General features: G+C 47.3%; 5 protein-coding genes across 12 annotated transcripts; 3 read left to right on the top strand and 2 right to left on the bottom strand.

Moving 5' to 3' along the window:
- The first annotated feature begins 519 nt into the window (after positions 1-519).
- Positions 520-10,739, top strand: VPS11 (VPS11 core subunit of CORVET and HOPS complexes). Of its 2 annotated transcripts, XM_063178313.1 has the most exons (16): positions 520-694; positions 1,036-1,180; positions 1,372-1,507; positions 2,555-2,718; positions 2,819-3,066; positions 3,467-3,668; positions 3,943-4,094; positions 5,047-5,233; positions 5,634-5,777; positions 6,258-6,446; positions 7,360-7,521; positions 7,995-8,134; positions 8,445-8,647; positions 9,240-9,411; positions 9,526-9,748; positions 10,463-10,739. In XM_063178313.1, exons 1-16 carry the CDS (start codon positions 537-539, stop codon positions 10,625-10,627), a joined length of 2,790 nt encoding a protein of 929 aa, XP_063034383.1. In that variant the 5' UTR covers positions 520-536; the 3' UTR covers positions 10,628-10,739. The 2 variants fall into 2 exon arrangements, with proteins under 2 accessions (XP_063034383.1, XP_063034384.1); XM_063178314.1 differs by lacking the exon at positions 520-694 and having other exon boundaries at positions 1,032-1,151.
- Positions 10,740-10,942: 203 nt separating this feature from the next.
- Positions 10,943-20,662, top strand: HMBS (hydroxymethylbilane synthase). Its single transcript, XM_063178564.1, has 13 exons — positions 10,943-11,067; positions 12,629-12,701; positions 13,364-13,413; positions 13,507-13,562; positions 14,679-14,756; positions 15,061-15,138; positions 16,602-16,677; positions 17,366-17,479; positions 18,006-18,044; positions 18,913-19,032; positions 19,262-19,315; positions 19,906-19,992; positions 20,205-20,662. The coding sequence occupies exons 2-13, from the start codon at positions 12,662-12,664 to the stop codon at positions 20,376-20,378; spliced, it is 966 nt and encodes a 321-aa protein (XP_063034634.1). The 5' UTR covers positions 10,943-11,067; positions 12,629-12,661; the 3' UTR covers positions 20,379-20,662.
- Positions 20,663-20,731: 69 nt separating this feature from the next.
- LOC134430704 (histone H2A) lies at positions 20,732-21,883 on the bottom strand. Its single transcript, XM_063178565.1, has one exon. The coding sequence runs from the start codon at positions 21,872-21,874 to the stop codon at positions 21,473-21,475; it is 402 nt and encodes a 133-aa protein (XP_063034635.1). The 5' UTR covers positions 21,875-21,883; the 3' UTR covers positions 20,732-21,472.
- Positions 21,884-23,863: 1,980 nt separating this feature from the next.
- On the bottom strand, positions 23,864-29,004 carry DPAGT1 (dolichyl-phosphate N-acetylglucosaminephosphotransferase 1). The gene is made up of 9 exons (XM_063178563.1): positions 28,813-29,004; positions 28,615-28,735; positions 28,316-28,529; positions 27,655-27,801; positions 27,438-27,522; positions 26,799-26,987; positions 26,101-26,188; positions 25,609-25,764; positions 23,864-24,428 (listed from the first exon to the last, which is right to left on the bottom strand). The coding sequence occupies exons 1-9, from the start codon at positions 28,965-28,967 to the stop codon at positions 24,363-24,365; spliced, it is 1,221 nt and encodes a 406-aa protein (XP_063034633.1). The 5' UTR covers positions 28,968-29,004; the 3' UTR covers positions 23,864-24,362.
- On the top strand, positions 25,693-48,642 carry C2CD2L (C2CD2 like). Of its 7 annotated transcripts, none has more exons than XM_063178562.1 (14): positions 25,693-25,798; positions 32,149-32,244; positions 32,618-32,737; positions 34,662-34,772; positions 35,619-35,735; positions 36,364-36,481; positions 36,645-36,768; positions 37,273-37,337; positions 37,926-38,053; positions 38,358-38,529; positions 39,878-39,976; positions 40,623-40,756; positions 41,279-41,561; positions 42,986-48,642. In XM_063178562.1, the coding sequence occupies exons 1-14, from the start codon at positions 25,784-25,786 to the stop codon at positions 43,204-43,206; spliced, it is 1,803 nt and encodes a 600-aa protein (XP_063034632.1). In that variant the 5' UTR covers positions 25,693-25,783; the 3' UTR covers positions 43,207-48,642. The 7 variants fall into 7 exon arrangements, with proteins under 7 accessions (XP_063034632.1, XP_063034629.1, XP_063034631.1 ...); XM_063178559.1 differs by lacking the exon at positions 25,693-25,798 and adding an exon at positions 29,435-29,497; XM_063178561.1 differs by lacking the exon at positions 25,693-25,798 and adding an exon at positions 29,492-29,603.
- The last annotated feature ends 12,306 nt before the right edge of the window (positions 48,643-60,948 follow it).

The raw sequence follows: 60,948 nt of genomic DNA, 5'->3' as shown, positions 1-60,948 counted from the left end.
AAATGCCGAATGTGTTCTGATTTGCTGGGATTACATTACACATGTATTCAACTAACTTACACATGTATTCAAAGGTATAGCTTTATTTTTAATATATTTACTGTATTGCTTTTGTTAAGCCAAGAAGTTTAATCTGTGATAACACAGATAATTAATCATATTGCTGAGCTCACAGCAAATATCCAGATTTCATTAGTTTTTGTCCACATTTAAAGGTCAAGCCTTTTTGTATATACTATTAATTGTATAAACAGTTATTTTGTATATACTATTATTTATTTCCCGTTGGAGAGAGGCAAATTGTAAAGATTATATATTCTATACTGTAATGCAAAAATATTACTGTAAAATTACTCATTTAAGGTTTCTGACACCGTTCTGACTTTTAAATTCCTCTGGGATTTTTTTCCAGTATGTATGTCCAAAATTCAGTCTTTAAATGTCTTGGCACGGCAGCTGCCCCGCCCGCGCGTGCGCCACCCGAGGGGCGGAGACTCAGGTCACGTGAGGGGCGGGCGCGCGGGGCCGGCCCCAACATGGCTGCCTACCTGCAGTGGCGCCGGTTCGTCTTTTTCGACAGAGAGACGGTGAGGGAGCCCTCGGGGCCGGATGGAGCCGGTGCGAAGCCTTTTGCGCTGCCCCCGGGCATCGCGGTCTGCGACTCGGGCCGGGGAAGCCTCGTGTTCGGAGATATCCTTTGCGGGGCCGGGGCTGTGGCCTGCGCGGCGCTCGGTCTAGCCGAGGCTGCGTGGCAGGCGAGTCCTGGGCGCTGTCTACCGCGGGCCGGAGGGTGCTCCGGCCTTGGGAATGCGGCAGCTTTCCGCTGTCGGCTGTGCTTTGTTTAAACAAAAACCCCAAAGCGCCGCTGGATGTGTTGGTGCTCCGGGGTTGCTCTGCAGAAGTATTTGCTGTAACTCTACCAGGAGTCCGCAAAAGGCATGCAGATTCTTGTACGATTGGAGGTGTGGGGCTTTCTTTTTTTTTTTTTTTTTTTTTTTTTTGTCCCCTTATATGCCTTAACTGTGATCTAAATATGGAAGGTCAGATTTGGTTTTTGCCTCGCTCCCTTCAACTCAGCAGTTTCCAAGCTTACAAGCTAAGGGTGACACATCTGTACCAGCTGAAGCAGCACAGTATCCTGGTTTCTATTGGTGAGGATGAGGAGGGTATAAATCCTTTGGTAAGTTAAATGACGAAGAGAGGAAATCACATTTGTAATACGGTTCTTTCTTAAAGACTATTGTGATCATCTCAGTAGCCCTTTCTCACCCTGAGTAGCTTCTTCATTCTGGGTCCTATAACGTTTTGATGCCAGGTCATGGCCTACTAATACCCCATGTTTTGCTTATGCCAGATCATCGTTGTTTGTAGGTGAAAGTCTGGAACCTGGAGAAACGAGATGGTGGTAACCCTCTTTGCACACGAATTTTTCCAGCAATACCAGGTAACAAGCCCACGGTTGTATCCTGTCTAACTGTCCACGAGAATCTTAATTTCATGGCTATCGGTAAGTAAAGCTGAACTATAATAGCTTAGGGAAAATATTACAGTCCTTACTGAGAGGTAGTGAGCATGAATAGAAAATACAAAAACCACCATAGAAGATCCTGATGATCTTTTTTCTCACTCCATTGTTACATTATCCTCACAGAGATACTGTGTATCTTGTGCTACCGTAGAGCTCAAGAGCTAAATGCGTAAATTTAGCCTAAGTGTATATTTTAAACTAATAACTTTGATACTTAGAAGCATGTGTTTTTAGTTGATGTCCTCTTTTCCCTGCCAGTTGGTAAGGCTACGTATTTATTGAACTTAGTACTAAATTTAGCTTCTGTTGGTACAGGAAAAAATGCAAGTCTTGTGATACCTAATGTTACAGAGATACTTTTTCAAGCTTGTTATACAAACCTTTTTTCAAAGAAAAAAAGCAAATTTCCCATTTTGGATTTGACTGTTCCTTGCTAAGGTTTCTTGCTTAACTCTTCTGACAGAATAACAGCGGTAATGTTGTGAGATTACAAGTGCTCTCAGCTGACTTGGTCCCTACAGTGAAATCAAAAAAGCTTTCCCTGTGTGTACGGTGGCTTTCAAGCCTGGAAAAACTTACAAGACTGGGGCTGTTGGCAAGCGATGAAAACTGTGTGTTTTACTCTAGAAAAATCTCCCTCTGGTCCTTTTTACAGTGTGTAGGATATTTTGAATAAGCAAGGAACTTGAAATTATAGTTGTAGTTGCAGTATGGGAAGGCCATTTGTAAAACAAAATACAGACAAACAAAATTAATCTGCATGTGAAGTTTATGTGTGGAAAGCAAGTTAACCCTTGCTGATCAGTGCTATCCTATGTGCAGTTGTGTGGCAGCTCTGAACTGTAACTGGAGCAGTGGGAAGTGATTTGGCAAAGACTGACTTGACATGAGAACCTGTGGCAATTCCATTGCTTTATACCATGATAGTGAGCATGGTTTGTTGCTGACTGAAGCTTCCCTAACTTATGCTGGATAAAATTTCAGGTGTGTTGTATAAGTAATAGTTTAGTCTGTCTGCTTCACCAGGTTTTGCAGATGGGAGTGTTGTACTTACTAAAGGAGACATCACTCGAGATCGTCATAGTAAGACCCAGATCCTACATGAAGGCAGTTACCCCGTTACCGGCCTCGCTTTTCGACAGTCTGGCAAAACAACACATCTGTTTGTGGTGACCACAGAGAATATCCAGGTGAGAAGCTAGTTGAAAAAATGTTATTCTGACTGGCAAATTCTCTTGGTTTCAGAGTCTAGTTCAGAGTGATCTCCAAACCCTCGAGTTTCCTCTGTAGTCTTATATGCTTTCAGTGAAAGACTATCCTCACCTGGAGCTGGACACTCATGGTTGTGGATTGCGCTGTTCATCTCTCAGTGACCCCTCCCAGGATCTCCAGTTCATTGTGGCAGGAAATGAATGTGTGTACCTTTACCAACCAGACGAACGTGGCCCCTGCTTTGCCTTCGAGGGACAAAAGCTGATTGTTCACTGGTATCGGGGGTACCTCATCATTGTCTCCAAGGACCGAAAGACTTCCCCAAAGTAGGGCTCCTTGAAACAGATAAGTTCTTTTTGCTCATGCAGCTTCATGCTTTTTCTCCTTCTCCTTCTTCCCTGTGAAACTGTGCTCTTGGGGGCAGATTGCCACTCTGTTGGATGTTGAGGTTCATCCTGACCCATATATTGATTAATTTCCATTATGAGAGTAGCACAGTTAAATGTGCTGAATGAGGGGAATTTTTTCCAGTCCTATGAATTTCTCAGTGTAACAGGATGATGGAATTTGTGTATAAATACATGGTGGTTTCCCTCAGGATCCACTTAGTTTAATTGCTCTAATGAACTCTGTTTGTCTTGCTTTCTATACATCCCTAGTTTGAAAAGGTATCAAGATTTCAGGTTATGTTCTTCTTTTTTTCTAAAAGTTTATTCCGCTCTCCAGGTCAGAATTTGCTGGGAATGAGGCACAGAATTCAGACAAACAAGTCCTGAATATCTATGACTTGTGCAACAAATTCATTGCATACAGCTCAATCTTTGATGACATAGTGGATGTCTTGGCAGAGTGGGGATCTCTCTATGTACTGACCAGAGATGGGAAGATCCATGTACTTCAGGAGAAGGATACACAAACCAAACTCGAGGCATGTAAATTTGTTTTCTTGTTAGTCTCTGCCTTATGTCTGTAAGATTGTACTGGCTCTGTAGACTGAAAAATTGAACCATTCAGGTAAGTGAATTACATAACAAGTGACCGAATAGCTTTTCAGTATAGCCAGTGTTATAAGACAATTGGTATGTAAAGGCCCAAGCGCACGTATGCACTAAGATGAAGAAACAACTTGTTTTCCACGTGTGTTTGAACTTGTTTGATGGGGTGGTATTTCTCTTGTACTGCTCTTACCATGTATTTAACAGATGCTGTTCAGAAAGAACTTATTTGAAATGGCCATTAACCTGGCCAAGAGCCACCACTTGGACAGCGATGGTTTGTCAGAGATTTTCCGTCAGTATGGTGATCATCTCTATAACAAGGGAAACCATGATGGAGCCATTCAGCAGTATATTCGGTAGGTGGGGATCCTATGGAGCTGTGATGTTGTAGTACAGGTAGCAGCATCATAGGCCTTGATTTCTGTTTCAGCACAGGAATTAAAACAGTCCAAAACAAAAAAAAGTATGACTTGAGGAGAAAATTCTACCCATACAGAGAAAGATGTCAGTGAGACTAAAAGTCTTTGAACAAGTTGCTTGAAAATCTCTTTGTACAACTTAGGATAAAGTTCTTCCCTTTGATCATATTTTAACATGAATAATGTAGGCCTACTGGGATGGAGTGGGGCCTAGTGGGGCCTATCATTATAAAGAAGGGATCACTGTGCAAGATAGATGATGGAATTTGACCATTTTTGGCAGTCTTCTTGGAAAGTACTCAAATAGTTTAATGTCAGTTTTAAAACATCTTGAGTTTTTTAAAACTAGAACTCAGAGCAGCCTTGTTTTGGGGCTTACTGAAAACTTAATGTTCAGTTTTTAAAATGCCACAAAGTGGTAAATTATTGTAGAGCTGATGCTCCGGGGTCCCTGACATTCAGTGAGAGTCAGCACATCTTTTTACCTTGACTTGCTTTAACTGTCACAGTAACTGTGACTAAACTGCTCTATGTTTAGAGCATGAGCATTTAAAGCTGACTTTGAGTTATGTGACTGAAATGAAGGAAAATGTAGCTTTTGTTCCAGTTTGCTGTGCTCAGAGCCTAATCTGTCTTCTCACTGCCACCTTTAAGGGAAGATTAACTCCTTGTATGCTGTCATGGTTGTCCCGATCAAGGCCTTTGTATCAGTGTGTGTGCAGTTGGGTGGTCTTACACCATAACTAGTTGTTGCTTCTGATGCATAGCTGAGTAGTCCCAAGAGGGTTAGTACCTGCTGAAGTTAAGGTTTCTCTGTGTTCTGTTGTTAATTTCTCCATTTATTTTGATTTCATGAGTATACAATATCTTGTAACTCTTCCCCTCACAGAACTATAGGGAAGCTAGAACCATCTTATGTTATTCGGAAATTCCTGGATGCTCAGCGTATCCACAACCTTACTGCTTATCTACAGATGCTCCATCTGCAGTCCCTGGCCAATGCAGACCACACTACACTTCTGCTGAATTGCTATACCAAACTCAAAGACAGCTCCAAACTGGAAGAGTTCATTAAGGTATTGGGTAGACATGGAATCATGCTACATTTTTATGTCATCATAATAAGTAAAAAGGAGTTGTGGTGAAATTGTAAATTTCCTCCTCTGTGACTGTCAAGAGAGAGAATAATGAATTTACCACTCAGTACCCTGGTCTTTGCTCCTTTATTTCCAAGCTCTTGCTTACTTTCTCAGTTTGGTTGGTTTGCCATCTGCCTTCTGTCAGTGCAACTGGCAAGCAAATGAGAAGTGGTTAGACTCCTTCCTTTCTGCATGGGGGATTTTTCTCTTGCATGAGAGGTACAATCTCTTGCATGATTGTCCCTGCTCATGTTTTCCTCCTCTGACATAAATGATTACTGCTTCTGGACTGTTAGAATTTTTCTGAGGGACCATCTCTTTGCTTTTGTTCTTGGAGACGAGTGAGAGTGAGGTCCACTTTGATGTGGAAACGGCTATCAAGGTACTTCGCCAAGCTGGCTACTACTCCCATGCTGTGTACCTGGCAGAGAAGCATGAGCATCATGAATGGTACCTCAAAATCCAGTTAGAGGACATCAAGGTGAGGAGACATAACTGCGCATGTGTTCTTACTGGGGAGAATACCAATTCCCTAGCCTCCTCTTTAGTGAGAATATAATTTCACTGACCTCTTTGCTGAGGATAGCACACTGATGAGAACAGCAGCAACAATACTTGTTGCTGTTGGTGTGTTGCCTTTCTGCTTTTGCTTGTGTGTTAGACTAGATGGGGAAATCAGAAGACCTTGTTTTCTTTCTGATGTGGCTTTTTACAGTGCCCTTTAAGAAGAGAACTGTAAGAAGAGTACTTAGTTGGGGATTCATCTAAATGTTTCCCCCAGGCTGTATCCAGTCTTTCTCCCTGAGGAGGAAAATGAGCAGGAATGGTGAACTAGGTGATAATTCAGAGCAAATGGGATTTGTGGCATACTCACAGCATGTCTTCAATGCTTTCTGTCCTAAGATCAAAGTAGAGAGCAGAGGCCAGTGTCCTGTGATTGTTTTGTTGTCTGTCTTCACAGAACTACCAAGAGGCTTTGCACTACATTGGAAAACTGCCCTTTGAACAGGCAGAGAGTAACATGAAGCGATATGGTAAAATCCTGATGCACCATGTTCCTAAGAAGACCACTGAATTGCTGAAGATCCTTTGCACTGATTACCGTCCCTCAGGAGGTAATGAAGGCCCTGGGATGCTAGAAGGAAAAAAGGTAGGGTTTGTGTTGACTGAGAGTTGTTGCTCTCCAGTAGTAACTTTGCAGTGAGTGCTTCTGCATACCTTGTGTTGCCATCCTGATGTTTTAAGTATAATTATACTTAATAAACTCTGAAGAATTATAACTTAATAATAACTTAATAAACTCTGAGAATTATAACTTAATAAACTCTGCTCAGATGAGACCCCACCCGGAATATTGTGTCTAGCTCTGGAACCCTTAGCACAGAAGAGACATGGACCTTTTGGAGTGGGTCCAGAGGAGGGCTATAAAAATGGTCAGAGGGATGGAACACACCTGCTCTGAAGAAAGGCTGAGTGAGCTGGGGTTGCCCAGTCTGGATAAGGGAAGGCTTCAGGGAGACCTCATTGCAGCCTTTCAGTACTTAATTTATAGGAAAGATGAGGACAAACTTTTTTACAGGGCCTGTTCTAATGCTACAAGAGGTAATAATTTTAAAGTAAAAGAGAGCAGATTTAGACTAGATAGTAGGAAGGAATTTTTTATAAAGAGGTTGGTGAAACAGGTTGCCCAGAGAACTGGTAGATGGCCCCATCCCTGGAAACACTCAGATCAGGTTGGATGTGGACCTGAGCAACTTGGTGAAATGGAAGATGTCTCAGCTCTTTGCAGGGGTATTGGACTAGATGACCTTTAAAGTTCCCTTCACACTGAAACTATTCAATGATTCCATGAGAAGCCCCATTCTGATGTACTGGTAGTCCTAGAGGCAGAGGACCTCTTAAAGTTATTGCTCAGGATTGATCCTTGGTGTTGTCAGCATCCTGTATTGTGCTGTATCTGTCCTGTCTGAGACTCTGGAAACAAACATTTCTCATGGAAGGAAGGAAGCACCAGTGTGGCTTAGACTGATGTGGGTGCTTGTCTTTTTCTGACTGTTTTACAGGCTAATTCAGAGGAGTTCATCCCAGTCTTTGCAAACAATTCCCGAGAACTGAAAGCTTTTCTGGAGCACATGACTGAGGTGCAGGCTGACTCTCCACAGGGTGTCTATGACACTTTACTGGAACTTCGACTGCAGAACTGGGCACATGAGCAAGATGAGCAGGTTTGAGCTCCCTCCAGCATTGTGTTTTGAGGGGAAAGATTTGGTGTCTGTGAGTCATATTTGCATTCCTGCAATGCCCTTTCCAGCTGGGCATTGACAACATGAGGCAATACATATGCTGTGCTGGACAAATAGCACAGAAATGGGAAAGCAGCCTTTTATCTGGGAGACTATTCCCTTCAGGACGGCTGAACTTGTTTTGTTTGTATGTCATTTAAGGACAGATTCCAGACAATACAGCCTCTAAGCAGCTGGCTTGCCCACAAAAGTATCTTTACTTGCTTGCCTGGATCTGTGAGGATGTTGGCTGTTTGGGCAAAGAAAATCATGTCCTGCTTGCTTAAAAGGTTTAAAGAGCAAGTGCCAAAACTGACCTGCATGAAAGAGCTCCAAATTGTCAGGTCATAGTGCAAAATAGTGTGTATGTGGGTGTGCCTGGGTTCCTCTTCTTGACCTCTCCCCCTTCTTTGTAGATCAAGGAGAAGTTGCACAATGAAGCCCTCACCCTCCTGAAGAGCGGAAGGTTCAAAACAGTCTTTGATAAGGCCTTGGTCTTATGTCAGATGCACAATTTCAAGGATGGTGTTCTCTACCTCTATGAGCAAGGCAAACTGTGAGTGTTACTCTTGTCTTTAGAGTCTCGTCCTTCCCCTCTTGCCCCCACTGCAGCGATTTCTGAACCATAAATGTCTGTACCATTAATGGTAGTGACCTCTTTAGCATCTCAAGATGGGCATGGTAGATGATTACTCTGCAGAAATACCTCACTGTTGAAGCAAGGCAGTTACATAGAGTGAAAAAAAGACTTGTCTTTGGCTTCTGTGTGAGTCTGGGGATTGCGTGGCTGGATGAAAAGCTGAGGTCCCTGTAAAACCTCAAAGGGCAAGATGGATTGTTGCAGCTGATGAGTCTTTCTCCCATAGTTTCCAACAGATCATGCACTACCACATGCAGAATGAGCAGTACAAGAAGGTGATTGAGGTGTGCGAGTTGTATGGCGACCAAGAGGCTTGTCTCTGGGAACAGGCTCTTAGCTACTTTGCACGGAAGGAGGAGAACTGCAAAGAGTATATTGCTGCAGTGCTGAAACACATAGAGAACAAGAATCTTATGCCTCCGCTGCTTGGTAATGACATATGACATTCAACCCTCAGCCTCCTCTGCCATATAACCCCAACCCAAGCAAAAACCAGAAAAACAAACCACGAAAGACTCCAAACCACACTTGTTTGTAGTGCTTTCTGTAGCTCAGACATTAGAAGAATCAATTAAATTGGAGCCTACCATTTGAAGTAATAAGCTCCATAGGGAAAAACAATGTCAGTCACAGCTCCTTAGTTAGGGAGAAAGATCTACAGTGTCAGTGAGATGTCTCATACATGATTTCTGTCTGTCAGTGTGGGGCAGTGCAGGGTGTGCACCTGTTGAGTGCAGGGTGTGCTCCTGTTGAGCCTTGGTGGAGAACTAAAATCCAATCCACTACTATATCCTTCCTTTGTCCCTTTTGGTCTGAGTTATCCCGACATGCTCCCAGTCACCCATTTCTGGAAGAGATCAAATTGAAAGAGAATCTTTAAGTGAGCTCTTCCAATTCCATGAGAATGCCAGCTGTCTTTGCCTGTAAGTGGCCTGTCCCAGGAAAGCAGTCTGCCCTGGCAGTACAAGCATAGCTGCAGTTTTTGTGCTTGTGTTTAAACTAACATCTCAGTTGCTCTCAGTTGTGCAGACGCTGGCTCATAACTCCACAGCCACCCTGTCTGTGATTAAGGATTATCTTGTCAACAAGCTGCAGAAGCAAAGCCGCCAGATAGAGCAGGATGAGCAGAGAATTCAGAAATACCGAGAAGAAACTATGAGGATCCGTCTGGAAATTGAAGAGCTAAAAGCAAGGTGCAGGAATGTGTGCTGTCTTGTCTAGTCCTATTCAAGGACAGAACTGCTGTTTTCTTTTAGTAAGGTGAAGTGTAGTTTGTCTTTCTCACACTTCTCCATCTTGTCACTCAGTCCCAAGATTTTTCAGAAGACCAAGTGTAGCATTTGCACCAGTGCATTGGAGCTCCCTTCAGTCCACTTCCTGTGCGGTCATTCTTTTCACCAGCACTGCTTTGAAAGCTACTCTGAGAGTGATTCAGAATGTCCTACTTGCATGCCAGAAAATCGCAAAGTGATGGACATGATCCGAGCCCAGGAGCAGAAGAGAGATCTGCATGACCAGTTTCAGCATCAGGTAGGCTAACTTATATTGTCTATCTTACCAAGTTGAAATAAATAGAGTTTAGATTCATTTATAGACATGTAAATGGAGGCTGGTAGAGACAGGTAAGGCTTGAGAGTATTTTTTAAACAAGGTTATGTTAACTGGATAATGAGGCATTAGACCCTAGGGTGACTGCATTGTGTAAAGGGCACAAAGAGTCATTGTTGGCTCTGTGAAGGTGAAAGAGAGAATCTGTCCTCACCTGACCCTCGAGACCTATTGGTCAGTGTGACAGCTGGTCAACAAGTTGTATAGAACTAATTAGGGAGAAAGAAAGAAGAACAGTGTGAATTGGAATGGGGACAGCACCAAACTGTGGCATCTACCTTGTATTCCCCAAGGATTAATTAAGTGTTGAGTGTAAGAATGGGACATTAGCTGGAAAATGTTAACACACGTGGGAGCTAGAGCAGTTGAGGCACTCACCTTCCTGCTTAATTCAGTTGCTCATTACCTCGGTGCATGGCTCAGAAGTGGCACTGAAACAGGAGCTGGAATGGCCAGCATCAGAAAATCTAGCAGGTTCTTGTGCTACACCCAGCCCTTGCATGGACTGAGCAAAGAGCTGCCCTGTCCAACAGTCCACTAAACCAGAGGCTTCTAAATGCAGAGGGAGAAAGGAAGGAGGCTAGAAGCAAGATGCTCTGAAGGCTTTTGCTGATGCTGCTGCTTTCTGTCTGGCAGCTCAAGTGTTCAAATGATGGCTTCTCGGTCGTTGCTGACTACTTTGGTCGCGGCGTCTTCAATAAGCTCACCCTGATCACGGACTTGCCCTCGGGAAAGACTGCTACAACGATCGAGGCTGGCCTGCAGCGGGAGCTGCTTATCCACACCAAGCGCAGTACCTGACTCCAGGCCCTGTCCGCACGCCCTCTCGTGTTGTACGGGGTCCCCCCTGTGTCCTCGGGCCCCTGTATTTGGCTTCCCGCCTTGGCTCCCAATAAAGCAGCGTGGCCGGACAGTGCCGCAGCGCGGCCCTCAGTGACCGGCCCGGCCGGGCGGCGCTCCGGGCGCGCGGGGAGAGGGGCGGGGCCTCTGGGCGGGCAGGGGCGGGGCTGTTCACGTGGTAGGGCTGCGGGGGCGAGGCCACCGGTCACGTGGGGGGAGGGGGCGGGGCTGCGCGGCGCCGAGGGCCGGAGGTCATGGCGGAGCCAGGGGCGGCCGCCTTGGGCCTGGGGCGAGCGGAGTCTGGCGGGGGGGCCGACGGAGCGGGCGCCGGCGCGTTGCTGCCGCGGGAAGAGAACGGCGTGGATGGTAGAGCGATCCGCGTGGGCACCCGCCGGAGCCAGGTAGGCAGCGGCAGGATTGCGGTGCGGGGAGTGCCCGCCGCCGGGGCACCCTGCGGGCGTCGCGGGGTCTGCGTGCTTCTCGGGGCTGAGGAGCAGCCTCAGCTTCCTGAGTTCGCGTGTTTCCACTCCTGCTGTGGAATTCCGGGAAGAAGTTTGGAAAGCCCTTCCTTCGGAACCTAGAGACGATCAGCTCTGTTAGCACTGTCGTGGTGCACGGGCCGGGGGCGACGGCGCGGGTCTCTCCCGGATCTGGCTGGGACCAACTTGCAAAGTCTGTGCAGCTCTTGTAGGGAAAACACCCCAATAACTGATGCTTGCAGCCCGCTCAAAGGCCAGGGAAGGGACGTGTCCAGAGATAGAGAAGGTATCTGTTGCCAGCGGGCTACAGTAGGGAGGAGCAGCCTCGCAAAGAGATAAGCGACCCTCAGGCCTTTGCACTGAGATAATCTCGTTCCTTTTGGTAGCACGTTCTAGGAAGAATTCCGTGCTGTCACAAAGGCATTTTACGTAGACATCAGGACAAGAGAGATAGCCGTGTATATATACTATCTCGTGTAATAACCTGAGGCTTTTGGGGCACTTTACAAAGGGAAGCAGCTACACACATTCATTGCACTTGTAGGGAACTGCAGTCCTGAGAAGGACGTTAATGACCACAGGGTCTTGAGCCCTTCGGTGGGAGAAAAGCTGAAACTCATCTGTAGTTGATTGAGTCAGCTGCCGCTTGCATGTGCAGAAACATGATACACTAATGATTGTATTTTACTTGCTCCTGGTTTTCTTGTGCAATGGAATGTTCTTCATGCAGTTTACTGCTTTGAGATTTGTTTCTTGCTGTACATGATGATGTAAGCTGTTAATTTTGTGTGTGTGTGTGTGTTTGTAGAAACTCTAACTAGGTCTTTGTTCTTATAGAGGATAAGTAACTTATATTTGACACTAACTGTGGATTTTTCCGCCAGCTCAGTGAAATCCTACTGGCTTCTCCCAAAGCTTGCAGTATTGGTAAAATTCATACTCTTAGAGAAAGCGGGAGGCTTTAACCCTAACCTCAACCACAGTCCAGTGTGCAATATGACTTGTTCTCTCATTGCGGAGCAACAGAATAATGGTTTTATATACATTTTCTGCCCACCTGTTGATGAGCGGTCATCATTTAGCAGTTGTGTTCCACACAGGTGAAACCAAGAAGTGAAAGCATGAGAATTGTGATCTGTAAGTTTCTGTTGTAATCACTCTCACTAACTCGATACATTTATTGCAGTGTTTCATCAGTGGTTGCACCACAGTAATGCTGGAGATGGGGAGATGTTGTTGTGGCACTGTAGTCAATAAAATAAGTTCTTCAGTGAAGTGTTCTGGTAATGATAGGAGTTCACACAGTTCAAGGAGTTTGTACCTATGAGCGATTTAACTTGAGGCAACCTATTTCTAATGCTTTTGATTTAGAGAGAATGCACTGGTCATGCATGCTTGGCTGTGGGAGAGTGGCAAAACCTCCTTAGCTACTGTATGGACAATGTGCTCTTTCTTTAGGACTTTGTTTTCTGCTTCCTTGTAGCTGGCCCGGATTCAGACAGATAGTGTAGTTACGATGCTCCGTGAGCTATACCCTGACCTCCACTTTGAGATTGGTAAGTTTTTTTTGGATGTTGCCCTGTGGTAGATGGCAAGGAGCAGGAGCCAGCGGGTTATCTTTGTGTGCAAGAGTCAGGAGGAGGAGGTCTGTCTAAATTTATCTGAGAGTGCCATCTGAATTCAGTTCAGTTGTGTGGCTGGGCAACTGCTGCTGCTTGTTTCTTCTAGGGGAGATAGCTGGATTTCATAAGTCCTTGATGATTTAAGTGCTGAGTATGCGATGGATATGGTGTTGTGTTGCTACATTTGCAAACTTTGTATTGTTTTGGCTGCGCCCTCCTGAGCATTAGGGGCGTTTTCTGGTCTGGGGTTCAAGGCTTTCAGCAGTAATAACAGGAGCTCAGCCATGCACTGAAGGGAGCTGCATTACATGTGTTCACTTGCACTCCAGAGACAGACCATGGCAGTTTCCACTGGGTCAGCTCTTCCCCAAACCTGCCCTCTTTCACCTTGCTTCTGTTTTTGAGAGCAGTGAAAGTCTCAATTTCACTTGTCTTAAGTGCAATATACTTCTAGAAGTGAGCTGCTCTTGTATTGAGCTTGAGTCAGTGTTCACACTGTAGTGTGTGACTGCCCGTGGCATTCTGCATAGATATTTTCAGCCTAAGCCCAGTGCTTTTATCAAGCCTCACATTTTACCTGTACTGTCTCTGAGCAGTGGCCATGTCAACAACTGGGGACAAGATCTTGGATACAGCACTTTCCAAGGTAAAGGATTTTCCTTTATTCAAGAACTAATTGTATTTATGTTATATTGGCTGTTGCTTCTTTTGTGATTTATGTTTTCCCATTTATGTGTAGATTGGAGAGAAGAGCCTCTTCACCAAGGAGTTGGAAAATGCACTTGAAAGAAATGAGTAAGGACTTACTGTTTTGTCTTTCTCCTTAGCATTTGGTGCTCTTTGGAAATATTTGGCTTGCTGCATAGGTGATCTACTTTCCTTCAGTCCTGGTACCTCTCAGGCTGAAAAAAGTAATTCTTTGATAAGTCAAAAGGATTTTTCCCTGCCTCTTTTTCTCTCTACGCTGGGCTCAGGCCATGTATTTTGAAGTGGAGCTATTGTGTCACTTGGTCTGCCCCAGTTAGGTTTTCTTCTGTTATTTGTGTATTACATGCTGTAATACACAGGGAGGATGTGATCTCATATGATTAATACTTATGAATATATTTTTTAAAAAATACTTTTCTTACTGGTGATAATGTATTGCAAAACAGATTTATTGTCATCCTATAAATGTTAAAATTTATTAACTTATGCAAGCTAAATGGGCAGGAGAATTTGACATGGGCAAATTGTGCTGTGTTCTGTGCACCTTGTCTCTACAAAAAACCTTGCTTCTGATGCCTGAGCAAAGAGAGACTAGTGCTGGTTTCATGAGTTTGAAGTGTTGGGGGAGTTTTGTTGTTATTTAATCTCTCTTTCTTTTCAATATTCTGAGGAGGGTTTCAGTGGTGCCTTAGTTAAAGCATGTTTAAAAACAAAGGTATTCTTCTGCATCTCTGCCACATAGTTACATCATACTGCATTTTCAGTGAAGTTGGTGAAAAGCTATTGGAGACTCAAGTGTTTACAATTGTGCTCGGTTCCTGTGTGACAAAACAGGTTGCCTGTAGTTTGGCTTGTTGTTACTTAAAGTTTGACACATGATGCCAAGCCACATACTGATGCATTTTGGTACAGTGTCTCTGTGTAAACATCTCCAGGGTCTTCCCCTCATTCAATTGGATTGTTTAGGTGTCTTTTGTCACTGGCTAAGGGGAAAAGAGAGACAGAGAAAGGTGAAGTAGCCTTTTAGGAGTAACACAAAAACTGTATAGTAATCCTGGCTATGGAATCCTGAAATTCTTTTCCCTTCTCCAAATTAATTCCCAGAGTAGGTTCAAACTTTTCTGTAGGTGACCTGAAGGCCACTGGTAGATCCCCACATGAGCTCCACCATCTGTTCTCTGATTACTGTCATCTGATTTTTAGGGTTGACCTTGTGGTTCACTCCCTGAAGGACCTGCCAACTTCTCTTCCTCCTGGCTTTACGATCGGTGCTGTCTGCAAGTAAGTGTGGACATGAGACTTCATTCTCTTGAGAGTCTTGCATTTTATAGTGTTGGTAAAGGAGAGCAAAGGCAGTGTAGGTCCTGTGGTTGGTCTCCAAACCGGTGGAAGCTCTAGTGGAACTCTAGGGCTGCCCTAGTGTTCCTTAGCTGGCAGGTGTGCTGAAAATTCTTGCTTGTACAGTGATGATGAAGTATTTTGGAGCCAGAGGTAGTTCTTCCAGGAAATGATAGCAGAACGGTTGACCTTACCAGCCTTCCCTTAAATGATGTGTCAGGCATTCTGCACTTGCATTATTTTGCAGAAGGGAAAATCCACTTGACGCTGTTGTCTTTCATCCCAAAAACTGCGGAAAAACACTGAGTCTCCTTCCTGAAAAGAGGTGAGTGGGAGAAGAAGGGGAACACAGGTGTAAAAATAGAAGGGGTCAGTTGGTTGATATTTTCCATTGGCAAGTCAGTCAGCTCATTGCTTTATCCTGTAGTGGTTTTTACACTGCCTTTTGTGAGCATTCCACAGACATTAACTTGGACCCACTTACTAGAAAAAGTAACACTGTCTCACAGGAGTGAGGTTCATCTCTCAAGCCACCCTTTAGTGGCAATGCTTTCTCAAATTAGCACCTTTCTTGCCATGATCTCTCGAGTGAATTCCCGCTCCTTGGTGTTCCGCTTACTGCTAGGGAATGCATACAAGGCAGACAGGCTGTCTGGTGCAGAATTTTGGCTTTCATGGACCTGAACTGTGCTTCAGTTCTCACTCAGCCTCTTCTGATTTCTTCGTTGTTTTTGGCATCACTTTCTTGTGGTTTCTCCATTTTTAATGACCTGTCTTTCAGTAGAGATTATTGGAATCCTTTGTCTGAGACAGATAAGTGAAATTACTCAGATTAAGGTATCTATTGGAAAGATACTTTTTTATATATGAAAGTGAAAGAAATAAACTAGCCATGACACAAAGACTTGTGTTTCTGTGCATTTGGATAGCAGGAAAATCACATCTGGCTTAGGTTTCAGGTTTCCAGAAGGAAGAAGCAGAAGGGCACATACTGATTTCTTCAGTCTCATGACCAGAGACAGGACTCAAAGAAACCGCATGAAGCTGAATCAGGGGAGGTTTAGGTTGAATATTGAGAAAAGGTTCATCACCCAGAGAATGGTTCAACACTGGGACAGGTTCCTCAGGGAAGTGGTCACAGCGCCAAGCCTGACAGAGGTCACAGAGTATTTGGACAACTCTCTTGGGCACATGGTGGGATTCTTGGGGTGTGCTGCACAGGGCTAGGAGTGGGAACTCAGTGATCCTGATGGATTCCTTCCAAATCAGCATATAATATGATTCTATGAAAAGAAGTGAACAGCATATATCTCGAGAAAGGAAATGCCCACACTTGCAGTTTTCTGTGGTTTCCAGTTATATACTCAAAGGTCCTCTGCTTAATGCATTTCTCTCTTTGATGAAGTTCCTCTATTTTAGTCACTTCGTCACTTAGTTGTCTGGCTTTGTCTGGTTCATTTTGGAGCAGTGGAGTCTTTTTTCTGTGAAAAATATTGTCTTTTAATGATGTTTCATCAGTCCTTGACAGTGGCTAGGGACTGCTCATCAGAAGCATATCATGTAAATTGCCTCCTTGGGAGTTGCTTCAGACGTGCTTTGTGCTAAACTTCACAGAGTGGTTTTCTTTCTTCTAAGGAGATACAAATCATTGACTGTTTTTTTGATCTTCATTTCAACTACAAAAAAAAAAAGGTTACCATTTGTTTCCTTGAATCTTCTGTCATATATGTGGCTGGAGGTAACTGTTAGGAGTGTTCTGGATTTCAATGAGTATATTTTTCCCTGCAGTGTGATTGGAACCAGTTCACTTCGGAGAGCAGCTCAGCTCAAGAAGAAGTTCCCTCATTTAGAATTCAGGGATATTGTATCCTTTTCTGGAAAGCCGCGGGAGCTGGGTAAAGCTGCAAACAGGAAAGTACAACTTTGTGTAAAATCCAGATTCGAGGCTGATTTGTGCGACTTGACTTCGAAGAACAAACTCCTTCTTCAAAGGCTGTTCTCCACTACCCTGTTCTGAGGGGGATGTAGCTCTGTAGCCATTCTGTCCTCTGCTTCTCATGAGGCTGTGAAGAAGCAGCCAGCCTTGATCTAGCTGAGGGTTCAGCATAGAGATGAATTGTATGTTTTGCAGTGTTTGAAAAACTGCATGATGGTGCCTTCCATGTGTTTGTCACAGGCACGTGACCAAATGTTGCTGGGTTTCCAGTAACCCTGGATGCTGTTTGGACTACTCATTCTGTTAAGGGTGGCTGACCTGCTAAGAAAAGGCATTGTTACTTCAGTCCTAGGAGCAGAGTTCTTTGCAGTGCAGAAGGAGTTGGGTGCTAATAGTGTACTTCAATGGTGTACGTATCTTTGTAGAATCAGCGCTTGAATTAATATTCCATAATACTTGGCAGAATTCTATTTTAAGAAACAATTGTGCATATTTAACACTTTCAGGATGTACTGACATTCTCATTTGGAGACTGTTGGATTCTGTACAGTCTGTAAAGACTCGGTTGTAGGACTGTTTTCTGGCTGTTTCTATGCTTGCTTAATCACTTCTACAGAGAGGAAACTTAAATACCCGTTTAAAGAAGCTAGATGAGAAGGAAGACTTCAGTGCCATCATCCTGGCTGCTGCTGGGCTGAAGAGAATGGGCTGGGAAAATCGCATTGGCCAGGTGAGGTGCAGCAAAGCAGAAAATACCATTCTCTGATGAAATACCAACTGTTTGCCTTTCAGACCTTGTGATTGTCCTATCCAAGATAGGCATGCAATCTCCTGACTCCGTTGCCATGTTAGCTTTGATTTGAGGCACTTTTGGAAGGAGTGGTTGGGTTTTTTGGTTGGTTGCTTTTTTTTTCATGCGGAAATTTTTCATGTTCAACTTTGCACGGTTTGGTAACAGTTTGTAATCTAGTTGTCTCATAGCACTTCACAGCACTTGTGTCTAGCAATGCAGCAGTGTGCAGGGTTGAGATTTTAGTGATTAGCTAATTCACAAAGTGTTCTACTTCAGTTGATGGAAAGTGCGTTATCTCACTTTTGTGGTGGAAACACTGAGGCATGGGAAGGGAGAGGTGATATTTCTTTGGTCTGACATGAAATCAGTTCATATTAGAGACAGGAATCTGGCTATCTGGCTCTTGTTTTCTATATTGTGAATAGTGCAACTTGAATTAACTCTTGATTTTACTTTCTTCCAGCTCCTAGGCCCTGAAGATTGTCTGTATGCTGTTGGACAGGTACTTTACAACTTTTGTTTCTTGAAGGGCACTGAAAGCCAGCAGCAATATGATATGAGTAGTTAACTGTGATGAAGACTTCTCGTGTCTTGGTTGTCAGAAAAGTACTTTGATCTCTTTTCTTGGCTGTTAAACTGTTTGAGGCACAACTTGATAGGAGACTGGAAGTCTGCTCTTCTACCCAGTGTGTTAGGGGCTGGTTCCTATCAGTAATAGAAAAAACAGTAAATGGGAAAGGTAAATCCATGCGGGATTTGCACATTACTACAGCGGGGCACCACGGCAGATATGGGGCAGGTTCTGGCAGGGTCAGTATGACGCTCCATCAGGATAACTGTGCAAAGCCACTGCAGTGTCTTTGGTCTGTGATGCTCCCTCCTTTGTGCATGATGTCCTGACTCCTGCAGGGTGGAGCTGAAACACCTGTCTTGGAGCACATTCTTAGTGCTCCTGTTTTTGGGTGGGCGGACTGTTCTAGTGCATGCTGGCTGCATGGCTGAGGTTATGCAGCTAGTATCAAACTTGCTAAACTGCAGCTGGTGATCTGTTAGTGATTGTAAGTGACAAATCTGCACATTCAGTCTGAAAAAGTGATTTTGATCATGCATTTGTCAAGTACCTGCAGAGTTCTAGAATGGTTTGAGGTGGCAGCATGGTCTTTTAACACTTGCCTGAATAAGTCCTGATCCTCTGTTTATAGCAGCTACTGTAGGATGACCCTGCACCCAGCGGAGTGTATCATAATTCATTTCTGTGAACATTGTTTTTCCCTTAGTGAAAAGGGTCTGAGCCTCTGAGTTCTGTTTCATGATCAATGCTGATGTATGTAGTTGAAGAATTATATTTTGTTGTGTGTTTCTTCTTCTAGGGTGCCTTAGCAGTGGAAGTTCGTGCCAAAGACCAAGAGATACTGAATATGGTATCTGCCCTACATGATGCAGACACTCTGTTGTGCTGCATTGCGGAGAGAGCCTTTATGAAGCATTTGGTAGGTCTGGCACCATTCCTCTGCCTGCAGCAGTAAATACTGATCTGCTAGTTGACTTGATGCCATAATATGGGAAATCTGTTACACTTCTCTAAAACTGCAGAGTACTTCTGAATCGAAAAGGGCCAGAAGAGTGATGGGCAGGGTTGTGTGCAGCCTAAACTTTTCAGAGGCCTCTGCTTTGAATGTGTTGGGTAGGAGCCTCAGTGTCAGCTGCTTTGTGTTTTAGGAGGGTGGATGTAGCGTCCCTGTTGCTGTCAACACCCTGCTGAAGGATGGCCAGGTGAGGAGTACATTGTATTTTTCATTGATTATTTCTGAAAAGCGCCAAGTGTGTGCATGTTTCTGTATCTTTTCCTGAAGCTAATTTCAGCAGGTAGATACCTTTTATACTATATATACTGGTATACTGTATAGCCAGTTTGGGCAGACAGTCTCCTGTTTTTGTGTCCAAAGCAGGAGTACAACCATGGGTCTGGCTACTGAAGCTGTCTTTCAGAAAATTCCCTTATAATATATACCAGATTCCCCCCTCCACCCCTCTGCTTATTTCCTACTGTCCTGAGGTCTGAAAGTATTGCTTTTGACCCTACCAAACCTATTTTTATACAGTGGAATGTGATTAAGGAGGTGGGAAACTAGAAAAACACTTCAGCCTTTTCCTTGAGAAGTCACATTTTCCCTAACAGGGATTACTTTTCTTTATATTTGTATTGTACTGCTATTCATGCTGATCCCACTGCATGACAAAAGCCCTTCCCAATGATGACGGACTTAGCTTTGTATATTGGGTGGGTTTTTTTAAAGAGGGGGTAGTTGGCTGCCTGTTTGTTTGTTAATGTGGTAATAATCCATTCTGTATATTTTTCCAAGTTGTATTTGACAGGAGCAGTCTACAGCTTGGACGGATCTGATAGCCTGAAGGAGACCATGCAGACTGGTGTTAGTTATCCCCATCAGGTACATGAATCATGTGGCTTCAAAATTCAAACCTGAAGCTAAATGACAAAAACTGGGCCTTTAGAAATAGATTATATTTGGTCTGGTTTCTTGTAACCTGTAACAGGACACTGTTACTGACTCTTCAAACAGTTTTACCCTGTTTCATGGGTGTCTTAATTCCTTGCCCACTGTTCTCCTGCTGCCTTACTTTGAGGCGTTTATATTTGCAGAATGAAGACGGACCGAATGACGACGTGCAGCATGTTGGCATCACAGCCAAGAACGTTCCTGGTCGGGCCCAGGAAGCTGCAGAGAACCTGGGTGTTGAACTAGCTAGTTTACTTCTGAGCAAGGGAGCAAAGCATATCCTTAGCGTGGCAAGGCAGCTCAATGATGCCCGCTGAACCTGCGGTGTTGCCAACAGGAGTGCTACAACTCTGCAGCTACATCGTGATCCTCTGGAGGGATTTATTTCAACATTCACACCAGTCTTACCTGATGTTTGGGTGCAAAAAACCTGAAATATGAAGTTAACTTGAGTAGTTTCTGCTCTTCAGAGTTTTCACCCCTCTCCACATTTCTCTAAATTGTTAAGCATCTCCATGAAGTATTGTCAACAACTTTTGTAGCTAGAGAGCCGAAAGAAAAAATTAAAAATAAAATAAAAGCCTTTAAGTGTTCAGTTCCATTTAGGAGCAAAGTGACCATTGGGTTATAATCGGATACACAACTGTGCTGGTACTAAAATGCTGTACTGTGCTGAGTGCTTTTGGGAGGCATTATTTGGGCCTTTTCACTCACTGGATCACTGAAGGCTCCCATTAGGTTCCTGACACCATGTTCCTTATAGTAAAGTAGCAGAGATGCTACATTCATCCTTGGCCTTAGTGAAGGTAAATTGAGTTATTGGGTAGATGCACCTGATACACTAGGCAATTGGCTAGTATTAGATACTATGTGTATGTATATTAGCTATACTAGCTGGATTGGCTAGTATTAAATGAGGGGGCGGACAGCCATTTTGATTTCCCTTGTATGTTTGTGCACAAGTCATGAGAGCCAATTAGCTAGACTTGCCGGTGAAGGGGGAGCTGGAGCAGAAGCCCGAATTCCAGATACTGTCGCTTCCTGCGCTGGGCTACTAGGTCCGCACCCTCTGAGCAGGGTTTGATTATTACAGTGCCTTGCAGAAACACTGTAACGGCACCGTCTTGGGGTGCTGTTTCGTAAATAATGCAGTTTTATAGTTTTATTTTCTAGGCAACGTCCACTGAATGTACCAGAGGTAGGTAAGAGTTAAAATAACGGGTCCTTACGGAGCAGCTCTCACGCTCAGTTTTTGACTGGTCCCGGGCCGCTTCTCTCCTCCCCGCCCCCCGCTGCCACAGCCGGCCACGCCTCTCGTCCCCTTCCCTCCTCCGCGGATCGCAGCTCTCCCGGTGAGCAATGGGGTGGCCCTGAAAAGGGCCTTTGAGTTGGGCCGGGAGGGCCGGCCTGCCTAGTACTCCTGCGACTGCTGCCCACTGCCCCTCTTGCTGGTCTTCTTGGGCAGCAGAACGGCCTGAATATTGGGCAGGACGCCGCCCTGCGCGATGGTAACGCCGCCCAACAGCTTGTTGAGCTCCTCGTCGTTGCGCACCGCTAGTTGCAGGTGACGGGGGATGATGCGCGTCTTCTTGTTGTCGCGTGCCGCGTTGCCCGCGAGCTCCAGGATCTCAGCGGTCAGGTACTCGAGCACGGCCGCCAGATAGACGGGCGCACCAGCTCCCACCCGCTCCGCGTAGTGCCCGCGCCGCAGCAGTCGGTGAACGCGCCCCACCGGAAACTGCAGCCCAGCCCGGGACGAGCGAGACTTGGCCTTAGCACGGGCCTTACCGCCGCTCTTGCCACGGCCAGACATGGCGTCTCACTCCGCTGCTGAACCGATACGACTGGAGGTGGCGCGCCCGGCATTTTTATAACCTCCCGCCAAGTAGAGTCCAGCTCATTGGACAGCGCCACCGCCCCTAGCTATTGGTGCGTTTGCCGAAAGAAGCTTTTTGCTGACTGGTCACTTGTGTGATACCTGCGCGTTTGCTCTGAATGTGTTGGGCGGGGCCCGACCAATCAGCGAGCGAGGCGCCAAATTTAAACCACGCCCAGGTTATCGGTGGGGCCCTTTCGCCGGCCCAGCGAGATGCGCGGTGCCGGCCCGCCCACTGCGGGGGGACGCCAATCCCACAGAGCCCTTCGTGCCGCCTGGCCAGGCGCACAGTGCTTTATGAGGGCTGGAGTCAGTCCCTGGGCCTGGTCCCTTGTCTGGGCCTGGCTTTCACCCAGAGCGAGGTAGAGGGGCTCCCGGGGTGCCTACAGACTGAGAGGCATCCCTGTCTGTAGGGCCATTTGCGTTAGGGCAGCACACTGGGGGAAGAGCAGTTAGGGATGTGAAAAAGCCTACCATGAGATCCTTTTCAGGGAATTCTGGGAATGTGTGCGATATGAGTTCCTAATATGGGTATATTAAGAGAAGCACCAAAGGAGAGTGAGGAGTCAAAGTGGATGAGGAGGAAAAAAACCCATGGAAACACTGAAGGAAAAATAAAAGTGAAGGAAGTGGTAATGTTTTAAAATGTTGCTGATCAGTAAGAATTATCTCTGCAGTCTGTGCTGTCTTACTTAACCCATATGTTATGTATGGTTTTTTTCCCCCAGAGTGAGCAGACTGTCTATGCTGTGTGCCTCTGGAGGTCTAAGTGCCAGCAACTGATGTTAGGACACAGATCAGAGCAGCCAGTGGTTCCAGCAAATGGAAAGACTTCAGCACATGCAAGGAGGGTCCAGGGCTAGGTGGAATGCAAGCGCGTGTGATCCCTAGCGAAGGAGCCAGACTACAGAGCAAGTAGGAGAATGGGCTTTGGAGCCCACGACCAGGTACGGGAGAGATCAGGGTCAGCAGGATGCTTACTGGAGGTAAGGGCTGAGCCAGTTTACTGAGAAAAATGGAGTGGCTGCCTGAGAAATACCTATTGGAAGGCCACATTCCTAGATGAGCTAGCAGGGAGATTAATTTCTCTGTTCATACGCCCTGATGCCAGGAAATCCAGCAACTGGTTACTGGACAGACTGTTTAAGGCCAGGTACTGAATGACTTCATGATGTTTGTGTGTATGTGTTAATGAATGTACTGTATTAGCAGACTTACAAACTGATTGGCTGGAGAGGAGGAAGAGGATTCAGGCACTCATACCATTCGTACTTGAATGCTGTGTGTTTTCTGTGTTGAACAGTGCTGCTGGACACAGGCATTTTTGCCTTCTGGTAATATATTCCAATGTTACTAGCTGGACTTGGGTGTGGGGAGGTCCGTTGCCCTTGCATCTATTGGTGTACTGGGCCTGGCAATTTCTTCTCTTAGCCACCTCAGCATCCCTGTTTCTGCTGTTGCATTATTTCACTTTCACTACCACTGCACTTGCAAAGACTATAACCTGGTACTCCAATGCCTGTGCTATGTTTTTCTGTCAGGTAGGTAGCAATTCTGTGTTGAACTATGGTGCTAAATACTGCTCTATAAATAATTGTTTGTATTTGAAGAAAAGGGACTGGCAGTCAGCAGTTATAGTTCCGCATTAATAAAAGGACCTTACTGATGCCCTGTTAAAACAAGGACATAGTGATCCTTACTCTGCTAGTCTGTTTCAGGCATGTCCTCTTCCAGGGAGGAAGGCAGACTATAAAGGTATTCAGAATTAAAAGCTTATCAGCAGGAACATTCCCAGTAGCCATAAAAAAAGAGGGAGTGTCCACTGCAGAAATGATCAGCTGCCTAACAGGGTAGAAAGCTAGAGATGGATCACACAACCTAGTTTCACTGCATGTCAATGTTGTCAAGGCAAACCACTGCAGGGGAAAGGGTACCATGAATTATTTTATTCTTGGAGTACTCTTAGTTTTGAGTACGGGTTATAACATGTCATTCTGTGTCCATGGACCAAAAACAGGATTGGAGAAGCCAGGAATGGAGTCTGGTTTACTTATTCTGCTCACAGAAATTAAAGTTGCTGTTTTCTCTCTTGGTGAACAGTAGTCTTTGTTAGACGTATAGAGATTCCACCTTTCCCACTTTCCCTAAGTGCTGTCATTTGCTTCCCTTCTAAAAGGTATTCCTAGTAACAATGATGTCCGAGTAGTAGTGAATCTTTTCTATCACAGAATTGGACAAAAGCCTTTGGTGCACAAAGAACATCCCGGTTCAAAACTAGCCCACGCAAAGCAGTTGCTTGTGTTTTGACAGGTATTCTGAGGTTCCCAGAGGGTGGGAGCAACATCAGTTGAATCATCAGTTGGTCAAGCAACTGGATAAAATGGACTGCCAGGTAGAACTCTTTCCCTCACTCCTGACAGTCCAGTCAGACATCATAAAACAAGCGCACTAGTTGGTACCGGATCGAAAATGCAATCGTGCTGCCAAGGACCTAGGTAAAAATCAGACACATAACAGAAACATACTGTCAAATGGTTTACAGGCTGTCAGATTCCTCCTTTCCAAATGGATTTACTAAGCTTTCCAGCATGCCTCATTTCATAAAATAGCAACTAAAGACTACTTTTTTTTTGGTATAGGAAGTCGCAGAAGTCTATCCAAAGACATTGTTTCTTTCTCTAATGATTTTAGGTATCAGTGGGAGATTTTTCATTGTGCCTGCGCACAGTCACATTCTAAGAATATGTGCATGAGATAAGAGTTTGAGAATAACTCCTTCCCCCTTAAGGAATTTTAACATAAATTTTATGTTATTTTAACATAAACCCCGTGGTTTGTAATGGAAAATACCTTATGTCAAAGCTGAAATTCAGTATCCTTACAATAAGGTGCTATCAGGACTTCTCTGCTGTGACTGGGATCAAGATAAGTGCTATCTACTTCCTGTCTTCTCCCATCTCCAATGTCATCTGCCTAAGCCCTCAACAGGCTTTCGTTGCAAGCTCTCCCTCTCAAATTGGACTCTGGCTAAGTGTCTCTTTCCTAGTAAGAATCCCTTATCTTAAATCTGAAGATGAAAAGAAGGATTTTATTGTGGGCAGTTAACCAATGCAAGCCTTTCAAAAAGCAGTGTTTTCACTACACTATGCTCGAGAATTCACATGCTGAATAGAGGTAGTGGCAGGATCTGTGAAGCATATCCTTATACTCCAAGTGGCTTCAAAATGCTCCCGCATGCCCCTCAGACTGAGAGACTGCTGAGCCACATGCCATCCTTATGCAAGTCCACTTGCTGGTGACAACTGTGAGACTGTTATTTTGTATTACTGAAAAACAGGAACGTACCAAAAGGCTGTCTTGAGTCAATGATACGGCAAGGCACTCTGCTGTGCTCACGTTTTTCTTGCAACCAATGATTCGTGCCTTGGGAATCTTCTTAAGCTAACCTTCTGACTTTTTTTATAAGCTCTCAATTGAACAGGGAGGTGTGTGTGGTTTCCTTCCCCCCTTGAAGTGTGTAAACCTCTTATTCTCCTCAAGCACCACAGCTCAACTGCACTTTGTGTGAAGAGCATGATATTTTACTTTCCCCTTAAAGCTCTCTTGATACTGACTTGGATCTGTTTCTATTGCAGAGTAAATCTTTCTACTGGCGGAACCCTTTGTCTGACCTGAATGAGTAGCAACAGAAGAGTGAGATTTCGCTCGTGGGTGGGTCCGATCAGCTTTATGACAAAATTAATAAGTGTCATATTATTGCATTCAGTGTATTCGCCATCTTCATCTGTTCCACTCCTCACATCTACTACGTGCAAGATCTTGACTACCTGAGGAAAGAAATATTGGATGCTATTTCACCAGGTATGTTTGGTGTTCACTGGCTAATCTTGCTCAAGACCCCTTTTGCTGCACCAGCCCTGAAATCCTGGTTGTGGTCTTACCGAAAAGGGAGGACAGACTTATGATGGTCCTGGGGTACTTCTATGTGTGGTTATTCTGAAAGACTGATTTTTAACACAATCAAGTGACTGGGAGGGATGGTAACAGACTTTCTTCAGTAACTATTGAACCCTGAAGTTCTGCATTTTCTCCCACCCTGTTTCTCTTTCACTTGATGACTGCCTCAAAATGCACCTGAATTTTGAATGTTTTCCACAAATTACCTTCAGAATGCTTGTTCCCAGGGCAGAGAGGCTCTTAGTTTTGAATTTGGAGTAGCTCATCTCCAACCTGCCTGTACTAGGATTAAGCCTAAAAGAAACATTTAAAATTAGTCCAGAAGCAACAAGGAGATAGATCACTTTGTAAGCAGACTTCGATCCACAGCTGAGAAAGAAATCCAGTGGTGGAAGAAACAGGAATAACCTGATGCACTTAAAACCAGCTGCTAGTATCTAGCCCCTCAAGTGGGGCAGAGAAGACTCCTTCCTATTGCACCCCCAATATATGCTGTGTAGTTTAAAGAATAAAACAGAAGAATCTAACATCTGCAGAGAGAACTGCTGATGTGGCATAGTGCTACAGAATGCTTGTTACTATGAAATCTTAGCAGATTCCACTACCGCAGTATTAAAAGCAGCCTGTGTCAATTTCTCTCGATCTTGTAGGTTGGAATCATCATGTTCTAACCTTGTTAAAAATCATTCTGTATCTGAGGGGTGGGCTGGTCAGAGAAGTGCACTTCTTTGAGAAACCTCTACTGTATGATCTGACTGTAGCTAGCAGAGTGAGCTGCTGTCTTTTAAAGAAAAAGCATACTTGGACGGCTTTTAAAAAGAGCACCTTCCACCACCTTTCTCAGCTGGTGTTGGAGGTAAAAGACACAACCTGTAGTACCACTATAGGTCACTTGGTACATTACCTCGGTAGCCGGTGACGGGGACAAGGAATGACGTGGAAGAGTTGAGGCAATGAATAGAGGAAGTTGAGTACTTGTGGGATGAAAAAAAGCAGCATTGTTTTGCTGAAGTGTCCCAAGATCCCCACCACAGCAAAGGTCATGCCAGCAAAGTAGCAGAAGGTATCCCCAACAAACACTCGAGATGGGTACCTGTAATCCATGGAGCAGAAAAGCAAAGGTCTGACATGACTGCTATTGCCTCAAAAATGACTATTTATAACCACTGAACGTGTGCCCACATTGCAGGTCAGGGGCCAATGGAGATCTGCAGCAGATCTACGCAGTAAAAACAATTGTAGGTATTTATTCTAAGAATTGCAGGACTGGGACCCACCACCTGACTTGTGGAGAATATTGTATGAAAAGCCAGCCAGTGAGGCACAGGAGACAGTGTATTCTGCATGTCTGGGTGAGCTGGTGTGACCACAATTGTTTTAATACAAAACAATCCATGCTTTGTGTTCTTGGATCTGGCAAGAAACCTCTCTACACTCCAGCGTTCCACACCTGGAGGTGGTTAAGTGGTTTTGTTCATTCAAAAAGGGAGAAACTAGAGGGAAAGGATGCTTCCAAACAAATTCTGAATGTCTGTCCTCTTACCAGTTGTAGTAAAATAGGCCCAGTGTGGTAAAAAAAAAGGGAATCATGAAGTAGAGAGAAAAAATGTGATCATCTTGATAATCCCCTATAGAAAAAAGAAAAACATGTGTTTGTGATAAGACAAGACTGGTTCATTTTTAGTAATACCAGCTACCGAAATCTAAAATTCAATCACCCTTTGCTTTTTGTGCTCACAAAGGTTTGTTATTTTCCTTACCGTTTAGCTCTACAATATTGAATATGATAATGGAAGCAGCTATCACCAGCGACTGTCCTGCTTCAATTCCATTAATTCCAGCAAGAATGTTGATGGCATTAGTGCAGAACACTGCTAGCATACCCATGTACACGTAGTAGAGGATACCTGCAGAGCAGAGCAAGCCAAATGCATCAGTATTTGGAGGCAAAGCAGGCCCTAGACCAATTCACTGAAGCTCTCACTTCTTGCTTTATACAACAACCTATTACCTAACAATCTCAGTGAGTTTTGATAGTGGTAGCTTACAAATAAGATTGCTTCCTCTCTTACAAGCTGGCTGTCATGTCTACATGTACTGTGACAAACTGCCGTGACATGGTGGCCAACTGTAGTGCTGTTTCTGTCTCTCTAACATCCTGATGTTATCAGCCATGTGCTGTGTGCCCCACTACTCAGCTGTATTGCCAGGATCATGGGAAAATGACTGGCGTCTGTCTATGCACACCTGAATGTGCACTGGGTTTCTGGATGTTCTTTTCAGCCTAATGTTTAGTGGGTGGACTGCCACTCTCTTACTGATTACTTAAGCAAATCCTTAGTCTGCTCCCTCTGCAGTAAGAAGTGCTCCATGTGATCCCTTGCCACATGGATGACAGCTTCTGGTGGATCATAAACTTACCCAGGTCCAAGTGCATGCCCAGCAGCACCCGGAAGGGCTTAGGCACCACAATGGTCGTGTTCCCAAAGTTGGTGAAGTAAACCATGAGCAGTGGGAGGGAAGCCATGGTAGGAAGAAGCAACTTGTGGCGCCAGCGCAGGTTCAGAACATCATCTGCAAAGCCCAGGAAAATCATGCAGCAGATGGCAAGGAGCGAACCGATGAGCTCCACGAACTGCAGGACAGAGAACAAGACCCCGGTCACCAGTGGCCACTCCCTGCCCCTGCCTGCCACGCTTGCAGCACTAGACGAACCTCACCTCGTCGTGAGGAAAGGCCGCGCACTGCTCCTCCACAAAACATCTCAGGAAGGGCACGGGGATGAAGCAGAAGAGGATGATCAGGAACACGGCACCGCTGATCACGCCCTGTGCTTCGGGGCTGGAAGGTAGAGCGGGGGGAGTCAGCCGTGCCTGGGCCGGCCCCGCGGGGCAGCTCCCTGGGGCAGCGCTACTCACACGGGCCGCCTTGAGGTCTTGTTGAGGTCCTCCCCGAAGAGCCGCGCGGCGAGGAAGTGGTCCGTGAAGGCCGGAATCAGCGTGAGCGTGGCCGCGAAGCCCAGCAGCGACCCGCCGAGGTTGATGAGGAGGGGCACAGTGGGCCAGGCCGCCATGGCCGCGGCGGGCGCTGCCCCTGCCAAGGGCGCGGAGCGAGGCCGGGCGGGGGCGCTGCCCACCGCCTTCCCGGCCGGGCGTTACGCGGGCGGCGCCGGATGCGCGGGGCCGTCGCGGCCTATCGGGGGCGGGGGCGCCATCTTTGGCCCTGGCATGAGCCTCCTGCCGGCACGGAGCTCTGCTCGCAGGACGGCCGGGATCGGTAGCGGTTTCCGCCGCGCTGAGGGTGTATGGGAGGGGTTTGTCCCCGGTGCTCAGGTTCGCGGTGCTTCTCCTCCTCCGCGAGGTTCCTCCGAAACTCTGCGCCGGGAGCAGCACTCGCCCAGGGACGGCCCACGGACTCCGCCCCGCAATGCCCACAACCGCCATGGCCACCCTGCCCCCCCCCCCTCCCGTTCTATATTGGTACGTCACTTCCTCCCATGCGGGATGCGAGTGAGTCCCAGAGGAGGGCGGGCGGCCGGGACCGCGGCCGCGCTGAATGAGCGACGGCTCCGCCGCCTCCCAGCCGGAACCGCCTTTTGCCCAGGTCTGGGGATCCGCGCTTGCGGGCGTGTCCCGGCCAGCGCAGTCACCGCCGGCAGGCGGGGTGGCGAGGCGTGTTACCCGGGTGCCGAATGCGCGAGATCAGAAAAGTGAGCGGCCGTTGGGTTCGTTTCCCCACGTGTTTCCTCAGATGTCGGGAAAATTCAGTAAAATACCTTACTGGAGATTTTTGATTGTCAGGAAATCTGTAACTGGTGATGGGCCCTCGGGGCATTTTTGGGGGGTGGGGAGGGGAAGGCAGGATAGGCTCAGTGTCCATTCACTGTTCTGTTCGTTCAGGTGTCAGTCGATGAGCGGAGGGGGAGACGTAGCAGAAAGTCCGGTAGCAGTAAGAAGAACTTTTACGTGCCCTGCAGCTGTATGGCAACCTGAAATGGTTTCTGATGGCTTTGTCTGATTTTTCTGATGGCTTTATGGCCACCTAAGGAGCTGCTGCTGTGTTGAGAGGCCACCTCTGCTCTGCTGTCTGTTGCACATATACAAAAGTGATTTTGTAAACTTTATAACAACTTTGAGGCGGGCACACGGTACCGCCGGGGACGAAAGCACAGCACAGAGGTGCAGGGGAGCATATCTGGCCAGAGCCGCTGCTACTTTGGGTTAGGCTGTCGGGAGGTGATTAAAACTCGTGTTACTTGCCCACCACGGCGAGAGTGGCACAATCGCGAGCAGGCGAACGGAAAGGATATGCTGTGTCCTGCGTGCCTGGTGGGAACGGGGCAGTGACTCCCATCAGAAAAAAGCGTGACGTGAAGGAGAAAAGCGTCGTTAATCGAAGCTCGGAAAGCCGGTGGGGACTTGGGCTTTCAGATTGCGGCTGTGCTCCTATTTCATTCCCCCAGAAGAGAAGACCCGCGGCAGCAGCCGTGAGGTTTCCGGGCCGTTCAGACCGGGTACCACGGCCTGCACGCAGGCCCGGGGCGGAGCAGCGGGCAGGGTGTGCGCCGCGGCTCGGGCGGCGCCGCCGGGCCGCGGGGGGCGCGCGCGCTCCGCCGCGCCGGAAGGAAAGAGGCGGCGGCGGGTGCGCGTGCGGTGCCGCGGGGCTGCGGCGGGGCCACGTGCACCCGGTGCCGCGAGCGGGGCAACGCCGCGGCCCGCCCGCCATGCCCGCCGCGCTGCCGTGAGCCCCGCGCTCTGTGCCATGGGGCCAGACCTGGGCTGGGCCGCGCTAGTGCTGCTCTTTGCCGCCTCGCTGCTCACCGTGGCGGCCTGGCTGCTCCAGTACTGGCGGTCCACGGCCCTGCGAGCACTACGGCGTCGCGGAGCGGCGGGGGAGGAGGCCGGGGCCCGGGCGCTGCTCGCGGCCCTTCTCGCCCTGAGGTCCCTACGGGAGCAGTGGCAGCGAGCTTGGGTGCGAGCTCTCAACAGCCAGGCGCGCCGGCACGGGGTACGGCAGGGCACGAGCCGGGGAGCGCGGGGAGCGGCAGCGAGGTGAGGCGGGCCGACCCGCCTGCTCTTTGTTCGCGGGTGCCGGGACAGCCGTTGCCCTCACGGCGCTCCGGCCGGAGGAGCCGGTAGGCACCTTGCGGACGGCTCAGTTCGGCCTGCGTGGGAGCAGTGCGAGCACGGAAAGGGCGGAGCGCGTTACCACGCATCGTTTAACGCGGGTTGGGGCAATACTGTAGTCACTCTGATTTTCCGCAGCAATCTCTTCGAAATTTTCTGGTATTTATTTTCTTTATTCTCCCATTATTGCCATTGTATTATCTGCAGTTTTGAAGTTCGTGAAGGAGAGTACGCCTTGATGATTCCATATGGAAATAATTCCATTATAGCTTGTGTTGCCTGCAAGGCAGGGACTTAATACCTACAGAAACTGTGGTCCAAAGAAGTTCAATGTTTATTGCAATATCCCCTTTTTTTTTTTCAGTCGTATAAGTGGGAAAGAGTTTCCTTTCTGTTAAGTTGTGTAGGCAGTTAAAGTCCTGAAAAACATAATGCAAACTTGTTTTTGAGTTTTCCAGCAAGATAGGAAAAGTATCTCCCTTTTTGAATGAGTGACAAATTCTAGGCTGGATTCAACGTGAAGTGCCTTCCCCCACTGGGCATAGTGCTCCTTCTGTAGAAACTCACCCTCTGCTTCCATGCCCCTCTTATCACAATGCAATAGTCAGAGTGTCACCAGTTTCCCATATCTGATATGCTGTGCTTTTCTGTCATGTGTTGAATTACTCACATTATCACAAAATGACCTGAATGTATAAGTTCTAGAATTTAGGACTCCTGTAAAGGGAAGATTAGCCGGTGGCTGAATTGGCATGGAGGCCCCAGAAGGCCCCACTTCAGTTCCTGCTGCATCTGCTCCTTGTGTGGAGTAGCATTGCCTCAGTGAGTTGCTGGGTCTAAAAGCTATTTTCTGAAGTGAGGTCTGGGAGTTATCCTGGAGGACTTTGCTTGTGTGAGATTCTGGATGAGATTTGGGCTTTCCTGGAGGTGCTTCGTATCTGTGAATTTAAGCTTCAGCTGGACACCTTGTTTCCTTTCTCTGTATAGACAAGTCGAGGTGGGTAGAATTATAGTGTGCGGTAGTTCTGGATGCTGGCTGGAGTGTCTCTGGGACCCCACATCATTCATCCTCTTTGGAACTATCAGGTTGGCTCTGATTACTGAGAACTAACAGTTTTCTCTTTGCAGAGTTCAGTGCAGATCACATTTGAAGAGGGTCCTCAGTTACCACAAGCTGCCAATATAAGTTGTGTGACATGCAAGGGACAGTCGGACCACAGCATGGTAAGGCTTTGCTGTTCTAAACTGTGCAGTTTGGTGTGATGGTGTGTTCTGCAGACGCTGCTGAAGCCTTTCTGATGGAGATGGTGGAACCAGGGAAGTTTTGTGTGAGGTCTCTTTGGAGGAATTTGGAGGCCTGTCTCCTGTTTGGAGGCTCTGGAGCTTGCAAAAGTAAGCTCTGTGAGAGAAGATATGTTGGTGGAGCCGGGATGTGTGAAGGCTGAACCCAAACATCAGGGTTCTACTGTGGAGAGCAGAGGAGTGCTCTTGTCACAGCACAGGGTCTGAAGTTGCAGGTTTGCAGCTTTGAACTTGGTGAGAACAACACAGCAGCCTCTTGCCGGGATATAAACTCATCTTTTCCTTTTCTTTTTAGGTGCTGTGGTGCCATCTGTCAGCTGAAGCTGTGAAATTCCCTGTCTCTGTTACGCAGCAGTCCCCAGTTGCTGTTTCTGTGGACACGTATCATGTCACTTTGGCTGTGCTGCAGGCTCAGGTAAGGATTACAAAAAGTTAAACATTGACCTCCCTCCTCCATTTAGTCCCACGCTGATCGAGGAAGGAGGACCTGATTCAAAGTGCAAATAAAGGCCTCATTGGGCTGGGAGAAGCGGTGTGCTGTCACTAACATTTGGTGAGATAGCAAATATTCCCCATCTGCATGCCGAGTCTTGTTTTCTGAGTCTTCATATGCAGATTTTGGCTATGAAACATAGCTGTAAGAAATTTCAGAGAGTTTTGAGACATGGCTTCATTCTATATACTGCTTTCAAGTGGGTATTTAAGAAGTGAGAAGTTCAGAGAATTCAATTCCCCTTGTGGCATAGTGGAAGGGGAAAGGTATGGGAGGGGAAAGGCTATGTAAAAGTATGGTGTCCTGGTAGTGGGTGAGAAAAAGAAATCTATGGTGAGGAGTAGTTTGCTTGTCAGTTCCCCTCATTAAGTTCACAAGAGCACAGTGCAGCTTTTCCTGTGTGTTGGATATCAGAGATGCTTATTCCAGCAAAGAAGCTCTGAAATCACAACAGGTGGTAACTCCATAGTTACTTTCTGGCTGGATTTGATTCTTTGGAATATGGTTTTCCATCATGATGAAGGACATGATGCTGGAGATGGTATCTTGCTTGGAGGTAGTGTGCTCATATGTGCACAAAAAAAAAAAAAAAAAAAAAAAAGAAAAGATAGACATGGCAAAATTAGAAGTAACTCAGTGGTAGCAGAAGCTAATCCCATGCTGTTGCAGACAGTTTCAAGCTTGTTCTTGAACTTTTTGCTCTCAGAAGCTTTATTACAATTTTCAGCATACTTTTATCAGGTTATTCCAGTTTGATTTTGTACCACTGTTCTGTGGTCATCTCCAGAAATCCAGAGCTCCAGAGAGCTCCTCTCTCTCTTTAGCATGTAGTGTGCCTGCTGCCAGTCTAGTTATGGGCAGCAACTGCAATTGCTTTTAATTTCTGAAAAGTCCCCTTTTTCACATCTCATCCAATTGCTCCCCTACTCATTGGCATTTTCTAGGTCTCCTTGTCTGCATCTGGTGAAGTTTTGGGTTGATTGTTCGTGTAAAGGAGTTGCATATAGTATTCTAATTGAGGTCTTGCTGCTGCTGTTTTATGAAATGCAGGTTAGATTACCACATGCCTGCCTGTTTTTTGGAATACTTCAAGTACTGTGTTCCCAATTGTGCCCTGTGCCCTGTCCATTCTGGCACACCTCTTGTTGGTTACTTATGTGGCCACTGTGTCTCATATATGTTGCTTTTGTCTGATGACCTTCTGTGTTGTCAGTAAATGTCAACCTGGTAATTGAGAACTGTACTGAATTCTATTACCCGGTTTTTAGTAGAGCTCTCAGGTCAGTTCAGTTCCGTTCGTGTGTGGTTCTGCCTCTGTCTGTCACATTAGTGATGCTTTTATGGGTACATGGGTGTGCAAATTCTTAACTTCAGCTAAACTACAGGATATTGTATATTCTAGTTTGTTGTTGCAGACTGTTGGTGACCCAGGTGGGTCTTCAACCTGAGGATCATCTTGTAGAGATGTGTTGCTAACTTATAAATGGTTGCGTTTACATTTGGCAATGCCTAAGTGATGTAACTCAGTAAATATCCTATGTGTTGGTGCCCAGTTGGGCACTTGTGGATTGTACTCTGCAGGCTTTTTCTTCAGTGAAAGAAAAAATGGATCATTTTTCCCTCTGGTGGTGCCTGGGCATCCAGTCGCAGTGTGGGAGCCAGATCTCGCCATGGAGCTTCTACAGCTGCTTCATCCTGTAGGCCTGGGAGCACTTGCGTTCCTATGTTCTGTTTTTTACTGTTGCCCTGGTGTGAGGGCCTTTCAATTGCTGAATTTGGAATGGGGCAAAAATCACCTAATGTAAGCAGAAACTGTTTCCAACTATGGATATTTGTTCTGGGCCAGGTGGAGATCCACTTGGAGGAGATACAGAATGAGGGTCTCCTGGTGTCATGGACATTCAAAGACAGACCAGACTTGGACCTTTTTGTTCTTCCACGACTTGGGCTTCCTGAGGTGAGTGGCTAACAGTGGGAGGCTGACTGTGAGTGGAGAAAGGAGCAGAAACAGCTAGAAAGTGGGCTGCTGTGGAGGAGAAGGGTTGGCAGCTCACTGCCATGGCCCTTTAGGGCAGTGGAGAGGATTCTTTCATCCTGGAATCAGTACTAGCTCAACTGTGTCAAAGCGGCATCCTCAAGAGGGCTGAAGTGGCACCAGTATCTGTTGAAGGCTTTCTGTCTATGTTGGTTCCTCCTGCTGTTGTCACATGTAGAGCTGCAAAACGAGCTGGGTTGCCGCTCTTTCTTTGTGTGAGGTGTTTGTTTGTTGTTGTTGTTGTTGTGTTGGTTAAGTTTGATTGGGTTTTTTTGAAGGGATTAATTAAAAGTAGGAGATTAATGTGGGGAATCCCTGGGTTAGAGGTTTAATGAACAGAATGTGGGTGTGCTTGCACTTCTGTGATCCAGATAGGTTGGTTGATTTGTTGTTCTATTGACACCTTTGTTACTTTATACTGAGTAGTTCTAGGAATTCGACTGTTTTCCCAAAAGTGTGGTGGCACCATTTCCTGAGGTGGTAAGCATGTGACAAACTATAAAATCTGTATTGTAAAAATTTACACCAGCTAAACTACAGAAGTAGAGACTTAGTTTGTCTCATTTAGAAAGCTTGCATTTGCCTGCAGCTGCTACACAGAAGCTTTAAGCTCTGAGGAGAGCTAGTATGGAATATGGGAAGAGTGTTTGGGAGGTTATTACTGGGAGAATGACTGTGTAGTATATTAGAGGCATGAGAGGCAGGTGGAGCTGTAAATGTGTCCATTTTTTAATGACATTCCTGCATTTCCCCTTGATTTACGGAGAGAAGGATGAAGGGAGAGCAGATTTGTCCACTATAAAGGATCTGGTCGAGGATACCATTGTCAGCACGAAGCCAGCCATGATGGTGAATTTGGTGGCCTGTACTGCTGGAGCCAGTGAAGTAAGTCACTCTTCTTGTGTCATTCTTGTGCCCCAAACACAGGCACAACCCTAGCCCAAGACACTTCTGAGGGCTGAGACTCAGGCAGGATCCAGGGCTTGAGTTTCACTTCTGGGTGACAGCCGAGTTCTGGCCTGCACTATCATAGGGGTTTGGGTACTGCAATGTGGTGCTTAGGGATAATTAGAAATTGCTCCCAAGGGCAACTCCTTCCACCTTTTTTCTTGAATGCTGGTTGTTGGTCACATCCTTGTGGAGCTGGACTGCCTGAGATACATCTGTTTTTGGCGGTTGGTCTTGCTCTGAACACGAGGGCTCTCTCCAAGGCAGCATTTGCAGACATGGAATGTCCCATGGTTTGTCATCATCAGTTGACTGTCTAGTAGCCAGCAAGCTTGTTCTTGCCTGTCGCCTTCTCTGTCTGCCTTAAACTTCCCATCTGAAATAACATTAGGGCCCACTGGAGGTCAATGGCCTGGGAAACCTGCAGCATCCCTTGATGGCCTTGCAGGTATTCCCCTGTGTTGGTGTGAGGAGCTACTTAATAGATACAAGGACGATGCCTCTTGATGCTGTCTCCTGGTGAGTGAATGATAAAGGTAATGGTCTCGCTCTCATCATTCCTCAGGTACCCAGCAATAAGTTGACTCAAGAGTGCCCGTCCAGAGTAGCAGCAGCCCCTCTGGGTTCTAAGCTGTTGCTCCGGAATCTTCGAGTGCTGAACTTGGGCTGCCAGGGAAAGGGAGGTAAGCATGAAAACATTGCTGATCCACGGGGGCAAGCATGCAGGTGGTGAGATTGGAGCAAGTGGATGTTTTGGGTGGGTTTGAATGGAAAAGAGGGGTGTGTGTGTGACGAACCACTGCCTCTTGTTGATGAGTGCACGTGTGCCCTCTGTCTCTCTTGTAGGAGTTGGGGAGATACGCTGTGTGGCAGAGCTAGACAGCCCCCCACAGCAGAAGTGGACGAGGGCAGTGATAAGTGGCAGTGTCGGTGCTGATGGAGAGATGGAGTGGAATGACGAGTTCTTTCTGTAAGTGTTTGTTCTCTTTCTGGCTGGAGCAGTGTAGGCAGACCGGCACGATGTCTGGGTATCATTACCATGCTGCAGTAAGTGATGTGCACGGTGCAGAGATGAAGTCTGTGCCAGAGGGCAATGTCTGTTTATGCTGCCCCTGTGCCAGACTGCTGATTGGGGCATTTGGCCCCAGCTTGCATACATCTTTCTCGCTTCCCTGGGTGGGCAGAAGTGCTAAATGTAGGTGCAGCAGGTGCAATAGGATGTAGCATAAACAGCCTTTCAGAGGCACTGCCCTCTCAACTTCCACTGTCAACCTACACAGCTGTGCAGGGCACGCAAACCAGAATTCTCCTTTTTGTCATTTGGTACTCTAGTCATGTCCTCCATGGTAGTGCATGCTACTGAAACTTTAGAAAGGGTGAGATTTGAGGGAGGGAAGATACAGAATGAGGTTGTTTGCTCCATGGCCACTTAAAAAAAGACTGCCTAACACCAGCCCCTCTTCGGTTTCAACAGGGAGTTGGGACCTAGAAGCAAAGAACTGAAACTACAGGTGCTGAGGAGCAGCGATGGAGGGGGAAGTGAGTACGAACAACCCTAAGATGGGTTTTAAGACTGGGAGGCAAAAATGCCTAAGGGACTCCCTGTGCTTTAAGCTCATGGTAGTTCTCTGTTGGTATGTGTGATGAGTTCTGCAAAGGATTTTTCCTATTTAGCTTTATGTGAGCTTCTGTGACTCTGTGAAGTAACTCATTTTGTTCTTCTGCCAAAATGGTCTGGGTCTGACCTTGAATCAGGAGGTTCCTGTGGCCTGCCTGTCTGCATTCTGAAGCAGGCAGAAGCATGCAGGATTTTGCCTCTTGTATTAGGAGAGCTTTGCATAAGGCTCTTAACTGTTCTTTTGTACTCAGTTGGGGACTTAACTACAGCATCTATTTTTGATGGAGGCCACACAGTGGTCGTCTTTTTAAGGGAGTTGAATCCTGAATTGTTAAAGAGGAGCGGAAGAGCATTGCTTGCCCCTTCTCCCTCTCTTGGGAGTTAATGGAGTTGTGGCACTGTGCTGTGTTGACCTATTGTGCTGCTTCCCAAAAGTGGGGATTACATTGGAGATGTCTGAGGTGCTGAGGTCATGTGAAGTGTTTTATTTTTGCTCTTCCTTCTTGCAGATGTGCTGCTGGCATATGCCACACTTTTGATAGATTCTTTGGACAAGCAGCCATCTGGGAGACAGGTCTGCTCACTGGCCCCGGGAGCTGGACAGTCACTGACATCTGAAGCTACCATTACAGTGGAGGTGAGCTCATGATCCCACAAGCTGTGCATACATGCATGCTCTGGAAGAGTTCATAATGTGAGCCTCTAGCTGGAGACACGCGTGTTTGGGCCTGAGCTCGGCACAGAGGGCTAGCAGACCCTTGTGCCATGGAGGGGGGTGGATGTCACCTGCCCCTTGGTCCCTGAGCCTCTCGCTGTTGAACTTATACTGTACTGGGAATGGCTCCTTGGTACCCAGAGCTGCAGCTTTTGTTGCCCAAACATGCCTGCCTTTCCATCTGGGAAGAAGAGTGCCTCTCTGATCAGTGCTTTACTGCTTTTAGCTGCTGTTCCAGGAGTCTCCTGCATCTCTGAATGCTCCACATGCCACATCTCTGAGAACCAGCATCACCCCCACTAAGAAGGTGGAGATGGACCGGACCATCATGCCTGACGGCACCATTGTGACTACTGTCACCACAATTCAGTCCCGGCCCAAGGCAGACTGCAAACTGGGTGAGGCTGCACAGCAGCAGGTTTATTGTACAGGTGGCTCCTATGGCAGCACAGACTTAGCTGCAATATTTCCATGGCTGCTCATGAAGGCAGTAGCAAAACTGTTTAGCCATCACACCTGGATATGGCAGGCTCACGCTTGATGTATTGCTTTATGTGTGTGGGTCAGAACACAGGCATCCATGCTATTCCCCTAGAACCTTCGTTGGAAACTCTTGTGTAGCCCTAGGGTAGAGAATTGCAGTTGTGTGTCTGGAGGAGGTGAGGGAGGGATGAGCCTTTCACACACCCTTTTGGTGGTGGGATGTCTAATGCGTATGCTGCCAAATAACCTGTGCGTGATGTCAGGCTAAGTGTTTAGCCAAGCTTTCTCTAGTTTCTTCACTGCTAAAAAAGTTAGGCTGAACATACCGATTGTGGAGCCAAAAGCATGTTGATCTGGCTTCCTAGGGGTTGTTGCTGCTTGTGGTCTGGCATCCTGGTGAATGTGGTGCTGGATATTCCAAGAGGCAGGGCTGGGAAATTACAGGAATGAAGTATTGCTGTGCGTCAGCTTCACAGGACTTGCAGCCCAGAAGGGCAACCATATCCTGGGCTACATCAAAGAAGGTGTGGCCAGCAGGCCGAGAGAGGTGATTCTCCCCCTCTGCTCTGCTCTTGTGAGACTCTGCCTTGAGTACTGTGTCCAGCCTTGCGGCCCCCCAGCACATGAAAGATATGGACCTGTTGGAGTGAGTCCAGAGGAGGACCGCTAAGTTGGTCACATACCTGGAACACCTCCCTGTGAAGAAAGGCTGAGAGAGTTTGAAGCTGTTTAGGCCAGAGAGGAGAAGGCTCTGGGGAAACATTACAGCAAGCAGCCTTCCAGTACCTAAAAGGGGGCTTGTAGGAAGGCTGAAGAGTGGTTTTTTTACAAGGGCATGCAGTGATAAGGCAAGGGGAATGGCTTTAAGCTGAAGGAGGGTAGATTTATATTAGCCATTAGGAAGAAATTTTTCCCTCTGAGGGTGCTGAATTACTGGCACAGGTTGCCCAGGAAAGCTGTAGCTGCCCTGTCTCTGGAAGTGTTCAAGAGCAGGCTGAATGGGGCTTGGAGCAACCTGGTCTAATGGCAGTCTGGTTGGAACTAAGTGGTTTTCAGGTCCCTTCCAACCCAAAACATTCAGTGATGCTGATTTTTTTCCCAGTGGGCTTCTTGCTGCCACAAAGCCTTACAGAGCTGCCTTGCAGGCTCTCCAAATGCTCACTTGAGGCTTTTGGGGGTTGTGTAGGGGGCACAATATGATAATGTAGTAGTGTAAGCTTCATCTCCATTTACTGGTATCTCGGTGTTTCTTTTGCTGTGAAGATTCACCATCGAGGTCGCCTTCCAAAGTGGAAGTGACTGAAAAGACAACAGTGCTCTTGGAGACTGGCCGTCCTCACGGCCACTTGCCCGGCAGTAGCCGTAAGTGCTTGGAAATTTGAGGCTCTTACTGAAATAACTGTGTTCCTTAGCCTGTTTTATAAAGTGGCAGTCTGAGTGCGGTTCCCTGAACTTGCTTGCATTTTCTGCTTCAGAGAATGTCCAAGTGCCTGAGTGAAGGTGGGGGCAGAAGGCTGGTGGTGGTGGTGTGTGGGCAGGTAAAAGACATTCCCCTTTGACCATCCAGTCAGGGACTATGAGTGTTTCCTTGCTTGACGAGAACTTTCCAGGCTATCCGGACCCAAACAACTTTGGTCACCCTGCACTTGGGGCTCTGATTGTGTCTAGAACGGAGCACTGCAGCTCTTTTGACAGTTTGCTGCCAAAGCAAACTATTGGGAGTCTTTGGAAGTCTTTGTTGAGTGGTGCGGGGAAGGGGAGGTGTATTTTAATTATATGCCTGGTGGGAAATGAAACTTTTCGGGTACCTGAAAAAGCCAAGGGCTACCTCTACAGAGCTTCCTTCATTTTGTTTATTTGGACAAGTCTATAATAGACTTTGGGTGGGGGAACTTACATGCATTCGTGTGCATGTAAGTTGCCTATTGCAAGCATTGCAGTCAGAAAGTGACGTTTTGCCTCTGCTGAAGGTTGGTACTCCAAGCATTGGTATTTTTCTTGTGCTCAGGGGATAGCCATTTGCCCAATGGCTTGGATCCAGTGGCTGAGACGGCAATCAGGCAGCTAACTGAGACGAATAACAAGACCACCAAGAAGACACCGACAAAACGTAGTACACTGATCATCTCAGGAGTGTCCAAGGTCTCTGGTAGTTAGGAGCTGCATTTCCAGTCTGGGTGGTTGCTTATAGGGATGTGTGTATGAAACTAACCTGTCCTGTAGGGACCGGTGTGGGAAGCATGGATGACTGGCTCATCAGAAACCTTTAGCTGCTTTCCAGTGAGCATTAAAAGGTTCCTTGCCAATAGGAGTTCACAACCTTTAGCTGCTTCCCAGTGAGCATTAAAGGGCAGCTGCCAGTGGGAGTTCACAATGGGCAGCTGCAGAAAGGGATGTGGTTGCCGTAACTGGTTTTGAACCTTGTGGAGAATATAAGGAGTTCTCCCTGAACTTTGCTGCGGGAGTAAAGGATGTGCAGCAGAATGCCTTGTAATCACATTCCAGTATATTTCAGCCAAAGAGTGGCAATTGTCCATTGGTGCCATCTGGCACTGATGATCTGAACTGGGCCACCCATATGTAGGTATAGATGGAAGTAGGCAGATGAGTGGAATTCTTTTGATCCTGTGTTCATGTCTGTCTGCCCCTCTAACCCCCCTTCAGGTACCTATTGCTCAAGACGAAATGGCACTTTCTCTGGGTTATGCTGCATCCCTGGAGGCCACAGCGTATGGGGACTCTGAGGCAGACAGCACAGCTGACCAGATGCACGATTTTACTGAATTGTCGCGGCCACTGGAAGCGTTGCCATTGGGTCAAAGGGACAGTCAGGAGCTGGATGAGACAACGCGATCAGATGTCTCTGAAAGACCATCCGTGGAAGATGTTGAGTCTGAAACTGGCTCCACAGGAGCCCTTGAGACAAGGAGCTTGAAAGATCACAAAGGTAAGCATGAACTGTTAGGTAGGGTAGCTAACATGACCCATAGCATTAGCTGTACATGAGGACAGAGTGACATCCAGGTTCCACACCCGAGCATGGGGTCTGCAGCCACCTTTTAGCATAGCAAAGAGCAGCTTCTGATTGAGCTGGGAAGAGCCTGCCTTTGTCTTGTGGTTTTTCCACTGAAGTGATTTGAACGGCCTTCATTTGCAGGTGTCTGATTCCTGTAGCCTTTCAAGTTTCTGTGCTCTCTTAGATGGGAACCCTGCACATCCTGTGTATTATAGAAAACCCCTTTTCTCTCCCTGGTCTCCAGGTCCACAAATCAGGCACATGCCCGTAAATAATGATTCATCCTCTGAATTTGGCCACCTGTGGTGTGGACATGGAGGCCGCCCAGCAATGTAGATTGTACGGGCCTTGATTGCCCTCCTTCTTTCCCTGTTAGTATCAAAGCAGCTAGTGCCTCTGACCTGTCGTAATGTAAGATGTTCACACAAACTCACTTCTTTTAAATGATGGAGTGGGCTGCCTCAACCTAGCTGCTGTCCTGGCCTTTCCACACATTTGTCAGGTGGATGGTGCACCTTGGATTTTTCTGCTACCAACTTATGTAAAGAAATGCAAATCAAAGTCTTGATTACTCAGACTATTAGAGTGGGACAAATTTTGGGGGGTTGTACCCTGTTACAACTAGGTATGATTTGGGCTGCAGAGGCCCCTTTTTTGAATGTCAGTGGGTAGAAGGGTGTGTGACCCAGATTCCCAAGAGAGCTGGTGGGGGGGGAACAGAGGGAAAATGGAAAGCAAACCCCATCTGTAGGAAATACCATTGTAGTGTTATATGGCCTGCAGGTTTTGTATCTTGTCTTTCTGATCCATTTGAGGTTGAAAGCAATTGGCATTTCCACCTTCTCCTGCTTGTGGGAGTCATAAGGAGCCGTTGGCATTATTTCCCTCTAGACTGGGCACGTCATGAAAATGCAGGCAGTTGTTCCAGGCGCAGGGGACAATGTTAATCCCTGTGCCCTTGAGACAGGCTGATCTGAGAGGCTTTTTCCATCTTGTATGTTCCTCTCAGGGTCTTCAGGTTCAGATGATCTCACTTGTTTTCCATTCATGTGAGTCTTGGTTGTCATTTGAAATGCTGCACGCTTCCAATGAGAGGAGGATATTGTGTAAAAGGAATTTTATGCAGAGGGGAGATGGGATGGAATGTTTAGTGAGGCAGCTTGTTGGTGTTGCAGTCTATCGTCAGCTGAGACTTTGCCTTGGGAAGCTGGGATTAGCCAACCTGCTGCGTACTTCTGCCTCTCAGTGTGGAAGAGGACTGCTGTATAGCTGAGAATGGCTGGGTGTGTTACTGTCCCTGAAACTTGCCAGTCCAAGACACTATCATGGTTTCTGTCTCCTTCCTGTCTCTGCAGTTAGCTTTCTTCGGAGCGGTACCAAGCTCATCTTCCGGAGAAGGAGCAAGCAGAAGGAAGCAGGCCTGAGCCAGTCACACGATGACTTGTCCAATGTCACTGCCAACTCCACCACCAGAAAGAAAACTGGTAGCTTCTCTCACCGCCTCATCAAACGCTTCTCCTTCAAGTCTAAATCCAAACCCAAAGGTAGTGACAACACAACAGCTGGTGAAAACTGAAGGAGGGAGAAGCCCATTGGAAAGATTTCTCAGAGATTGTTTTCTAGTCTCTTGTCTTCCCACTCCATGGTATCTGTGACTTGAAGTCCAGTTCTTTCCAACCTTGGCTGAGGGAAGACACCCCAGTGCTTTATGCCGTTTGGGGAGCGGAGGTGGCAAACCCAGGACTTAGGTTGTTTGGCTGCCTTGGCTTAGCCTTCTCTGCTTGTTGCACCCTACTGTGCTCTCCCAGAAAATCCAGGTGGCATGCTAATCCCCCTGGGGGTTCCAGGAACTGCAGAAATGACTCTGTGTGTGTCATCAGGTGCCTCATGGAAACGGGGGGCAGGTCTGTCAAGTGGCAACCTTCAGAGTTAAAATCAAGAAACTACTGGGTTAGCTATAGGACCAAGAAGTGTGACATGTAGCCTCATTCAGTCTTCTAGTGGCAGAGAATGACGCAGTCACTGATGATCTAAACACTATTATTGCTTGTGCTTGGTGCAGAGGCTGTAACTTGAGGTGTGCTGCAGGGTGATGTGTTCCTGAGCTGTGAGTTCTCAGAAGACAGCTGTCAGCTGTCGAAGTTGTGGTCCTCCACCTGGCTCTGCCATTGGAACAGTGTCTGGTTCAGACAGCTCTGAGGAACCCCTGTTTTCTGTGCTCTGTTGGTGAAGGAAGAAGTCTCTAAGAAGAAGGAAGTTTTAACTACTGTACAAGTTTTCACGGAAGCCTGAGCCTTCGCAAGAATGCCCGGTCAGTGCTGTCGGTTCTGCCACCCTGTGCAGCCACCCCGTGACACAACACTCCTTCCACATCTGTGTTCTTGAATAGGGAAGGGCCTGTACTGAGTGCACACACCAGCTATTCCCTTGCTCTTGGGGGTGGTTGGGGATGTTCCCAAAGGGCTGCCAGACTGTCTTCCAGACCTGCCGAGTGTCCAGTCTTGTGCTGTCATGGTTCTCATGCCAAGGACTGGCACCATGCTGGGGATGGATGGCAAGGAATAAGGCAAGCAATGTAGTGAAGGGCAGTCTAATGGGGAGACTGAAGGGGCTTGCACATGGCAGAAAGAGGCAAGAGTTTATATATTGTCACTGATAGGTTTCCTTTAGTAGAGGGAATCTTTCTGGATTGTATTTGGTATTTCCTTTCTTCTCGCAAACACGGACCCCTCTGTTCAAACAGAGGACATTTCTGCAGCAGGTACTTGCAGAGAGGGAGAAGTGGGCAGGGGGAGACATAAAATCCCTGTGCAGGAGGACACTGTCCTTCTGGGTAAACAGTTGTCCGGTCTCCTGGTCCATACACATTTTATCTATAATATCCCCAGAAGTTCCCTTCAGATAGCACATAACAATGCTCTTTGGAGAAACACTCATGTCCTGTCAACATGCCTGGTTTGAGAGAAACCTCCTGCTATCCTGTGGGTTGTTGAGCTAAGGAGGTAGGACTGAGGGGAGGAAATACCTCACGGAAGAGGTTTTCCCAGGCCTGACTGTATTCTCTAGTTCTGCTCTTCCATCAGAGTATCTCCTGTGGTAGTGTCTGCTGTCCTTCCTTGTACAGGATGCTGCCAACTGAAAAAGCAGTTCTCTTGATGGCACAGGTAAAATGTGTTTCTTGGAAGGACAAACCCTAGCTTGCTGATACTGCTGCCGTGTACCATTTCCAAGGACCAGAATGTGTTTGGTGTGCTGCTGCAAAAGGATTTACAGGTGGCTGTTTCTTCCGAATTTGTACAGGTGGGGAAGGCCAGAGTTACCGAGGGTTGTAACTGAAAGTGCCTGTGTGTGCTAGCAGGAGGGACTCTTGGCTGTTTTTCCTGCTGATTCCTCACGTGATTGGGCATGTATGAATCTGAAAAATCATATTGGTTCAGCTGGCTGACCAGGAACCTCTACATCTGTTTTGGTCTGGGAGTCTTTGTTGTCCACAAACTCTGTCGGGTCTTTTATCCTTTGTTTCTTTGTTCCTTGTCCGCATGCACTGTGGCTTTGTTTGCACTTCCATGCACTATGGATGACAGAGAACTCGCTGTTTCTCGCCGAGAATGATTTTCCTTGATGTCAGTGACTGGTTTGCGCTACAGTGCCATTAGAACTTGACCATCTGTAGCTTGCCTATAGCAATCCAACCACAGATTTCACATCACACCTTCTTTTGCTGGGTTGGTGCAGTGCTGTCACATGCAGTCTGACACACCCTTGTTCTCAAAGTCTCGGAGTTTGGTTTCAATTTGGTACTCTCTCTCGCACCATCCCCTCTATGACTTGTAGCTATGACATACTTTATGTTCCATTTTTGGATTTTATTTATTCATTAGGACACCATCTCAAGGTACTAAACCATGAAGATTTGAGTCCAGACAGCACCACTTCTCTGGCACGAGACTGTGAAGCCTTGCACTAGAAATGCTGGTTTGAGCAGAAGAGCCTGTGGCATTTCAATTGTGGGTTAGTCAAGGACCTACCATGAGTCTCATTTGATAGTCCTGTGTTCTTTTCTTTAAACTGTAAGAGCTTGAGCTGTCTTGGTGTGGAGTGGCTGGAGGTGAACACCGTTCACCGTTCTTCGGAATCAGGGATCTGAGTCTCATGGACACAAGGAAGACTGTGAGGGCTAGCCAATGTTATCCTTGTCACTGTAGACTGGAGGCAGAAAAGGCAAGGTTTCTGTCTGACAAACACATACCTAGATTCTTGACCAGCATATTTTGGTCTGGCTTGTAGGAGGAGGTGATAGGAAAGGGAGTTAAACAGAAGCTCAAGTTACTCACTGGCCTTGGGGACCCTTTCTAGCTATGTTAAATGGGCAGTTCCTGTCATACATCTGTGGCTTTCCTGTTTTGTTCCTGGTTTGTTGGCTCCAGGCTATGCCCGCCAGTGACTTGCAGTGGAGATACGGTTTTTGATTTTGAACTTGATGTGGCAGAAGACATCTGCACTGTGTTTGGCCAAGTGAATGGTATGTGGGAAGCATGCCAGTAGGGGCATATCTTCCCTTGAATTTTTAGCAGTGTTTTTTACCACTGGCAGTGAATTGTGCTGCAAATCAGTATCTGGTTAAACGGCTTGCAAAGGAAAGGGATGTTGTCGAGTGCTGGCAGAGCACGTCTTCAAATATTAGGTCCTACATCTGGTTGTGTTTCCTAGAAGAGATGTATTTTCTGACATTTTGTTGCTTCTCCAAGTTGTACAGCATAGGAGTGCTATTGTAACCTTTTGTCTTCTTTTGAATATTCTCTATAAGTCCAGACTGGTTTTCAGGGTGTTTGTCAAAAGTACTGTTTGAAGAACAGAGGGATAGCAGGGTATGGGTCTGCTATGTGCATCGAAAATTTTTTGGTTCTGATACTCTCCTCATTAAACGTGTTGATCTTTCCTCTTCTTATCTGAGCGAGGCTTTCTTTCTGGCCCACAAAGATGTTTTCATCCCCCAGGCAGTAGGTGCCGTTTTTTTTTAATCCTGACTTTAAGAGCACAGGTTCCTGGTTCCTCAAAGGCATGAATGGTAATGAATTTGCCTCGTGGTGGAGGTGTGGTTATTGGTGTGAGAAATAATCTGTCTATCCTAATTTTCTCAGATGGAAAGAGAACGTCACACAGGGTTCTCCAGAAGCTGCAAAGATGAAGTCCCCAGGAATTTCCTCCCACAGAATAGCTGCTTTAAGAAACGTCTTTTGTATTTAATGTATTCTGTGTTTCTGGCTTGAGGACAGAAGAAATGCTATTTGAAATCTACTTTCCCAGTTTAACTTCTTCCAGATACCTGTGCCCTTGCCTTGGTGCTGCTGTGGGCTCTGTGGCATTTCATAATGCTTGGGACCACAGAGTAACCCCATGAATGGCACAGGCCACCATCAAAATTTTTAAGCTCGAGTGATCTGCAGTTGGCAGATTGTTGTCTCAGGGTAGGCTCGCTTTTTGCACCTTGTGAAATTGGTCCACCAAATATATGGTGGAAGAGGAACAGCAGAGCAGTGGGCTTGAATGCGTGGAGGCTTCAACCTGCATATGAGGGCCTGCTTTCCAGATGCTGTGTTTTCCTACTGGCTGCACAAGCAGAACACTGACTTGTACATGAAGCCAAAGTAGGCATTTTGTTGAGATCATTTTGGGTTTTTGTTTGTGTTGGTTTGCTTGGAGGGTTTTTTGGTTTGTTAGGGGTTTCATGTTTGTTGGTGGATTTTGTTTGTTAGTTTCCTATTTTGGCTGAACAGATTTACTAGAATTTACCTGTGTATTTTTACTTCTCTGAAGAAAATAGAGTTACGCTAGCTGAAAGCTGTAATCATGCTTGTAAGTATATTTCTGTCTAGATAAATCTTCTCCCTGTGCTTAGGGGAAGGGTTTAGGAGTCTCATCATCCACAAAGACCTCGGTGTTGGCCCATGAGAGATATTCTCTTGAGTCAGTGGAAAACAGACACAGGAAAAATGAAGGGAACCTCAAAACCTCAGTGTTCTGAGGGTGCCATAGGATTTAACATGATTGATGTCTGAGGCCAGAGGAATTGGGTGCATGGATGTGTATTTGCACGTGCTTATAATAAGAGCATACTCTAATTATAGAGTATGCGGTGCAAAGTGACTGGGGACAACAATGCCAATAGATGGGACAGGAGAGTGGCCTTACCAGCTTCTGTGGCGTTCATACCCATTTATGGCACAGACTTATTCAGGAGCAGACCTGAGCAAGCAAGTCCAATTCCTGGCCCTGCAAGCACCATCATGCAGCTTATGCAGTTGAGGGTGGGGTTTTAGGCAGCTTGACTGAAATGGGGAAGAGCAAGGGGAGACTACTTACGTGGAGAGCAAGTTCAGTGAAGGGGAATGTAATGAAAGCTTCTTCCAACCGCAGGCAAGTGCTGTTTTTAGATTAGAACTGGGCATATGGCAAATGTTCTTGTTAAAGCAATGATGTAGTTTCTCTTGGGATATTGTTTGCTGAACCTACAGAGAAGTCATTTCTGAGTAGCCGTGGAGATGCTTGAGTGTTTGGAGGGTTGTAGTTTGTGGTCTTTTTGCATTGTTCTCTCCATCCCAACTCCCCTACTGCAAAGTCACGGTGAGTCTCGGGGTAGAGTAACAGGCACAGCATTGGTCAAACTTGTGGCAAAGGTGTGCTTGTGATCTCACAGCTCCTTCTACAGGCATGACTGCTCCACATCACCTTTCCTTGCTTTGTAAGGTACTGGACCAAATACCCACACGGAATTTGAATTAACACCCTTCCTTGTGTGTGCTCTTTTGTACTTTGATGCTTTCTGTCTGGGTGGATTATTTTGACCCCACATTGTTCAGGTGGGAAAGAATTGGAACTGTGTAGCTAATAATGAAAATAAAACTACATATGACTAAATGAAGTTCTTGCACCTTTGTAAATCTCAAAGGAGAATTCTATTGCTGTGTAATGGCTGAATCTGTTAACTTATTAAACCACATGAAAATCAAAACCTGAGTCTGATTTCATACTTGGTGTAGTGCTGTGAATTTCCCTCCAACCTGTCCCTGAGTGGCCGGCTGGCTCCTGAAATTCCGCATTGTGCAGGATGCCTCCCAGATCCAAACTGGCACCAGTGCCAACTCGGGCTGGTTTGACAGCGCCAAGTGGCTCCTGCAGTCTGCCATCAGGAACCTGATCTGGTGAGTTTTGTTTGCCAGGGAAAAAGGCTGGAGTTGGTGTTCAGGTACCTGTGATGCTAAGTGGGTGGCCGTCTGCTGGGGTTCTGAAATCCAGGTTGCCCCCCTGCCCCATCTCTCACTTCCTCTGCCGCTCACCGGTGACTCCCTACAGCAGCATGTGGGAGGCCTAACACGGTCTTTGGGATGACACACAGACATTGCAGGCTGAGGGGCAAATATGGGGGGGGGGGGGGGTGTTGACAGGTGGAGAGCTGACATTGAGGGTTAGGGGTGCAAAGGACACAGGGTACCAGGTAGGGTTGGGGTACCGGTGGGACTGCCCCAGGACCCTCCCAGCAGGTGCAGACAGTTACCCCAATTAGAAGGTAGAAATGATGTTTGGAGGCCACAGTTACAGGTAGGAGTTGAACAGTTTTTTAGGTTTTTTTTTTCAGGGATTTTTAAGGATATTTTAGGGGATTTTTTTTTCAGGAGTTTTTTAGGAATTCTCTGGGAATGTTTTAGGATACCTTTAGGGCTTTTTTCAGGGCTTTCAAAAGAACTTTTTTGGGTGTTTTAAGGGCTGTCTTAGTACTAATTGGAATTGTTAGGGGTGTTTTTGGGTATCCTTGGGGCTTTTTTAGGACTAAAAAGTTTTTAGGGCTTTTTGAGGAGTATTGAGAGTATATGGAGGACTTTTTTAGGACTAGCGTATTTCTAAGGTTTTTGGGGGAATTTTTTAGGGTTTTTTTTAGTCTTACCAGGGCATTTTAAAGATTTAAGGTGTATTCTTAAAGCTCTTTTAGGATTATTTAAGGATTTTTTAAAGGTTCATTGGGGATTTTTAGGGGTGTTTTACGGGCTTTTTAAAAGTAGGGTATTTTGAGTGTATTCTGAGGCTATTTTTAGGGTTCTGTGGGGTGTTTAGGATACTTTGAAAACTAGGACTCCTTTAGGGAATTGATAGGGTTTTTTTAGGGTCCTGTCAAGCATGACAGGCTGGGGGCAGCTCGAGGGGTACTGTGGGGGCTTGAGGGTGGCAGAGGCTGGGAGCTGAGGGAGGAGCAGGGAGAGGGCACAGTGAGTGACACACAGAGATGCTGAGGGTGGCAGGGGCAGCTGGAGGGTGACACCGAGAAGCTGGGGGCTGAGGGGCAAAGTAGAGGGGTTAAGGGTGACACACAGGAGCTGAGGCGCAGCTGAGAGGGGGCTTGAGGGGCATGGGGGGGGCTTGAGGGTGACAGACAGCCTGAGGGCTGGGGGGCAAAACAAAAAGGGCTGGCATAGGTATTCGGGGGTCTGTGGTACAGAGTGGCCAGCTGGCCCCTGAAATTCCGCAAGAGGCAAGGATGCCTCCCAGACCCAAGCTGGCACCAGTGCCAACTCGGGCTGGTTTGATGGTGCCAAGTGGCTCCTGCAATCTGCCATCAAGAAGCAGGACAGGTGAGTTTTGTTTGCCAGGGAAAAGGGCCCAGGTTGCTGTTCGGGGGCCTGTGGCCTGGAGTGGCCTGCTGCCTGCTGAAATTCTGCTTTGCAAAATATGCCTCCCAGAGCCAAGCTGGCACCTGTGCCAACTCAAGGTACTTTGACAAGTGCTTCCTTCATACTGCCATCAGGAACCGGGGCCAGTTAGTTTTGTTTGCCAGGGAAAAGGGGCAGCACTGGTATTCAGGGGCCTGTGGCCCAGAGCGGCTGGGTGCATGCTGAAAATTGTGCATTGTGCCAGATGTCTCCCAGACCCAAACTGCCACCACCGCAAAGTCAGGCTGCTTTGTGAGTCTTAAGTGCCTTCTGCAAACCTTCCCCAGCTGTCCCTCGTTGTTAAGGGTTTTGATTGAGGGAAAAATTTCTATTTTTTCATTGCTGGAGGGATTTAAATTGAGGAGAACCCTTCATTTCACAATAATTTTGGAGAATAAATTAAAGGGGAGAATTGGTTTATTTGCCATTTTATCAGTTACAGTGGAGCTAACTGCCCTGGTTTCTCATTTTTCAAGGGTCACTTGAAGGAAGCTCTGTCTTTTTCAGCATTTTAAAGATTAAAATACTCATTTCCAGGCACTTCTTTCTGTGCCTTTAGACCAGCTATCTAGAGAAGGGTGAGCCTGGCATGTACTTAACCCGTACACTGCCCAGGAAGTTTTTTTTCTTATTTTTGTTCATAATGTAGACAAGCCTAATTAGGAGTCCCAAGGAGACTTAGACTATTTACATCATTGGTATTCTTCTCCACCCTACTTAGTCACACTTGATGTTCTACTTAGTAATCACCAAAGAATAATTATGTCAGTTAACAGCAAATTACCCAATTTATCTACCTATGCTACTTAAACATAAAGCTTTACGTCTTACCAGTTGTCTGCTCTTCTGCTCCAAGTAGTTGTTGCAAAAAAGAAAGCACTGTTATATTTCTGAAGAGTTTTCTTCTATAACAAGCCCTTTAATGCACTTGAAGCTGAGTCAGAGGAGCCAAACAGCTGCAGCTGCTCTGAGGGCTTGGTGGGATTAGCCCCCTCCCTTTTCCTGGGTGCCATGGGAACGAGAGGCGGGGCACCATCAAGGGTATATTAACCCCAGCCTTGGCTGAGGGGCTTCATTCCCTCTCTGGGATGTGCTGGGGTAAGAGCTCTCCTCTCATTTCAGCGAAGAGGCTCTATCAGCTGATCTCAGCTTGTTTTCAGCACGTGTTTCTGGGTATCTCAAGCATCAGAGGCTTGGAAGATACTGTGAAGAAAGCAGCATAGAATACAGGGGAGTATTTAAATTCATGACTTTGGGTTTTCTGTTTAGGGGTGGTAAAGCAGATTTGTAAGTTCTGGTTTTGTTCTAATTTTGTTCTGTGTTTTTGTTTTTTTTTCCTTGGGAGGAGTGCAGCTTCCAGAGATTCCAGGCTGTGTTAATTACAACACTTTTTTCAGCAGATTCGTCATGTCACAAGAGGCATATGCCCAGTGTCAAGGATGATGTTTGAGATTGAGGCTTCAGGTGAGTTGAGGATAGTGACTGGGAGAGGGAGGTAGAGCAGATATCCAGTTTAGGAGTTCTTGGGAGGGGGTTTGCAGGCAGCAGGGTGAGAAAGGGTGTTTATTTTTTTATTTGAGGACCCCCCACCCGAGGCTGTTCAGAAGCCTAGCAGGGGCATTCCCATGTCTTTCTCACACAAGGTCATCCACTGCACTCACAGGAATGCCATTTAACTTTGCCTTTCTCTAACCCAGGTGCCCCGCCTAATAAAGGCCACAGCCTTAGAATCAGGATGAAGCTGGAGCCTGAAGGAGCCAGGCACACTCAGGGGAGGGCAAGTAGCTGACTTGCAGGGATTTGGCCCACGTAACTCTGGACTCATACTTTGGTTTTGGTTTTCTTTATTGTAGCTGACCAGAGACTAACAGATGATCATGGGGACCTCCGAGGCAGACTCATTTCAGGTGCAGTGTGGATTCCCATCACCGATCATCCAAAAGATAAGTCGGGAGCCTGGAGATGGGAGAGTAGCAGGTTGGGAATCCCTGGGACAGATTTAAAAATTGGCAGCAGGAAAAGCAATCTTCTCCAAGGGCCTCTTAGGACAGGTAAAGGGAGAGGCTCTACTTTTGATGGCAGCTTTCAGGCGGGCAGTGCAGAACAGCTCTGGTCTGTGTCGTGTTGTCCGGTGTGCCGTGTTCCCTAGTAGGTCTTTGGGGTCCCTTTTGCCTTCTCCCCTTGAGGCCCTCACCTCAAGCATGATGTGTCGTGTTTCATGTCCCCCTGTTTGTCACGTTCTGTGTCACGGGTGTCTGCACATATTTGTGCCAGAGCTGTTCTGCCCTGCCGCATGGCCAGCTGCAATAGGACAAGCCTGGGGAGTTGAAATTTGTAATGGCTGTACTTGGGCTCTAGATGCTATTCCTAGATTGACATAAGGTGTTTGCAGCTTGTGAGTTATTGTGGAGGTGTTTGACATATGTTCTAACTTTCTTTCAGGTGCAGATGCATTCCATGTGTGGCAGAGGGTCAGGGTTAGGAGGTGCCGGGCCTTCTTAGGAGCGCGGTGAGTAGCAGAGTGGTGGGGTTTTGACCGATGCGGTGCCATGATCAGGCAATGATGTTTGGTTCTCTTTAATACAGCTGTCTGAGAGACAACAGCCCGGTGCCAGCAGGACCTTCCCAGGTGACGAGGTGGCCTTTCTTTGCACCTGACACAGACTGGGATCCCCAGATGTCTGAGAGATAAGTAGAGGGCTACAACCCACCACGGGGATGAAGGCAGGTGCTGGTTTGGGAATTACTGGGAGGGGTTTTTGAGTCCAATTTGGAGGGGCGGGGGTGTTTTTCATGAAGTGGCCCCTTAGGCCCCATAAAAGCAAAGTCTCACTTTTGATCACAGTGCTGAGGTGTGCAGCAGGGCAGAGCAATCCCGGTGTGTCTCGGGTCATTTGTCTGTTGTGCCTTGTGTGTTGTTTGTGTATCTCATGTCTTTTACCTTAGCTCTTTGAGGGGCCTATCAGAAACCTTGGCATCATTGTTAGCATCTGTGATCTCTGCATTCCTTGGCCTGGCACCCGGGCCATAGATGTGATTCTGATACCTGTCTGAGCTCCCCAGTCAAAAGTTCTCTCTTTGGATGCATCCTGTCAGATGTCTTGTCAGGTCTTGTTCTGAGCTGTATGGACAGCTATGCCCCACCTGGATCCATTGTGGTGGACTAGGACTTGGATACATGTCATGACAGGTAGAGGATTCTGACCATAGGATTCTCAAGCATCCATCTTTGCCGTTTTTGGAATAAATCATTCAGTTTGCATCTTCTTCCTCCAGGGTTCTCTGAGCCTCATCAGCTCGCCATCATCTTCAACTCTTCTTCTTTTGCCTTCTCTCAGTCCTTGCAGCCATTTTCCTTGCCAAGAGATTTCTGTGCCTGGTGTGTCCCCAGTGTTTGTCATGTCTTGTCTGTCCTGTGTCACGGGTGTCAGCACACATTTGGGACGGGGCTGCTCTGCCCTGCTGCACAGCCTGGTGCAATAGGAGAAGTCCCAGGGACTTGGAATTTGTCATGTGGGGTGTAGTTGGTCTCTAGATGGGATTTGTAGAGGGACACAGGATATCTGGAGCTCTTAAATTATCCTGCCACAGTTTGACTCTTGTCCTACCTTTTTTTTCAGATTGAGATGGATTAAATCTGTGCCAGAGGGCCCCATCCCGGGTGAGGGGATTGCCCCGAGCAGGTGAGGCCCCATTTGTCTCTGCAGCAGAAGTGTGTATGGTGACTGTGTTACAGCACTGTTCTTTGTCTTTCTTTTTAGGAAGTCAATCTGGATGCCAGCAGCCAAGGTGAGCAGTGGAGAGAAGTGCTTGTTATTGCTCAGCTCTCAAGCACAACAATTTTTCAGCAGATTCATCATGTCACAAGAGGGATCTGCCCAGTGTGAAGGATGATGTTTGAGATTGAGGCTTCAGGTGAGTTGGGGATTGTGACTGGGAGAGGGAGGGTGAGCAGGTATCCATTTAGGAGTTATTGGGGGGGGGGGTTTGCAGGCAGCAGGGTGAGAAAGGGTGTTTATTTGAGGGCCCCCCCACACAAGGCTGTTCAGAAGCCTAGCAGAGGCATTGCCATGTCTTAGAGCACACAAGGTCATCCACTGCACTCACAGGAATGCCATTTAACTTTGCCTTTCTCTAACCCAGGTGCCACTCCTAATGAAGGCCACAGCCTTGGAATCAGGATGAAGCTGGAGCCTGAGGGAGCCAGGCACACTCAGGAAAGGGCAAGTAGCTGACTTGCAGGGATTTGGCCCACATAACTCTGGACTCACACTTTGGTTTTGGTTTTCTTTATTGCAGCTGACCAGAGACTAACAGGTGATCATGGGGACCTCCGAGGCAGACTCATTTCAGGTGCAGCGTGGATTCCCATCACCGATCATCCAAAAGATAAGTCGGGGGCCACGGCCTGGAGATGGGAGAGTAGCGGGTTGGGAATCCCTGGGACAGATTTAAAAATTGGCAGCGGGAAAAGCAATCTTCTCCAAGGGCCTCTTAGGACAGGTAAAGGGAGAGGCTCTACTTTTGATGGCAGCTTTCAGGCGGGCAGTGCAGAACAGCTCTGGTCTGTGTCGTGTTGTCCGGTGTGCCGTGTTCCCTAGTGTGTCTTTGGGGTCCCTTTTGCCTTCCCACCTCAATCCCCTCACCTCAAGCATGATGTGTCGTGTTTCATGTCCCCCTGTTTGTCACGTTCTGTGTCACGGGTGTGTGCTCACATTTGTGCCGGAGGTGTTCTGCCCTGCTGCATGGCCTGCTGCAGTAGGACAAACCATGGGGAGTTGGAATTTGTAATGTGGGCTGTATTTGGGCTCTAGATGCTGTTCCTAGATTGACATAGGGTGTTTGAAGCTTGTGAGTTATTGTGGAGGTGTTTGACATATGTTCTAACTTTCTTTCAGGTGCAGATGCATTCCATGTGTGGCAGAGGGTCAGGGTTAGGAGGTGCCGGGCCTTCTTAGGAGCGCGGTGAGTAGCAGAGTGGTGGGGTTTTGGCCGATGTGGTGCCAAGATCAGGCAATGATGTTTGGTTCTCTTTAATCTAGCTGTCTGAGAGACACCAGCCCGGTGCCAGCAGGACCTTCCCAGGTGACGAGGTGGCCTTTCTTTGCACACAGACTGGGATCCCCAGATGTCTGAGAGATAAGTAGAGGGCTACGACCCACCACGGGGATGAAGGCAGGTGCTGGTTTGGGAATTACTGGGAGGGGTTTTTGAGTCCAATTTGGAGGGGGGGGGGTGTTTTTCATGAAGTGGCCCCTTAGGCCCCATAAAAGCAAAGTCTCACTTTTGATCACAGTGCTGAGGTGTGCAGCAGGGCAGAGCAATCCCGGTGTGTCTCGGGTCATTTGTCTGTTGTGCCTTGTGTGTTGTTTGTGTATCTCATGTCTTTTACCTTAGCTCTTTGAGGGGCCTATCAGAAACCTTGGCATCATTGTTAGCATCTGTGATCTCTGCATTCCTTGGCCTGGCACCTGGGCCATAGATGTGATTCTGATACCTGTCTGAGCTCCCCAGTGAAAAGTTCTCTCTTTGGATGCATCCTGTCAGATGTCTTGTCAGGTCTTGTTCTGAGCTGTATGGACAGCTATGCCCCACCTGGATCCATTGTGGTGGACTAGGACTTGGATACATGTCATGACAGGTAGAGGATTCTGACCATAGGATTCTCAAGCATCCATCTTTGCAGTTTTTGGAATAAATCATTCAGTTTGCATCTTCTTCCTCCAGGGTTCTCTGAGCCTCATCAGCTCGCCATCATCTTCAACTCTTCTTCTTTTGCCTTCTCTCAGTCCTTGCAGCCATTTTCCTTGCCAAGAGATTTCTGTGCCTGGTGTGTCCCCAGTGTTTGTCATGTCTTGTCTGTCCTGTGTCACGGGTGTCAGCACACATTTGGGACGGGGCTGCTCTGCCCTGCTGCACAGCCTGGTGCAATAGGAGAAGTCCCAGGGACTTGGAATTTGTCATGTGGGGTGTAGTTGGTCTCTAGATGGGATTTGTAGAGGGACACAGGATATCTGGAGCTCTTAAATTATCCTGCCACAGTTTGACTCTTGTCCTACCTTTTTTTTCAGATTGAGATGGATTAAATCTGTGCCAGAGGGCCCCATCCCGGGTGAGGGGATTGCCCCGAGCAGGTGAGGCCCCATTTGTCTCTGCAGCAGAAGTGTGTATGGTGACTGTGTTACAGCACTGTTCTTTGTCTTTCTTTTTAGGAAGTCAATCTGGATGCCAGCAGCCAAGGTGAGCAGTGGAGAGAAGTGCTTGTTATTGCTCAGCTCTCAAGCACAACAACTTTTCAGCAGATTCATCATGTCACAAGAGGGATCTGCCCAGTGTGAAGGATGATGTTTGAGATTGAGGCTTCAGGTGAGTTGGGGATTGTGACTGGGAGAGGGAGGGTGAGCAGGTATCCATTTAGGAGTTATTGGGGGGGGGGGGTTTGCAGGCAGCAGGGTGAGAAAGGGTGTTTATTTGAGGGCCCCCCCACACAAGGCTGTTCAGAAGCCTAGCAGAGGCATTGCCATGTCTTAGAGCACACAAGGTCATCCACTGCACTCACAGGAGTGCCATTTAACTTTGCCTTTCTCTAACCCAGGTGCCACTCCTAATGAAGGCCACAGCCTTGGAATCAGGATGAAGCTGGAGCCTGAGGGAGCCAGGCACACTCAGGAAAGGGCAAGTAGCTGACTTGCAGGGATTTGGCCCACATAACTCTGGACTCACACTTTGGTTTTGGTTTTCTTTATTGCAGCTGACCAGAGACTAACAGGTGATCATGGGGACCTCCGAGGCAGACTCATTTCAGGTGCAGCGTGGATTCCCATCACCGATCATCCAAAAGATAAGTCGGGGGCCACGGCCTGGAGATGGGAGAGTAGTGGGTTGGGAATCCCTGGGACAGATTTAAAAATTGGCAGCGGGAAAAGCAATCTTCTCCAAGGGCCTCTTAGGACAGGTAAAGGGAGAGGCTCTGCTTTTGATGGCAGCTTTCAGGCGGGCAGTGCAGAACAGCTCTGGTCTGTGTCGTGTTGTCCGGTGTGCCGTGTTCCCTAGTGTGTCTTTGGGGTCCCTTTTGCCTTCCCACCTCAATCCCCTCACCTCAAGCATGATGTGTCGTGTTTCATGTCCCCCTGTTTGTCACGTTCTGTGTCACGGGTGTGTGCTCACATTTGTGCCGGAGGTGTTCTGCCCTGCTGCATGGCCTGCTGCAGTAGGACAAACCATGGGGAGTTGGAATTTGTAATGTGGGCTGTATTTGGGCTCTAGATGCTGTTCCTAGATTGACATAGGGTGTTTGAAGCTTGTGAGTTATTGTGGAGGTGTTTGACATATGTTCTAACTTTCTTTCAGGTGCAGATGCATTCCATGTGTGGCAGAGGGTCAGGGTTAGGAGGTGCCGGGCCTTCTTAGGAGCGCGGTGAGTAGCAGAGTGGTGGGGTTTTGGCCGATGTGGTGCCAAGATCAGGCAATGATGTTTGGTTCTCTTTAATCTAGCTGTCTGAGAGACACCAGCCCGGTGCCAGCAGGACCTTCCCAGGTGACGAGGTGGCCTTTCTTTGCACACAGACTGGGATCCCCAGATGTCTGAGAGATAAGTAGAGGGCTACGACCCACCACGGGGATGAAGGCAGGTGCTGGTTTGGGAATTACTGGGAGGGGTTTTTGAGTCCAATTTGGAGGGGGGGGGTGTTTTTCATGAAGTGGCCCCTTAGGCCCCATAAAAGCAAAGTCTCACTTTTGATCACAGTGCTGAGGTGTGCAGCAGGGCAGAGCAATCCCGGTGTGTCTCGGGTCATTTGTCTGTTGTGCCTTGTGTGTTGTTTGTGTATCTCATGTCTTTTACCTTAGCTCTTTGAGGGGCCTATCAGAAACCTTGGCATCATTGTTAGCATCTGTGATCTCTGCATTCCTTGGCCTGGCACCTGGGCCATAGATGTGATTCTGATACCTGTCTGAGCTCCCCAGTGAAAAGTTCTCTCTTTGGATGCATCCTGTCAGATGTCTTGTCAGGTCTTGTTCTGAGCTGTATGGACAGCTATGCCCCACCTGGATCCATTGTGGTGGACTAGGACTTGGATACATGTCATGACAGGTAGAGGATTCTGACCATAGGATTCTCAAGCATCCATCTTTGCAGTTTTTGGAATAAATCATTCAGTTTGCATCTTCTTCCTCCAGGGTTCTCTGAGCCTCATCAGCTCGCCATCATCTTCAACTCTTCTTCTTTTGCCTTCTCTCAGTCCTTGCAGCCATTTTCCTTGCCAAGAGATTTCTGTGCCTGGTGTGTCCCCAGTGTTTGTCATGTCTTGTCTGTCCTGTGTCACGGGTGTCAGCACACATTTGGGACGGGGCTGCTCTGCCCTGCTGCACAGCCTGGTGCAATAGGAGAAGTCCCAGGGACTTGGAATTTGTCATGTGGGGTGTAGTTGGTCTCTAGATGGGATTTGTAGAGGGACACAGGATATCTGGAGCTCTTAAATTATCCTGCCACAGTTTGACTCTTGTCCTACCTTTTTTTTCAGATTGAGATGGATTAAATCTGTGCCAGAGGGCCCCATCCCGGGTGAGGGGATTGCCCCGAGCAGGTGAGGCCCCATTTGTCTCTGCAGCAGAAGTGTGTATGGTGACTGTGTTACAGCACTGTTCTTTGTCTTTCTTTTTAGGAAGTCAATCTGGATGCCAGCAGCCAAGGTGAGCAGTGGAGAGAAGTGCTTGTTATTGCTCAGCTCTCAAGCACAACAATTTTTCAGCAGATTCATCATGTCACAAGAGGGATCTGCCCAGTGTGAAGGATGATGTTTGAGATTGAGGCTTCAGGTGAGTTGGGGATTGTGACTGGGAGAGGGAGGGTGAGCAGGTATCCATTTAGGAGTTATTGGCGGGGGGGTTGCAGGCAGCAGGGTGAGAAAGGGTGTTTATTTGTTTTAGGCCCCCCCCTCCCACAAGGCTGTTCAGAAGCCTAGCAGAGGCATTGCCATGTCTTAGAGCACACAAGGTCATCCACTGCACTCACAGCAATGCCATTTAACTTTGCCTTTCTCTAACCCAGGTGCCATGCCTAATAAAGGCCACAGCCTTGGAGTCAGGATGAAGCTGGAGCCTGAGGGAGCCAGGCACACTCAGGAAAGGGCAAGTAGCTGCCTTGCTGGGATTTGGCCCACATAACTCTGGACTCACACTTTGGTTTTGGTTTTCTTTATTGTAGCTGACCAGAGACTAACAGATGATCATGGGGACCTCCGAGGCAGACTCATTTCAGGTGCAGTGTGGATTCCCATCACCGATCATCCAAAAGATAAGTCGGGAGCCACGGCCTGGAAATGGGAGAGTAGCGGGTTGGGAATCCCTGGGACAGATTTAAAAATTGGCAGCGGGAAAAGCAATCTTCTCCAAGGGCCTCTTAGGACAGGTAAAGGGAGAGGCTCTGCTTTTGATGGCAGCTTTCAGGCGGGCAGTGCAGAACAGCTCTGGTCTGTGTCGTGTTGTCCGGTGTGCCGTGTTCCCTAGTGTGTCTTTGGGGTCCCTTTTGCCTTCCCACCTCAATCCCCTCACCTCAAGCATGATGTGTCGTGTTTCATGTCCCCCTGTTTGTCACGTTCTGTGTCACGGGTGTGTGCTCACATTTGTGCCGGAGGTGTTCTGCCCTGCTGCATGGCCTGCTGCAGTAGGACAAACCATGGGGAGTTGGAATTTGTAATGTGGGCTGTATTTGGGCTCTAGATGCTGTTCCTAGATTGACATAGGGTGTTTGAAGCTTGTGAGTTATTGTGGAGGTGTTTGACATATGTTCTAACTTTCTTTCAGGTGCAGATGCATTCCATGTGTGGCAGAGGGTCAGGGTTAGGAGGTGCCGGGCCTTCTTAGGAGCGCGGTGAGTAGCAGAGTGGTGGGGTTTTGGCCGATGTGGTGCCAAGATCAGGCAATGATGTTTGGTTCTCTTTAATCTAGCTGTCTGAGAGACACCAGCCCGGTGCCAGCAGGACCTTCCCAGGTGACGAGGTGGCCTTTCTTTGCACACAGACTGGGATCCCCAGATGTCTGAGAGATAAGTAGAGGGCTACGACCCACCACGGGGATGAAGGCAGGTGCTGGTTTGGGAATTACTGGGAGGGGTTTTTGAGTCCAATTTGGAGGGGGGGGGTGTTTTTCATGAAGTGGCCCCTTAGGCCCCATAAAAGCAAAGTCTCACTTTTGATCACAGTGCTGAGGTGTGCAGCAGGGCAGAGCAATCCCGGTGTGTCTCGGGTCATTTGTCTGTTGTGCCTTGTGTGTTGTTTGTGTATCTCATGTCTTTTACCTTAGCTCTTTGAGGGGCCTATCAGAAACCTTGGCATCATTGTTAGCATCTGTGATCTCTGCATTCCTTGGCCTGGCACCTGGGCCATAGATGTGATTCTGATACCTGTCTGAGCTCCCCAGTGAAAAGTTCTCTCTTTGGATGCATCCTGTCAGATGTCTTGTCAGGTCTTGTTCTGAGCTGTATGGACAGCTATGCCCCACCTGGATCCATTGTGGTGGACTAGGACTTGGATACATGTCATGACAGGTAGAGGATTCTGACCATAGGATTCTCAAGCATCCATCTTTGCAGTTTTTGGAATAAATCATTCAGTTTG

This window comes from Melospiza melodia, chromosome 29 (genome assembly GCF_035770615.1).
Source record: "Melospiza melodia melodia isolate bMelMel2 chromosome 29, bMelMel2.pri, whole genome shotgun sequence".
In the NCBI taxonomy this organism is placed as follows: domain Eukaryota; kingdom Metazoa; phylum Chordata; class Aves; order Passeriformes; family Passerellidae; genus Melospiza; species Melospiza melodia.
Note: the sequence above shows the minus strand (reverse complement) of the source record. Positions and strands in the feature narration are given on the sequence as shown.

Bases quoted from the DNA above. Each gene is read 5' to 3' on its own strand.
- VPS11 (XM_063178313.1), top strand. From the start codon at position 537: ATGGCTGCCTACCTGCAGTGGCGCCGGTTCGTCTTTTTCGACAGAGAG. The intron at 5,234-5,633 runs GTATTGGGTAGA...TTGTTCTTGGAG, and splicing joins AACTGGAAGAGTTCATTAAG to ACGAGTGAGAGTGAGGTCCA. The intron at 8,648-9,239 runs GTAATGACATAT...AGTTGCTCTCAG, and splicing joins TCTTATGCCTCCGCTGCTTG to TTGTGCAGACGCTGGCTCAT.
- HMBS (XM_063178564.1), top strand. From the start codon at position 12,662: ATGCTCCGTGAGCTATACCCTGACCTCCACTTTGAGATTG. The intron at 13,414-13,506 runs GTAAAGGATTTT...ATTTATGTGTAG, and splicing joins TGGATACAGCACTTTCCAAG to ATTGGAGAGAAGAGCCTCTT. The intron at 13,563-14,678 runs GTAAGGACTTAC...TCTGATTTTTAG, and splicing joins AATGCACTTGAAAGAAATGA to GGTTGACCTTGTGGTTCACT.
- LOC134430704 (XM_063178565.1), bottom strand. From the start codon at position 21,874: ATGTCTGGCCGTGGCAAGAGCGGCGGTAAGGCCCGTGCTAAGGCCAAG.
- DPAGT1 (XM_063178563.1), bottom strand. From the start codon at position 28,967: ATGGCGGCCTGGCCCACTGTGCCCCTCCTCATCAACCTCGGCGGGTCG. The intron at 27,802-28,315 runs GTAAGTTTATGA...TCTGCTCTGCAG, and splicing joins GGGCATGCACTTGGACCTGG to GTATCCTCTACTACGTGTAC. The intron at 24,429-25,608 runs GTCAGACAAAGG...ATTTTTACCTAG, and splicing joins TTCTGTTGCTACTCATTCAG to GTCCTTGGCAGCACGATTGC.
- C2CD2L (XM_063178555.1), top strand. From the start codon at position 30,656: ATGGGGCCAGACCTGGGCTGGGCCGCGCTAGTGCTGCTCTTTGCCGCC. The intron at 38,054-38,357 runs GTGAGCTCATGA...TACTGCTTTTAG, and splicing joins AAGCTACCATTACAGTGGAG to CTGCTGTTCCAGGAGTCTCC. The intron at 40,757-41,278 runs GTCTCTGGTAGT...ACCCCCCTTCAG, and splicing joins TCATCTCAGGAGTGTCCAAG to GTACCTATTGCTCAAGACGA.